At 40.0% G+C, this 59,090-nt stretch overlaps 1 protein-coding gene across 2 annotated transcripts; it reads right to left on the bottom strand.

The window, feature by feature from the left end:
- Window positions 1-27,105: 27,105 nt before the first annotated feature.
- LOC115786536 (C-terminal-binding protein 1) lies at window positions 27,106-58,618 on the bottom strand. 2 transcript variants are annotated; one of them, XM_030738724.1, is made up of 11 exons: window positions 58,562-58,618; window positions 40,731-40,885; window positions 37,770-37,914; window positions 36,232-36,335; window positions 35,744-35,846; window positions 35,116-35,240; window positions 34,021-34,110; window positions 33,365-33,495; window positions 31,988-32,115; window positions 31,500-31,614; window positions 27,106-29,863 (listed from the first exon to the last, which is right to left on the bottom strand). In XM_030738724.1, exons 1-11 carry the CDS (start codon window positions 58,566-58,568, stop codon window positions 29,668-29,670), a joined length of 1,299 nt encoding a protein of 432 aa, XP_030594584.1. In that variant the 5' UTR covers window positions 58,569-58,618; the 3' UTR covers window positions 27,106-29,667. The 2 variants fall into 2 exon arrangements, with proteins under 2 accessions (XP_030594584.1, XP_030594583.1); XM_030738723.1 differs by lacking the exon at window positions 58,562-58,618 and adding an exon at window positions 50,669-50,874.
- Between the last annotated feature and the right edge of the window lie 472 nt (window positions 58,619-59,090).

Here is a 59,090-nt window from a genome sequence, read left to right as displayed (position 1 = left end):
TAATGCACAGTGCCATGTTTGGTAAAAAAACAAACAGCATATATTAGGTTTTCACCAAGTACCTTCACATACTAACTGTCAAGCACAGTGATGGAGGGGTGAGAACTTGAGCTTGTTTTGCAGCCACAGGACCTGGGCACCTTGCAATCACTGAGTTAAATGTGAAGATGTCTGACCAGCAGCTGAAGCTTGGCCCATATTAGGTCATTCAGTAGGATACTGATCCCAGCGCAGCAGCAAATCTATAACAGAATGATTGAAAAAGAAAAGAATCATGGTGTTACAATGGCCCCATTAAAGTCCAGATGTCAACCTGATTGAAATGCTGTCATGGGACCTTAAGAGAGCTGTGCATATATGAATGCCTACAAACCTTAATTATTTGAAGCAAAACTGCAAAGAAGAGTGAGCCAAAATTCTTCCACAATAATTTGAAAGACTGATAAGTCACATAGAAAACAGTTTACTTCAAGTTATTGCTGCTAAAGGTGGTTCTGCAAGTCTTTGAATCATGGGATGTACTTATTTTTTCACAGGACTTTATGCAGTCCTGTGAAACTTTCTTTTTCATATGATTGTGCCTGGTTGGCCAGCCCATCCAGTGAAGAACACTGGAACAGCAGAGCATGTTTTTCCCTTCATGTAGTTTTTGATAAGCTTGTCATTTCTGACACAGTGTTGACACTGGTATTATTAAAACATGTCATTTAACATGTTTGTTCAAATTTGCTCTCTTTTTTCAAATCTGCCAGTTTGCCAGTTTTTGAATCCAGCAGTTTCAGTTTCAGCAATTTGTTTACTTTTGGATTACAAATTAATCCTTAGAGTTCTGACTGAAATTAAGCAATGACTTAATTATTAAGTCATAAGTAATTAATTATGAAACTGTCAGACACTGTACACATTATTCTTGGTTGGACAGAATAGCACATTGATTCCACTACAGTCACTACAGATTTGACAAATAGAGTGTGATTTTGCTTTGGGAATTTTCAACACAACACAGGGAAAGCTGGATAAAATATTTTTCTTTATCTTGCATGCCAAAAGTCAGATCATCCAGTACGCTATTCACCCCTGGCTGCACCCAATGGCCTGTCCATTGCCTCATATCAGGTTGTGAAACAGATTCAATCTTTTTATGTGACCAACCTTGACGGCTAAGAAGTATTATCCAAACTTGGTTTACAAGCTGGAATTGGTTTTGCTGCCAAGTAACATCACTGAACTTTCTAGCAGAAAGTAGCAAACAGGGCTGAACACATTGATTTCAGTGACTGGGTCAAGATGCTGAAGGCCCCCTGAGGCAAACCAGAAGACAACCCAATGGACCGGACAGCCTGTAAACAAAATAACAGAGATGTTATTGCTTGGTCAGTAGCCAGGGTTGCCGTAGTGGTAATGTGAGGTCATTGTTTAGTCTTCCTGGCTTCATTTAAGAAAGATTCATGGTCAGACGTGTACACATGGACACAAACAAATCCAGAGTTTTGTGTATTAGGACACAAACACACACAGAGATACATGCGGTGCTTCATATAAAAGCATGCAATAAATAAAACAAAAGCCAGTTGTTCAGTATAATTCAACCTGTTCCTTTTCGAGATGAAACCTTTCTTCACTGTATAACCATTTTCACACTGTTCTCTGTACAGGCCTCCATTCAGCATGTCCCTGGGGCCTTGTTAAAGTAATAATCATCATTGATTTCCAGGAATAATTTCTTCAGCTGTGTGGGAGCAATCTGTGCCCGTGCATTAATTTGCACATTACTGGGTAAATGTCTGTTTGTATGTATGTGTGTGTGTGTGTGTGTGTGCCTGTGCCTGTGCCTGTCTAATGGATGCTGCAGGTCAGCGCAGAAATCAGAGAGAGCAAGTTTGGTGGTGGTATTATATATCTATGCAGCACATGGCTTGCTGACATATGGCTGGAATACTATCAGTCCTAAATTCATTTACATGACAACACAAACATACAGCCAGAGCTACATTTCTGTCTGTCTGAAATTGCTATTTGGTTTAAACCATAGAGATCTTAATATTTGTTTCTTATAATATGATTCTAAGAGTTTAATCACATAAACCCTCTGACCTGCCTCAACTCTGTAATGAATCATTCATGAGTCCTACTGTTTGCCTCCACAGAAACAGAATATTATAACTGACTTTGTTGAATGTTTGTGCAATCAATCATCAGAACCCACCACAGCGAGACAAGCCAATATTAGATGTCGAGACCAAAGCGATTTATATCTGAGAATTATGGATGAACAGCTCTGTTTAGAGTATTAGGTGACGGCAGAGTATTAAAACACGACGGATATAAATTCACCACAAGGAAAACACAGCCGCTGAGCTTGCTGTTCTTGCTTCCTCTTACTCAATTTTGTGTCTTTTATGGCAATTTTCTGAGTAGTCGGCACCTGGATTGCATTGTCTAGGTTTTGTAGGAAGGCTTTTAAAAGCTTCACAAAGGAGATTTGCACAATGGTAATTTCAAATGGATGTGAGGGTTCATGTAGAGGAGAGAAGTGCTGTGGTTAGTGGCTCATGTCATTTACTTCTCCGCTGCAATAACTTTTGCTATATGCTATTTTTTGGCAAGTGTTTCTTTGCCTTCTTAGAGAGCTTGAATTGTGTGAGTAATTGTTGCTAATGGGGGGGGCGCTAAAAACCTAGAGAAATTTTATGTGGTTTTAGGACCATACAGTGTGTTTTTAAATTCTGCCTCCATGACCTGAGCACCAACTCCTGAAATTGTTGGTTAGCGGGCCCTCATTTCTTGAAGTTCAGTATCCCTCATCTCACATTCTTTGCCTTCTCTTTAACCACATCCACCTTTGGAATAGAGAGGGATCTTTTTGAAATGTTAAAAAAAAAAAAAAAAGCTGTAAAATTGGGTTAGGCCTACAAAAAAGGTCACAGTAATTTTTCTTGTGGGGCCATTCAGAAGTGAGCTCTCATTTGGTTTTTATGAGGCTTGGTCACAGGTTTAAAAACATCATTTACCATTACTCTGGGTACTTAAATCATATGTTTCGTAGTAAAGAAGGTTATTTACGTTATTTATCTATAAAATGCATCAAAATAGTAAAAGAACACAAGCCCAGGATAATTTAGTTATGTCCATAATTTATTGAAGATGCAAACCAACACAGTATTTTTTTTAAATCAATCAAGATATGATTGAAGTGCAGACTTTCTGCTTTAATTGAAGGAGTTTTACAAAGATTTTACAATAACTGTTTTCATACATAGTCCCCCATGTTCAGGGATTCAACATGAGTTAGGCAAACTAACATGATTTTAATTGCTCCCTTAAGGAATCAAGCAGTTGCTGCTTGTTTGTGGGTCTCCCTGCATTCAGGTTTGTATTTAATAGCTGAAAAGCATGCTGTCAGGCCGAGATTAGGTGGGTGACTTGACCATTGAAGAAAAATTCTGAACATTTCAGAATACATCCTGCTACTTCTGTCGGCAGGCACATAAACACTGGTGGCCCAGTTCCACTGGTAGCCATACACGACCATTCCACACCATTTGGCAGATAATGTGGCATGCTTGGGATCATGAGCTGTTTCTCTCCTTCTCCATACTTTTCTCTTCCTATCATTCTGGTACAACTTAATCTTGGTTTCATCTGTACAAAGATTTTTTCCAGAGCCGTGTTGAAGTCTAATCTGACCTTGTTGTCTTCTGTGCTCTTTCAGACCTTTTGGTATTGCTTAGCTGGCCAGTGCATTCATTGTTTTTAAGAATGTACCACATTATTCAAGCTTTTGCTATCTCTGTGATATTATTATATATTTTAGTTTTTCAGCATAATGATGGTCTCCTTCACCTGGATCAACATTTTTTTGGACCTCATATTGAGAGTTCCAATGGACAGCTACTAAATGCAAGTTCAACACCAGATCTTTTATATACTTAATTTGTCATGGAATAAGGTAGGGACATCTTGCCACGAAACTGTTTGTCAGTTTATTGCCCAATATTTTTGAGCCTCTATGGGGGACTATGTATAAAAAAGGCTATACTTCCCAAACAGTTATTGCAGTGCTTCTGTTAAAACCCTTGAAATAAAGCTGAAAGTCTGCAGTTTAGTTGTATCTTGATTATTTGATTTAAAATCCACTGTGGTGGTGTACAGAGGTAAAATTATAAAATTGTCATTGTCCAAGAACTTAGAAAAAGGCAAGAGTAATACGTCTGCTTCCCTTTTTGTCCTCCCATTCAAAATTAAGCAGGACGATATTGTCGTCATACCATCATACCCTCTCTTTCCATCCATCTGTGAGGTTTTACCTTTCCACTCCAAAACCACAAGGAGTAGAGCCATGAAATTGGCATGTGTGTTCTTTACTCTTTACTCTTTATATGTCTTTCTGTGTTCTTGATTTGCAACACAATATTCATATTCCTGGATGTTCAGTACCCTTTGTACACTTTGGCTGTATTTATCCAAAGTGGAGAGTAAACAGTGTGGAGGATTTCAGGCTGCTAATACTATGATAATATATCCTAATGATATTCAATTCAATTCAATTCAATTTTATTTATATAGTGCCAAATCACAATAAACAGTTGCCTCAAGGCGCTTTGTATTGTGGGTAAAGACCCTACAATAATACAGAGAAAACCCAGCAGTCAAAACGACCCCCTATGAGCAGCACTTGGTGACAGTGGGAAGGAAAAACTCCCTTTTAACAGGAAGAAATCTCCAGCAGAACCAGGCTCAGGGAGGGGCAGCCATCTGCCACGACCGGTTGGGCTGAGGGGAGAGAAAAGACATGCTGTGGAAGAGAGCCAGAGATTAATAACAATTAATGATTAAATGCAGAGTGGAGTATAAACAAAGTAAATAAGGTGAATGAAAAGAAACAGTGCATTATGGGAACCCCCCAGCAGCCTAGCCCTATAGCAGCAAAACTAATGGGTGGTTCAGGGTCATGTGATCCAGCCCTAACTATAAGCTTGATCAAAAATGAAAGTTTTAAGCCTAATCTTAAAAATAGAGAGGGTGTCTGTCTCCCGAATCCAAGCTGAGAGCTGGTTCCACAGAAGAGGCGCCTGAAAGCTGAAGGCTCTGCCTCCCATTCTACTCTTAAGTATCCTAGGAACCACAAGTAAGCCAGCAGTCTGAGAGCGAAGTGCTCTGTTGGGGTAGTATGGGACTATAAGGTCTTTGAGATAAGATGGGGCCTGATTATTCAAGACCTTGTATGTGAGGAGAAGGATTTTAAATTCTATTCTGGATTTAACAGGGAGCCAATGAAGAGAAGCTAATATGGGAGAAATCTGCTGTCACTTTCTAGTCCCCCTCAGTACTCTAGCTGCAGCATTTTGGATCAGCTGAAGGCTTTTCAGGGAGCTTTTAGGACAGCCTGATAATAATGAATTACAATAGTCCACCCTAGAAGTAATAAATGCATCAATTAGCTTTTCAGCATCACTCTGAGAAAGGATGTTTCTAATTTTAGAAATATTGCACAAATGCAAAAAATCAGTCCTACATATTTGTTTAATATGTGCATTGAAGGACATATCCTGGTCAAAAATGACTCTGCTGCCTCTTTATCATGCCTGATTGCCTTAGCCTAATCATACTGTGTGATTGACTATACCCGCTTGACCATTATTGACCATTATTGAAGTGGGGATTCCCCATATCTAGCAACTGACCCAGGTCACTGAACAGCTGGCGGTAGCTAGATAGTGAGAAACTGGAGAATCCCAAATTTCTAGGTAAAGAGCCAGTCTGTTTATAGTAACATCAGCTCTTTTTTTTAGTAGGTCACAGTTGATGTTTTTATATATTATTACTTTTTACTATGTTTTGTGCCCTGTTGCCGGACTTACAGTGCTGGCCACTTATGTTTTGAAAGAGGTAGTCTAATTTTTATTGCTGTACTGCAGTTTTATGTCTTCATATTCTTCTGTCTTTATTTATCTTTCTCTGACTATATTTCAATATTTTACCCCCCTGCTGTTTCTGTCTCTTTCCTCTTTTGCAGTGTCTCATTCTCTTTTGCCTCTTTCCCCCCCTCGCTGTCTCCTCTGACCCACTAAAGTAAGATCCCATCATGGTTTTCCCATCATGCTCTCCTCCCACCCTGTGGTGAGGCGGTGAACCCCAGCCGGAGGTATAAAGTACATGATTTACAGGGCCCCTTTGCAGCAAAAAAATGAAAAAAGAAAAAAAGACATGAAAAGAGAGATCAGTTTTCCAGCACAGTAGCCCTGTACTTCAGTGCAGGTTTCACTCTTCGAAGGTTTTTTTTATGTGGTGCTTCAGCCACAACACAGTGTGGTCCAATTTTGTCATCCTCCAAAAGTGCCAAAAAACATTTCCATAGGAGAAGGAAACAATGATAAAGCTGGATTTGGTTTTCTCCATATGGGTTTTGTTGACATGTCTGGATGGGGCGGCAGGGAAATCCAAATGAGGGAGGAAGTGGGAGCAATCGCTGTGCTATTGACACACTGTAATGCTGCGGTTTGGGATGTAAAGTCCCAGTTAAATGAAGTCTGGCCTTTTCATCTTGTGTAGCAAGGTTTTCATACTGTGTGAAGCTGAAACGTGCAGCCTTCTGCACATTGCAGAAGAGATGAGGTGAGAGGTGAATGACCTCATCTTTGAAATACAAATATGTTCTGGAGAGCTATCTGCAAGGAGACTGCTAATACGAATTGGCAGTAGAGCTGGGTTGTTTTTGCTCTGAAATGAGAAAATCAAAATAAAATGTGGGATTACTTCACTGCCAATGGAATTCTGTTTTGATCACATGATACTGGTGTTGCAGTCAACATTACTCAGAAGTAAATACTCAGTTTCTGGGACTCTGATACAGATGACTGAAAAACATTACACTTATTTTTTTAGAATCTTGGAAGCATATCTGCATGTTTTTCAGAAACAACCTGGTTCGTACTTCAGTAAAGTAACACTGCAGAGCTTTCCAACATGAGTACAATCTTCTGCTATTGATTAAGCTGCACATTATAGTCAGTTATGGATTTGAAGCCAATCACTGATTCGGTTAAGTAGTACAAAAACAAAAATCTAGCCTGGAAATTGAAGCATGAGGTTTGTGGCTAGAAAGTCACGAATTTACATCCTGTAAAGACTTACAAAAAAAAAATCAAGTTTCCAATCCCTAAGCAGCAAAGGCATTTTTGCCCCAGTTGGTCAGTTGGAGCAGGTCCAAGCTCAATAGCAGAGGATGGTCTACACTGGAAAGCTCACAGGTGTAAATCTGTAGAAGTAAAAAGCCTGATGTTGTCTCTCCTATGCTTCTATTGATCCTGGGATGAGAATCTTACCACTAAATGCAAAAAATTAGGTTCTAATATTTCACCACATGCCACAAAATCATAGCCTCACTTCATTGTGGCATTTACAGATGCTTAATATCATATTTACTTAACAGCCAAACCAAACACCTGTCTTGTGTGGGCAGCAGCTGCAGTTGGAGCTGGTAACCTCAACATAATGCTCCCTGCATTAGGCAACTCAAGTAAGATGAGAAATGGTTCATGTGGCTTTCTTCATAAATATCTTTTATTGCAACCACGATCTGAAATGTCATTTTAGTTTAAACCTGAAATGCTGCAGATGGCCGCTCCTGTATTCTTTTGGCAAACAACTCAGTTGCACTTTTCATCTATCCCTTCTCTAGAAGGAGCAGTACTTTGATAAAAAATATCAAATCGCAGTATTGGGGTAGTATTGGGGATGTGGGGGATTGATGGATTTGCTGTACTTTATTTCCTGCTAATAAAAAAAGTTATAGTTGAACATAGCTGGCTTGTAGCTGGCTAAAAATGCTGAAGCTGAAAAGCTGGCTGTCATTGCTACCTAAATGGATTCAGACGCAGGATACAACAGAAAGTTTAGTGAACTGTAATTTCAGTAGAGTAAGAGTCATAGCAGGGTATAGGTGGACTTGCAAGGTATGCAGGCAGACAGGTAAATAATCAAAACTCTTAGAAGACAAGTGTTTGCAGGTTCATGAGCAGACAGGAATGTATTCTAGACTCAGAGTGGTTAGTTAAGCAAGATGTTCTTGGGCAGAAAGGTTCACAGTCTCTGATCTGGCCACTCTGTGTCTTAAGAGCTGTTTCCTGAGAAAAAACACTTGGCCTCTATTGATAGTTTAGCCCTTCATAGCAACAGTATGAAAGACAGATGGCAGAAATTTTTTATATTTCATCGACTTGGGATACCAGTAAGGATTTAATTTCGGAAATGCGGTTGCTCTGATTGACAGGTGTGCTGACACGAAAAGCTGTAAGCAGATCAGTGCGTGCTAGGCCTCACCTCTGCTAATTCGAGTCACTGAACTGAATGATGTTTGTGGTGTTTTGCTATTTGGAGCATTTAAAATGGAATTACTGACATATAATGTGGTCTGCAGTGGAGTACAGACTGTCTAAGAAGTTTGTGCTTCAGTTTTTATTAAGTGAAATTCAAGCATATTAATTTGCATATATACGTTGGGGAATTAGGCAGGTTACCATGCTGCTACATAATCAAAAACACTGTGTTCTTTTCTCATCTCTCCTGTCTTGAAAAACAGCAACAGCCATTCCTCCTGAACAAAAACACTATGAAGCTGTGACAGGCTACGCCTATAAATTTCACTGCTGGATGCAAACCAGTATATCTGCGCTCCAGTGTCAAAACAAAACCCCAAAGACTCGTAAAGGTGTTTACATACAGAAACACAAGGAACAAAGCGATTGCAGGCCTAAGATGTGTTTTGAGAACTGAAAAGATACAATTAGACTAAAATTAAAAAAAAAAATCCTTCAAAATGAATGATTGATAAGATTAATTCAAAATGAATTCCCAAAATGGTAACAGAAAAGCAGGCACTTTGCAGATATCCTTCTCCCCAGCAACACTCTCCGGTTTGCCCTGACATTCCAAAGCCAGATGAGATATATAATCTCTACAGTGACTTTTGGATCTACCCCATGGTCTCCTGGGGTTGGGCATGCCCAGAAAACCACCAAAGGGAGGTGCCCTGAAGGCATCCTAACCAGATGTCTGAACCACCTCAACTGACTCTTGTCGACAAGAAGCAAAAGGGGCTCTACTGTGAGATCTGTCTGTATGTTCAAGCTCCCGTGATCTTGTTATGAGCTCAGACACCTTATGAAGGAAACTAATTTCAGCCACTTGTATTTGTGACCTTACTCTTTCAGTCATTACCCAGTTCTCATGACTAAAGGTGAAGGCTGGAACATAGATGGACTGATAAATTTATAGCTTTGGCTTTTGGTTCAGCTTTGTCTTCACCATGACACAAATCCCCTGGTCCATCTCACACTCTGCCTTCACATTACTTATGAATAAGATCCCAAGATATATAAGGGCAACCTCTCCCCCTACCCAGGGGACCTTTTAACTGGAACCATGGCCTCAGACTTAGGGTTGCTCACGCTCATCACAGCTGTTTCACAATCGGGAAATTACTCCAGTGTGTACGCACACACAAAACCACATCATCTGCGAAAAGCAGAGATGCTGTTCTGATGTTTACAAGATGGACAACCTCCTCACTCTGGCCATGCCTTGAGATTCTGTCCATCAGTATTATCAACAGTATGAGAGATGTGATTGGATCTCAGATTTTGAACTCATGAGTGTGCTATCTGGAAAGGTAATGGTTCAAGTTTACAAAATTCATCCTAGGTGAAACCATAAATGTGATTCATAGCAATCCATTGAAGACATTCACATCAAAAGCACAAATGTCAACATCATGGTGCCACTAAGAGTCAGTGGTCTGACAGAAATAAGAGTGTTGATGTTTATTTGCTGACAATAGCAAAACTGAACTAGTGGAATAAAATGTAGTTTAATAAATTTCAGTAAGTTTACTAAAAAGACAAGCAAAGAGGTTTACAGTTCAAACCAGAGTAAATGACTGCACAGTTCAGTAGGTAAAAAGAACAAGTTTCAAACCTGCCTTTTAAATAGTTTTAATACATATTCTAGGTCATAAATTCTGGTTATGTAATTGGGGGATTACAGTTGAAGCAAACCGATGGGACGGCTTTCTCTGAACATGATGTGGTAAAACCATCAGTCTTTGTATGGACTGTACACAGAGACCTTGGCTAGACTCTGTCTCTACATAATGATTAATTACTGGTTTGAGGATTGAGACTAATTATTTATGTACAGGCCTGACAAAGCAATGCAGTGCAGAGGTTTGCCTTATCAAGACAGAGAGTTTATTTAAATGCTTTCAATAACCTCTGAATTATGTCAGATGATTATACTGTGATTATTTCATGATTATTTGTTTGTTGTGATTATTTGTTTTGAATCTAATTAGCTATGGTTCTAAATTATTCTGAATTAACCATAAATGTTGGTGTGAGTAGGAATATTAGCCCTGTGAAAAACTGGCAAGGTGATCTGGATGCCCCCCACCTCTCTCCCAGCATCAAATGAGCCCAGTGCTTAATTGGATAAACTATTAAGCTGTTAATAGATGGACAGTCAAATTACAAAGCTGTTCACATATTTTGCGATTTGTGTTGACAGACAGTGTAAAAAAATGAAACAGTAAAGCAAATATGGCCTATTATGATAATGCTGATAAACCAAAGCCTTTTAAAGCTACAGACACCGAAAGGCCCACCCAAGATGCACCACCACAGTTTATTTTGAATTTATCATATAATGGAATCACTCTTAAAGGCTTTGCAGACTAATCTTTAAAATGTACATGTAAATTACCAACCACATTACAAATTACATTAGTGATGTGTAAATGTAAGCTTTGACTAGCTGTTAGAAAGAGCTCACTGTGCTGCAGGATACACACACACACAGAGTGATGGTGGATCACTCTATTTTTCCACTTGCCCTTTGCAGATGGATGTGGGCTTCTTATGCTGTCATGTTCTCATGTAACTGCATTGTAAAACCATCAGTGGTTACAGGTGAAAGCTTTTGCAGAACACCAGGAGGAAATGCAGAGGCTTGAAGTTTATCGTCCACATCAGTAATCAAACAGATTATTCAAAGAACCTTTTGATTAATGTATGCCTGAAGGAGTCACGGCTGTTATGTAATATCATTAACATAGTGACATAACAGACTAGATGTTTTTTACATCCACAGCAGGTATTAGATGAACTCCTACTCCTGTGCAGCATACACACACCTGCTTTGTGTTATTGCTTGGCTGTGGGCGTGCCTGATAGTGCCTGATATAAAACAAGATGATTACTCAATGCAATAATCAACTTCTCCATTTTGCTTTTGAACAACTTTACCAACAGCCACCTCGCTTTCTTATAGACTAAGCAGAAAGAAAATGGATGGATATTTTAATAATGCAGTTAGAATTTAAATGAATGAAAAGCAAGTACTGCATGAAAAAAAAACTCATTTCTGACCCTGTGAATGCATGCATTTACTGTATCAGTCTACAAAAGTCCAGTATCTTTTGTTTCTTTAGCCTTTAACCCCTATGGAGTATAGCCCATCAAGAAGAGATTTTCAAAGTCATCTGTCATGTACCTAAGATAAAAACAAAAAACTGTTGGATTACCAGCTTATTGTGATCAGGGTGCTTGCATGTCAGATTGCCACAATTCCACTGACAAGGTGCCGGTGCTCGTGCCAGTGCTGGTGCTGGTTCCAAGGAACCGGTGACCCGCTTAAAAACGGGCCTGTGTTTCCACTGTGCTTTGCAAGCTGATCTTTTACGTATGTGAATGTGGGCACTTCCTCGTCTGGAAATGGAAGCCGAAGGGCACAAACGTGGCAGAACACGCTCCCCTTTTGCAAACTTTATTTGTTGTGCTGCGTACATATCTTACGGTCCAAACAAAACTATTGCAACATCTGTGTGCGGCACAAGGTAAACACAGAAAGCGATTATGACCAAGACAACAAGTACGCACTTTGTGTCCTGTTATCTGTTATGAACTGATACAAAGCAGCAAGTTCAGCCTTAGGCCCCAACATAATTCACGGCCATGAAAATCACATCGCTTTTCTCGTGTAATACACACCTTGCAGTGAAATGGCGGTAGAAAACTTTATGTTGCCACGCCCTTCTGCTGCTAGGTTCCAGATCAGGTAGTTTGTGGTGCTGGAATGGAACCCATCTTTTGGCCGAGCACTGAGTGAGTTTGCAGTGGAAAAAGCGCTGAATGGTTTGAGCACTTGGCACCGGTACCGTGTCAGTGGAAAAGGGGCTTCAGTGAACCCTAGAGCTATGCCAGTTAGGGTCTTTCACTGGCTTTGACAAAAAGCAGGTGAAGTTCGCCCTTGAAATTGTAACTCAAAGTGAAAAACCAATAGGCTGTTAAAGTAGATTGGCATAACTAGCAGTTTCTTAACTTGTGTACTGTTAACCCTTTAACACCGGGCGACACTCGTTACCTGCTCTTACTTGCTGTGAACAGCTGGTCAACACGGAACGCATCACGGCTGAGACATCAGATCAAACGTACTTTGGCCTATTGGAAAAATTCAAATGTTTTCTGAAAGCTGAGAAATTGTACTTTGCATCCAACATAGGGTTATTATGGTAATTTTTGCCGGAAGTCTGCGAATGGCGGCACATTTGAAGTATGTTCTGTTAAATTAGAGTAACTATTAAAGTACCTGTTGGATTTGTTTATTTGTAATAATGTTTGTGTTTGTGTTCCCAAGTTTTAGATGAACTTAAAAATCACATTGGTGTATTTTGGCGAATGGATAGATAACAAAAAGCCAGAAGCACGCTGTGAGCATTGGTGTGTGATCTTTCACCACAAAATCTGATACTGGGGACACCCACAAAAACAGAGAAATAAGTCTCAGTAAGGTCTTCTGTTCTCTACTTTAACTTGTGATTGTTGGAACTTTGTTCACTGACAGAGAAGAAGAGAAATCTGTTGGACAGAAGTCTGTCCAGCTGTCAGGCTTTGATACAGATGAGTTACTAATAGTTGGGAAATGAAGAGACAGGAGAGGATATTAAATTATGACTGAAGTAAAAACAAACCTTGAATCCCAGAAGACATATCATCATGCAGAAAGTAATCTTAAAATCGTGTTTTTCTTTTAAGGAGGTGAAAATGTGTGAAATAATTTCACTGGTTACCAAAGCGGTTTCAAAGAAAAGTGATGACATTGTGAAATAGGGATAATATCATCTCAGGATTATTGTGCTAACATTACTTGAAAATTGCTTAAACAACCCAGCTTGCTCTAGCAAACTTCACTTCTCCCCTGACAGATTTTGCTTTAGTAGCTTTCTGCACAATAAGGTCTTACGCCTCAATACTGCACTGAAGGACTTGTTATAATAGATAGCTTTTGCAGCACAGGAGAACGAGGAAAGAAATTCTCATTTCATGATGAGGCCAGCTTATTATTATTTTTTTTTTTTGTAATGAAATGGTTTCTGCAGACATAAAGGTCATATCACTTCCTCAGCATGCTGGAGGATGATGTCAGCTTTAAAGTCAAGGTGAAAATGAAGCAAAAGCCAAATGTGAATATAGGATATTTCCACACAACCATAGTGTTGTATTACAGCATTTGGACAGTAATTCTTTGTTCTAAATCCCTTGGTGTTGGTTGAAACTTTGGCTAGTTCTTGCTGTAAATCAAAGCCTGATTGACAGACTGTAATGTTATTAAGTAAAGTCCAGTGCCTGCAAAACAGTGGGCATTGCTGACTTTTCTTGCAAACACCGTGACAGGACTGCAGTTATGAATATTGAACAGGATGAATAAAAATGCAAGAACACATTCAGAAACCTTTGGCGAAGTTGTGGTTTGATGTTAGACCAGATGTCTGCAGAAAGAAATGTAGACTTGCTGCTTTTATTATGCAAAGGGTGAATTGCTCTGCAGAAAAAGTACAGACCTACTGACTCACACTTGTGAAATCTCATAAAAATACAGACATTTCTTCATGGCATTAGTGAAGAACAGCACACAAGAGACTTTAATGCACACGACATACAAATGCACACAGCAAAAGTATCCTGATATACTAGAAGCTCTCACACACACTCACTCACCTTATTGGCTTTCAGTAAGTCAGCCAGGAGGATCATCTAGTGCTTCTGGTCTTCCTCTCTGCTCAGGGATTTACTGTCCCTCTCTGAGGAATCGTTAAGTAATGCTGCTTCACTGCCCAGAACTCCTGTGATACTCAATAAAACCTATCAGGAGCACCTGCTGTTTCCATGAATTGGGCTAACCAAAATGAACCTAGGTAAAACCTATGATCCCTCATTCACCCAATCACCTCATAAATTCCCTTTTGCCATGGTGGCTTTTGACAGGCAAGGGAGGATTTTGGTTCATACATGGATTATTGCAATTCAATATCACAGTCACCAAAACTACAGAGTGCAGTTCATAAAAAGGGATTTGTGTTGGTGACATTTCTCAAGACATTCAATAGGATGTTGTATGGAGTGCAAAGGGACAGGCATTAGAGACAATGGACCATACGTTCACTGTAATTTGACCCACCATTCATCATTATACCAGCAACAAAGTGTATATTAGGCCTATAGTCGAAGCAAAGATTGCATTTATACTGTCTGTGACTTCGTTTGTCAGTTTCTTAAGGAATTTTTTGCACACTGGTATCATCACATAAAAAGCTTTACGCTCTTAACTGTTTTACAGGATATTCAAATTTTTATAAGATTGATGCACCTTGATGGAACAAGAAAGTAGCAACTGCCCACTCAGTGGGAGTGGATAGCATGTGCATTAGCCTATCACGCTGTAAATTTGTGAAAAATAGATAATAAATATGGTTTATAAATGATCTTAAAACTGACATTCAGTTATTTCACTTTTTACTATCATTTTTGGAGTTCTGGTTCATCTCACTGTTATTACCAGTACCTGTCTACAGAGCTATATAGTCATATATAAACTGCTAGTTTATAGATATCACTAAAATTGACATGTAGAATCTCTTCAGATGACATCATCAGATCACAACTGTCACTCATTCATAGCCTTAGCTGTGCTTTGTATATGGTGCTAATTTTGGCAAATTTTATGCAAGACTGAGGAGACTGAAGATTAAAGTACATTAACAACAGTGTGCCTATACAGCATTAGTGTGCGTACTCATGAATAGACTGCCTGGCATGGTTTAGTGTTTCTGTTTTAGTTTGAAATATGTTTGTCATGTACATTGTCATCTACTTCAGGCAGTTCTACTTCCAGCCTTTGTTCGGTTTTCCCCAAATTCTCTGCAACAGTTGTTCACAATCAGCCCCCCCCCTCCTTTTTTCCTTTGCCAGATTGTATTGTTCTCATAGTCAAACATTCCAGCCTTATTCTCAGTTTCTTTCCCACTGTGTGTTCCTTATTTCTGCTTCTGTTTTTAGTTTTAATTCTGGATTTTGTTAGTTCCTTCATGTTTCTTGTTTTTTAATCTATAGCTCTGCTTGTGACCCGGTGTTATGTTTTCTGTAGTTTTCCCTTTGTTCACCAGTCAGACAACCTATGTATGACCCAAGCTTTATCCAAGGAGTAAAGATTTTTGATGATTCTGGACTTAAACTGTGCCTCATTTGTCTCGTGTTTGGGTCCTTCTCCTTTGCCTAATCTGTTTCTTGTTACATGTAATGGGTAATGATTTAAACTAATTTAGCTATGTTTAGGTCCAGATGGCTTCAGAAAGACCCCAAATGACTCAAATTTGCACAGATTTAAATCAGCTCTTTACTGAGTCATTCAGTAATGCACTGATCCTTTGTATTTCTGATATCAGGTATGCAATATGTGTACAATTGCAGCAGATTAACAGGAGAACTGTAAATTACAAAGACCCCAAAAATATACCAGATTGTGCTTGTGTGATCACAGCTCTGAGCATATGCTCCTCCAGTCTTGAGCTCCTCATCTTAAGTTCAGAACACCACTGAATGAGCTAACAGTCTCAATTGTAATGGGTACAACATTACCAAAGTCTGTTCTGACCTGTTGCTTCTGTGACCAAATTAGCATTTCCCAGATTTGTGCCAGAAAACCAGGAGCCTTGATTTGTGTTGTCATTAGTGGAAGAAAAAAATGGAGTAAAAAAAAAATCAAGTGAACTCATCTTATTGGTTTCTTCAGCAGTAAAGATTTTTGTTTTGTGAAATTTAAGATTTCTCAGTAGTTATCAAAATTTAAGCAAAATGTCTGAGCTATATGCACATGTATGTAACTGGAAATTTCCTTTCTCACATATCTGTCAAAAGTTACAGTGAAATAAGATGGTATGTTTTGTTTTCAAATGAGATTACTGTAATACCCTAATCTCTTTCTTCCTACCTCTGTCTCCTTATGACGTCTTGACAGAGTAAAAGTCACCACTTTGTTTTCATAGGTGTGAGCAGTTACTGAATAATATTCTGTGTTAATAGCCTTGCCAGAAGGTATCTCTCAGGTTTCTGTTGTAATGAAAAAATGATGACAGATGAGAGAAGTACTAACCAGAAGTCTGACAGCTGAGAGGGGTGATTGTGAGAAAGCCTGCACACCTATGTCTGTGTGGGCCATGCTGGGAGGTTAATGAAGACAGAAACTAACCACTTAAATTTAGGTATACAAGTAGTTACTGTGTACTTAGGTTCAACTTTGCTGTAGGGATGTAGTTTGAATCTGAAGAGAAATTAAAATAACTTGTTTATCTGTCCCCTGGAGTGCCTGTTATCTGTATAGTTGGAGGCATTTCAGACTACCTAATTATGAACAGATACCCTTGTAAAAGACAATTGTGCCCCTGCATCTGACTAAAACTGAGCTGTTTTTAATCTGACAAACAAATGCGAACACCTAGTTGGAGATGCTTAATGTCAGTGGTATGCTTTGAGTTTATGTTCATAAACTTTCACAAGCAGCTCCACATTAGTTAGTAGGGGTCTCTGTCTAACTCGGCCTATTTCAAAGCTGGAGTGAAATCCTGGCTGTCTTTGAATGTTACAATTGAATTATATTAAGTTTATTGCTCTACAAAAAAAGAAAATCCTCCATAAAACTAGGCCATCTTAGGATTCATCACTGATTGAAGAAATTAAGAACAACCCCAGGTTTCTTTTTAGCACTGTAGGTAGGTGGACAAAGAGTCAGAGCTCTGTTGAAGCGAGTATTCCTTTAACCTTACCTAGTAATGAGTTCTTGAATTTCTTCTCAAAATTTTAACCAGTAGAGAAAAAAAATATTCATGACCATCTCACAGATGTATCATTATTTATTCTACTTTCAGTACTACTGATATTTGTTCAGACTCTTTCTCTCGATTGATCTTTCTGAGTTAATTTCAATAATTATTACCTCCAAACCATTGTGTTTATTAGACCCCATTCCTATGAGACATCTCAAAGAACTCCTACCATTAATTAATGCTTACATCTTAAATTTAGACATTCTGTCTCTATTACTGGGCTACATACCACAGGCCTTTAAGCTGGCAGTAATAAAACTATTATTTAAAAAGCCATCACTTGGCCCAACTGTCTTAGCTAATTACAATCTCCAACCTTCCTTTTAGCTCAAAATTCTTGAAAGAGTAGTTGTAAAACAGCTAACTGATCGTATCCAGAGGAATGGTTTAGAATCGTTTCAGAATTCATCACAGTAAAGAAACAGCATTAGTGAAGGTTACAAATGATCTTACGGCCTCTGACAGTGGACTCATCACTGTGTATGTCCTACTAGACCTCAGTGCAGCATTTGATACTGTTGACCACAATGTTTTATTTCAGAGATTAGAGCATGCCATAGGCATTAAAGGTACTGCGCTGCAGTCTTTTGAATCATATCTATCTAAAAGACTCCTTAGTCACAGTTTAATTATGGAGTTCCGCAAGGTTCCATATCAGGACCAATTCTATTTACATTATACATGCTTCCCTTTGGCAGTATTATTGGAAGACATAGCACCGTGTGTATTTTGTCCTGTCAGTGTTAGGGCTCCCAATGTATTCCACTTGAAGTCCATCTACATTATATTGTAGATAGACTTCAAGCAGATACATTTTATGGCACTCAGACCCATGCCAACGATAGCAGACTGTAAAATGCCCTTAAGGACTGAGGCAGTTATGAAGGCAAAAGCAAGTGGCCGGTGAGTCTATGTGCAGTTGGTGCATCAACTTGCAGCTTCCCAGCACCTGTTATAACCCCCAAAAAGGAATAATCTAGTAAATACCAACAATGCAAGTGGAAATTATATTGATAATGCATTCCTCAACATGCCTAATTAAAGAACCTGGTTTAAAAGGTTTATGCATAATCTGTTAAATTATTGTTATGCTACCATTTTATGATATTAAACTTCTTCCTGGATCAACATTTGAAAAACAGGCTGTCATTAATTTATGAAGGAATGAAGCACTGTTACATGATTGGCAGTGCTTCAGTGGATTTGTTGCTCTTCGCTGACTGAAAGAAGAATAAGTAAGAGTCATGATTTGTTTAAACATGACTTTGGACACTCCTGCTAATGGTTAAATGTTTCTTGGAAATATCCTGCTTTTGGATTAACAGCATGATGTGGGTTTTTCCTTTGGAAAAATAACAGAAGGTCTGTAAAAAAAAAACACATTTTTTGTGGGTTAAGCAAATAGTGTCTCGTATGGTGCAACCAATTTATGAATGGAGAAGTGCTTCTTTGTCTTTCATTATGTTTTTGAGATATAACTGATCTTCTCAGTTTAAAGTGAGGCCACTCAAAATAGGCAGAATTTGGGTTGTCATGTTTAGAGAATGGAAAAGCTGGTCTTGAATGTCCCTTACATTAAGCCTACTTGGATTGTTTCCATTAACCCATTTACTTGGCTCGCAAACGTTTTGGATTGAATAGAAACTAGCACTAACTCAGCCAGCTAGCACATGTAGTTTGCCAAATACAGTGGTTCATCTGCCCCTACAAGTAGTCATCTTACATCACCAATTAGTTTTGGTGTCACACTTTCTAGTGTATTTGGAGTCTAATACTAAAATATGTACATAACAGAACAAATGTGTTAGTGTTTCAAGATAGTGTGTTTGTCTTTTGGGGAAAATTACCAGTAGTGAAACTAGTCAACAAACTTTGAAGCACATAGCAAAATGTGTTTTTCTCCATCTATATGTTTATATGGACCACATGGCAACTGTTAAGTGTCAGCTCCTCCCACCTCAGACACATGTGGGCAGAAAAAAAAAAAAAGGAACTTGGCTGTAGAAAGTGGGTCACCACCTTCACAGGTTTCTTTCACATTGAGAGAAAATGTGAAAACGTGACTGTACAATGATGTCAACTGGATCATTGAAAAAAAAGGCTTTATAGTTCTCCTGAAATATTGACTCAGAAAAGACTCTCTGGTGGAGCGGTATTTGTTAGTTAATCTCGGTCATCTCTGTGTTTTCTCTATTTGTCTCTAGAGCTGCCTTTCTCATAATCTTTGTCCTCTCATTTGAGTCCTGCGGTTTCCCCAGCACTGCATGTTCTATCCAACAGTCTGTTTATTTTTCATATTGTACAGGGTCTTCCAACATTGTATGGGTCTAACAAAATCCATTAGACCAGAGCTAACAATATAATCTATTTTAACAGACACATTTGAGGAACTGGAGCCATTCATTGTGCCTTGTTAAAACCTGAGATATTCAGCATGGCACTTAGAGGCAAAAAAGTAAAAATCAATCCCAGTGTGTTTGGTGTTAAGGACAGCGATCATTGTAATTTATAAAATTTATAAAATACTACAAATTGCAGACATATTGGAAGTCCATTTCTACTGGCCACCTACAAAACGATGACCTGCCAAAGCAGCCGATGGAGTTGGCTCTTTTCAGGCAGCAGTTAGCATTTACAAGCACGTGTCTGGTGTTTATTAACCACCAGACATTTTTCTTGGCAGGGTTGAAGGACCCTATGAAACACTGTGTACACCCAGTGGACACTGAAACCTCCCACTGAAACAAATGCTAATGGAAATCTTACACTTTGTGGGGAACTCATCTCAGCAGGACGCCTCACCTTCTCAGTGTTAGGGCTGCCACTGTATTCCACTGTATTTTTGCACATAATAATCCTCTGTCAGGCTTTGTTTGGACTGCGACCAGTCGATGGGAGAGGAGGGCTGAATAGAAAACAGAAGGGAGAATATTGTCAGGAGGAGAAACCATACAGAGGTGAGAGGAGATGTAAGAGGAAAGGTGAGAATAGCAGTGAGAGAGGAATAGGAGATCCAAAGAGGAAGTGTGAAAACCACCCCATTTATTCCTTTTCCATCATCAACCAATTCATCTGTTGAACCCTGGCACAATCTTTGTCACATTCACAGCTTCTTTCTGCAGTGAGTGTATAAATCTGACTCAACAAAGAATGAACATTTCATCAAGTAGTCAGACTGTGGAGTCTATAATCTGTGGAGTGACTGCAGCTGACAAAATGAATAGCAGCTGCATATAGTAGGCTGTGGATCCCCTAAAAAGATTCCTCCAAAGTAATTTTCCTTAATGCGTTGTAATTCTGGTCAGTTTTATTCATTGCACAAAACTGGAAAATATTATATAGTAGCAGAAACATTTTAAGGGAGATACATTCAAAGATTCCTGGATTGAAATCAAGGGAGAATCTTGTAACAGTGGATATGGTAGAAACATAACTTTCAGGGGAAAGAAGTATTTTTAAACATTCTTTATAAATAGTTTGAAATTAATTTCAGGTGGCTAACTCCAGGGCTGAAAAATGAAGTCAGTGCAGAAGTGCTTAAAAACTGCAGTTCCCACTTAAAGCAGGCTCGAAAACAGTCAGTCCCATAGATTCAACCATTGGAGTGCAAATGTTAGATAGAAAGCACTTAGCCGTAGAAAGAAGTGCTTGTATGAATGTGTGTGAATGGGTGAATGAGGCATGTTGTATAAAGCGCTTTGAGTGCTCAAAGTAGAGTAGAAAAGCATTATATAAGAACAGTCCATTTACCAGATTTCTATGTTAAAATTCTCAACTTTACAGCATTAAAAAGCTATTTTTACAGAAATAGCATACACAAATTGATTGGTGTGTGCTAGCCCTCACTTTTGCTAATCGGAGTGACTGATCTGCATCTCTATCATGTTTGTTTTGTTGGTGCCTTTAGGAGCTTTTTTATTGGGTTTATCTGACAAATAATATGTTCTGCTGTGTGGCACAGCCCATTGTAGAAGTCTGTGGTCCAGTTTTGGTCAGTGGAATTCTAGTATTTCATTAATCTGTATTATTAGACTGGTTAACATATTTGCCTAATATGCTAAACAGCCCCAATTTCAGACTAGGAGGCAACACAAATCCTCGTAGGGGTTGTGTCAGGAAAAGTACCTGGCTTTAAAAAATATTACAAATCAAATATGCAGATCCATCCACTGTGGCGACCCCTTGCAAATAAGGGAACAAAGCTTTATTAGTCAGCACTTTTAGCTGGTACGTGTCCATGTTTTGCTTAGAGACATCTTGCTAAAGCTTCAGTCACACAGGCCTAGAGAACGTGTCTGTCTCCCAAATCCAAACTGGGAGCTGGTTCCACAGAAGAGAGCCCTGAAAACTTAAGGTTCTGCCTCCGATTCTACTTATAAATACCCTAGGAGACTGCTGGCTTACTTGTGGTTCCTAGGATACTTAAGAGTAGAATGGGAGGTAGAGCCTTCAGCTTTCAGGCCCCTCTTCTGTGGAACCAGCTCCCACTCCGGATTCAGGAGACAGACACCCTCTCTATTTTTTAAGATTAGGCTTAAAACTTTCCTTTTTGGGCTGGATCAGGTGACCATGAACCATCCCTTAACTATGCTGCAATAGGCCTAGGCTGCTGGGGGGTTCCCATGATGCACTGAGTATTTCTTTTCATTCACCTCTTTTTATGCTGTTTATACCCCACTCTGCATTCCATCATTAGTTATCATTAGTCTCTCTCCCTCAGCCCCGACCAGTCACAACAGATGACTGCCCCTCCCTGAGCCTGGTTCTGTCGGAGGTTTCTTCCTGTTAAAAGGGAGTTTTTTTTTTCCCCACTGTCACCAAGTACTTGCTCAAGTGCTCATTGACTGTTGGGTTTTCTCTGTAATTATTGTATGTGCCTTGACACAACTGTTGTGATTTGGAGCTATATAAATAAAATTGAATTGAATTGAACCAGCCTGCAGTCTGAGAGCGAAGTGCTCTGTTGAGGTGATGTGGTGCTATGAGGTCTCTAAGATAAGATGGGGCCTGATTGTTCAAGACCTTGTAGGTGAGGAGAAGCATTTTAAATTCAGTTCTGGAAATTAACTGGGAACCAATGAAGAGAAGCCGGTGTGGGAGAAATACGCTCCCACTCATTGCTGAATATGCATGCCTACCTTAAATGCATAGGCATTGATTTTGTTCTTTAATTAAAATAAATTTAAATTGAGCTTTCCTTTTGAGAATTATGTTTCATATTTTTATTCCTGGCTCAGTGTACCCACAGGAGCTTGTTCAAAAGTTCATGCAGTAGCCTACGTTTTGTTGACATCCAGGCCTGTGTGACTGGTAATAGGTAATAAATTAGCACTCCAAGACCAGCACACTCTCTTGTGTAGGGTGGACTGAATGCACAAATCACATACACTAATAAGAAAATAAAGAATAAAAACTAAGAATTAAAAAAAAAAGGGATTAAAATGCAATAATTAACAAATAAAATCTTGATGGTAGATATTGAGGCACCTTTTTTGGACTTGACACATTAAAATGAAAACATAAAGGCATTACTAATGGGATTTCAAATTAGTTTTGGTTCTTGATATGTGATAACTGTTAGTACAGAAAATGAGCTTGTACAGCTGTTTGGTTTTGAGCTCTTAATGTTTTAATATGATGTGTACATAGTATTATAGCACACGAGTATCCCTCAGTGACTTTCATTTTGTCAAATTAGCTCTCTAAGGAAATTAATTTAGAAACCCTGCTTTACTCTAGATTGTTATTCTAGATAAATAAAACCCCTGAATGAAGGAAACAAGTGGAAGAAACCACAGGAAGAATAAGAGTGGAGGGTTCCCTCTTTAAGACAGACAGATGTGCATTAGAAGCTGCATTGAAATCCTTTTTTTCTACAGAGAAAGAAAAAATTCAAGTTACATCATTTTTTGTTATATATAGTATTTTGTAGTTTTTAAAGAGTTTTTTTTTTTTTAGGTTTTGTTCACTTTGTGTGTTAAAGCAAAATATTTAGTAAGGAAGAAACAGATTATAATGCTATAACAAGGATTCATTTAAGTGCCTCGCTCAAGAGCAGCTTTATTATATTTTAAAAAAGAGTGGTGAGTGTTAGTCATTCACCAATCATTTTCTAAACATTTTCATTTCTTGAAATCAGCCACCATCTCTTAAATCTACAAGCTTCACAGTGGAAGATGTGACTGCTTCAAGCTTACTGATAGCTTTATGCAATGCCTCCAGCTACTGAATTACAGTCTGGTGATGGTCTTGAGGTTTATGCACCCCATTTTTTTCCTGACTAAAAGTTCCTGCAGCCTTATGAAAACTCCTCTTCCCCTTTGCTTAGTGCCCTTTGGAGGTCCCCATGCTAGCTGAGTTAAACATGCCCTATGCTTTTCTTTCTTTCTTTTTTTTTTTTTTATTGCATCTGGTTCCCATCATGCTTCCTGAGGTTTAGATTAAACCATCTTCAGTTTCCAGCTGCTGAGGAGCCTGTTCCAGTGGTTGTAACCCTGAATGTATGAACCAGAGAAGTAGGAAGAAACAAAGAAGGAAAAAAAGAGAGCTTGATGGAGAGATTGAGGGTATGCTAGGGGCAAAAGAGGGAATGATGTGAACAAAAGCAAAGACTCACGTGTGTTTCTGCACAAAAGAACCCCTGTCTCGCTTGAAATTTGAACTTTAAACAGTTTTAATAGTTTATTTATTCATACTTTTATTCAAGCCTTAGAGACTTGGATGAATAGTAAGATAACTTGAATAGTAATTTCATCAGTAACCACTTCCTCAGGTACAGTTAGCTCCTGAGTAAATGTAGTTTTTGATTGTAGTGCACATTTTCAGCTTTAATTAAGGGATTTAACAAAATTTTTCCAGTTTCAGTTTCACGTCTTGAACTTAAATTTTTGTAACTACACTGGAGCTTTCAACGTGAAGTTCAAAGAGATGTAGATGCAAGTGAAAGAGTCCTTCATTAGGCTGAAAAACTGGCCAAATCAACTATCTGGTTCTGTCTGGGTCTTTCACCCAGAGTTTGTGTTTTTGGACTTTTAAGTTGTTGTTTTTTTTAATTAAATATCTTCTGTTTGATTCTTAGTTTTCTTATTGTTTAGATTTTCACCTTTGTGTTTTCCCTTAATGTTTTCAAAGCACACTGCAAAAGCTACCCAAGAGTTTCTGAAAGCAAAGAAACAGGATATGCTTCAAAAGCCAAAGCAGTCTCAACCATGGGTTCCATGAGTTCTAGACTTCAGACAGTCATTGACTGCAAAGGATTTTCAACCATGTATTAAAAACAATCCTTATATTTAAAATTATGTCCAATTAATTTTGAGCCTATGTATAAAAATGTCTGTAATGTCCGAACAGTTAATGCTAGGCTTCCATGACACCCCTTAATTTCAAGTTGAAAGTTTGCACTTCAATCACATATTGATTATTTGATTTGAACTCCACTGTGTGTGGTGTATAGAGGTAAGGCTGCTAAAGTTGTGCCATTCTCCAGAAACATATGGACCTAACTTTATGTCTATCTGTATTCTAATTGGTGGCTTTCTACTCTTTGTTGAATGGAAATCCAATTCATTATTCATGGAGGATTCCATGTTCCATATTTTCCCTCCACAGTTTCTACAAGATGAATCTGACCACATCCATTCCACTTCCTTAGTGCAAATATCCAAAAAGGTAGAATACATAAAGTTGCAAGAAAGTCTGTTTGTTGAGTTGTAAATCCAGTGACATGGATGGCATTTGATTCAATTTTAGAGCTTTAAGGGATTGTTTTGATGCCCTGCTCTTTTAGGCATAATTCTCTCTTAAACATTGTAAAATATATTTCACAAACAGTACTTTATTTGCACCCCGTTACCTAATATTCCACCCTAGGCTTTTTACTTGAGCAGCCAATAACTGTTGTGCTTGGCTGAGCAGTCCAGCAAGAAATATCGACACCCACACATATAATGTGACACAGGTGCGTGGTATAAGTCTGGAAGAAGACACGAAGATGAACATAAATTTGTTGCATGAATACATTTAACACATGGAGGTACCAGAGCAGATTCAGATGTTACATCTGGCTTGCATGTTTTTCCTGTTACAGTGTGACTGTTGCAGTTGTGCTGGTGACATCTAGTGGAATTAAGTAGGAAATATATTCAGGGTTGAATAACTTCAAACTAATTATATCAAAGTAAAAAGATCGAAGTGTGTTGTTCTTAATTATGAAAAGAGAAACTTGTTAAGAAAAAAAAGAAGCATATCCATAAAACTATCTGATGTGCCACCTTTGAGTACTGTAGTAAATGTGACACCAGTATTAAGTACTTGTCATGTTAAGCATAAGAGCGTAAAGAAAAACTTTTGGTTTTTTTTTCTGATATATTTCTATGTCATTCTTTGCTTTTCTAGAGAATCTTATGCCTTTATTTCTTGTAGGGTTGACTTCTGATTTGCAGTTCTCTTTTTATTGCCCCCCTCTATAAAGAGTACGTATGAGACAGTTACTTCAGAATGCTGCTGCTGCAATTTCAACAAAAATTAGGAAGAAAGTTCATGTCACTCTGATTCTCAGCTCCTTTCACTGCCGTCCAGTAAGATATAGAACTGAATTAAAAGTATTACTTATTTATTATAAGTATTAGAGCATTAGAGACCTCTAATGCTGCGTTCCATTTACCTCGGAAATCGGATGTCGGAGCTGGTAGTGACGTCATTCTCACGTTGAGCACTTTCCAGTATTAAAGTCGGAAAAGCAGGATTTGTTTTTCTTCTTAGCAAGGTACAGCAATTCACCACTGCAGCACGCTCATGGGTGGAGCCTGGTCAGGGCTATGTGTATAGTTTATTTAGTAAGTCAGGCATGTACAACAGTGGCAGTACAGATTATAAGTTTTACTAATGTTTACATGTACTACCACCATCTTGGATTGTTAAGTTGGTGTTTGTGGGACTGCACCGACTTTCTGAGTTCAAAATCTGACTCAATGGGGTGTTTCAGTTTAAATTTGTGACTGGAAACCATGCCAACTTCTGACTTCAACTGGAACGCACAGTAAAGTCTGCAAGAGCTGGTCACCTAGTGGTGCATAGATCTGAAACTAAACAGGGTGATGAGGCATTTAGTCACTGCCCACTGCTGGACCAAGTACCTAGGGAGGTCAGATCTCCAGCCTTAGGTGTTTTTTAAAAGACGCTAAAAGCAGCATTATTCTCTTATTATTATTTCCTTTTCTTGGTTTTAATATTAAAGCACCTTAAATGACTGTAGTGCTTGAAAGGTACCTTTAGTACAACAATGAGCAAATATGTTGATGAACACTGTGCAGTCCATAGAAGATGAGCTATTTACAAGGGCTGCTTTCATATTTACAGCTGTTTTCATAAGTGAAAGACCTAATGAGTATTTCTAGATCAATCAATTAATAATTTGGTCAATAAAACATCACAAAATTGTGAAAATGGACACCGCAGTCACAAGTCCAATGTGATGTCTTTATATGTTTTATCTCATCAACAGCCTGATACAATCCAGTTTATGTGATGAAGGACAAATTCAAGGTTGAAAACCGATTGTGTGGGAGTTTTGCTTGAACAAGAAAAAAATTATTATTAAATTGTCAAAACAGTGACTTATCATGTTATACTGACCACCAAATCCTTTGTTTGAAGGTGATTATTTAACTCGGCAACTTTAAATCAAACTGTGGTGTGTGTTCCAGAAACATTCAGTACTAAAGTTTCTTTTCTCTGTAAAATTTCAAAGGTCACAGATTCTGACTGCAAAAGTAGAATATGGTTTGTTATTCATGTGCACTTTAAACCAGAGGTTCTCTTATCCTCTTGTACATACCCATAACTTCTCTTTGAAAACAAATAAATCCACATTAAGGATGAATGAGACACAAACATTACCTTTCCACAGTTTATTTCTTTTAAAATAATTCATACAAATGCATACAGTCACAAACGTATCTTTGTCAGGTTGTCAGTTTTGACCAAAAATAATGATATTTACTGTAGAATATAGATTATGTATGTACTGTATATTGCTACGCCTACTACTTTACCATAAAGGGGACCAAGGTAGGCAACAGTGGACTGTGTGTTACTACCAGGGATGGAAATCGAAGCATCTCGACATTTTAATAGCTAATCTGATGCGGCACCCGTCATTTTAAAGGAGGAATACTTGCAGTTTGTTTCAGAAAGAACTAGCAAAGAGTTTCTCCTCCAGAAAATGGTTACATGATCTGTTAAGGAAAGTTTAAGATTCAAGTTCAAGCATTTCAGCGCGATGTCAAGGATTTCGGGGCTCTAGCCTGGCAGTACCATGTGTGCGAGACGCCCCTTTCAGATATCGCTGGTGAAATTTCCATCCCTGATTGCTACGCTTACTACCTAACCATGACGAAGACCAGGTAGGCAACAGTAAACTGTTTTTACTACTCAGCTGCTGGTAGGAGGGGATGAGAAAGCACCTTCACTCAGCAGGCCCAGTAACATCAACAACACAGCAGCTGGAATTGCTAATAAATATTCCAGAGAGAAAAAGAGTTCGGGAGATTTTTCCGCTCGCGTGACATTATCGGTTTCTCGTTTACATTGTGGGAATGTAATCAGTAAAAGCTTTAATTACTGAGAGATTGCTAGGCTAAGTCTGAAGTCAATTCCAAAGTGCTTTCAGTTTGTTTTAAGTATTTAGTTAATGGCAGCCTTTGTAATGATGCTTTGTGGAGAGCACAAGCCACCGCCCCTCCTCCCAGTGCTGCTTTTTTTAGACACAGATACAACCAACTCACATTGACACAGGCAGGCAGAACACCATATGTACACATAGACACAGAGGCCACAGAGGGTGGCTAAACGGTATACTCAGGAAGGACCCCCTCTTGAAAGGTTAAAGGGATAGTAGTCTGGAGAAATCTGTTTGTATTTACTTGCTTTCGAGAAATAGCGTGTATTTGTTCTCACAAGAAGGCCGTTTCTCTTTTTACAAACAAGGACAATCAAGCTGAGTTCACGCTGTATTTTAAAACAGCCTAAAAAAGAATGAAAATTTCATTTGATCCAAGTTCATGCACATGACTGTCAGCAAGCATTAACTTTACTTAACTAAATGTGGCATCTGTACAAGTGAGTTCAGAGCTTCAAATGGAAAGTAGAGTTTTTTGCAACCCTGCTGGCACATTGGACCAACCTATAGCTGCAAGGGCAACTTCAGTTATATACTGACTTTCAGCATGATGAACCATGGCTCAGTGATTGATCAAACTGTTCATGCTCCATGACTTGCACGGTTACTGTGCGTGATAGGGGGACTGTTGTGTCATTAGACAGGCTAAGATAAAATCCTTGTTTCTCAAAGTGTGGGCTGCTGCAAACTTTCAGTGTGCCATCTTGTCAATGTATAAATTAATAGAGACATGGAAAGAAGTTGTCCCAGTCTCAGCATACCATTTTGCCACCTCCCTGCAGCCTTTCCTCCTGCAACCCCCTCGATTTGGGTCAAGCGTTTACACGAGTCCCAAGAGCAAAATCACATGCCCCTTTAACATAACTAACAAAAGCAAACATTAGTTCAACTTTAGCTCTTGTTAAAGTTATTTTTCTAATGTAGCAGGACACCAAAAGGCAAGCAGGTAGAAAAACAAAAGCACTAAGTGGCATAAAAAAATAAAAAAAAACAAAACAAAACAAAAAAAAACTTAATATACCAACTGCGGAAACTTAATTTCCTGAGATGGTGTGCAAAAAGCTGCCTCTTTTGGGGGGGGCTTGCTAATTTGGGGACATAAAAAACAGATATTGTATTCTCCAACTGTTTTGGCTACATAGAGAGATCACCTTTGCTTTTGTTAAGACTGGAATACAAATATCAGTATCATCTTGTTGTAAGTCTAAAAACTGTACACAGACAGGTTACATTCATTGTATAACCTACTAACTTTGTTTGTACATCAAACTAAGGAAAGGACACAGTAAAGAGAGAAAGACATAAACCCCACCCCTCTAACTTTGGACACACTACAGTCTAAGACAGCGGAATTTGATTCTGTATTTTTTTTTTTCTTTCCAAATCAACAGATAGTTATTAGATTTTTTTTTTTTTTTTTTTTTACTTCTGGCAGGGAATCTGAAGATCATCCAGTGATCAGAAGACCAACTTCTGGGTGGGGCAGCGGACAGCTATCTTGCTCTTTAGTGAGGGCATCCAACAGCTATCCACTCCTTTTGCTCATCGCCACCTTCCTCATCTTCCTCTTTGGAGTGTGAAACGGCTGTTGGAAACCAGTTGCCAGAGAGCTCGTGTATTGATTGTAATTGGGACCTCAACCGGTCAATCTGACACCAAACCTGTCCGATAACAACTTGTCACTAGGGAACTTATCGCTATGACACCGGTTGCTGTGCCAACCACCACCAGTCACCAAACAACACGGGCAAGCGTGTGTTTTGTGTTTGTGGAGGGGCTACAGCTGGTCGTTTGGATGTTGCTCTCTGTCACCCTCTGGTGGCTTCACTGTGTTTTGTCCTGGAGACGGGGCGTGAGGAGGGTGCGTGACAGCAGGCGGGAGGGTGTGCGCGATCGGCACAGTGCTCGGCACGATGCCTTCGACAGGTGGAGGGAGACCGCCAGACGGCAAGTTCACCACTCCTGGGGGATACCTAGAAGTGACAGAGATGGAAAGAGATTAAAAACTGAGTAGAAAAAATGAACTGTCATCCAAATTGCAGTTAATCGAATATCATTAAAGTCACTATCTCATCTGAGTATCTGATCATGAAGATAGGTGTACTTTTATTTAACCAGGTTTTGAGTTCCTACCACCATTTAAAATAATTTTCATGTGTTCTATTTATTTTGTTTTTATTTAAAAACAGAACATCTGTCATTCTGTTTCCTGTTCCTTATGTTTGCACATTTGTTGGAGAAACTCAGAAGAATTTTCTCAAAATATAGCATCCCAGTGTACTTCAGACCCAGCAGCACAAAAACTAGCTCATCCCATGGACAAAGCACCCAGACACAAGCTAAACAACATACTGAATGGTGTGCAATGCAGTGAGGAGTGCTTAGACCTTTTGGAGAAAACAAACAACCACTTCACAGATGCATGGCACTGTGGACAAGGCTAACCTGTACATCTGGACCTAAAGAAGAAAAGACACTCTTTCAAAGATGCTGTTGTTCACAAAGAGGTGTAAAGGAGCCCACTGTGTATGACCATCACTAAGCAGAGGTGGTGGCCTACAGCACTAGCTATCAGCCACCTATAACACTGTATTGAGCTCCCTTCCCAGGCGGTTTAACCCCTGCTTCCACTTTGACCCATGTGACCTTAATAACCCACATGATGGCGGGGTGGGGCTGTGTCTCAGAAAGGATTCACACCTTGGCCCTGTGACGGTAATAGCCCACGTCTTGAGTCACATCTTGGCTCAATGACTCAGATGACTACAGGCTGGGTCAATGACTCTCAGGTCCACCCCCAAGGGGGCAACCCCACCTGGGACTTTCCATGTTCATTTCAAGCGCTCAAGAAAACCAAACACACTGAAAATCTAACAATGGATAAAAATCAGAAGTGCTTTAAATACAAAAAATTAGCCTTCATTTTTTTTTTTTTTGGTAGTTAGAAGAAATCTAATTTGAATATAAACTGCTAATCATAAATAAAAAATGTGTTTTTCATAGATCCAAACAGCGGTTTGTGTAATATGTGTGGTGCAGTGTTTGCATTGGTAGCTGTAAGCTGTGAACCTCTAAGCAGAACTGTGTTGCTATTTTGGGATATGATACACCCTGCAAGCACTTTTCAATACCCCAGCAGCCAGTGTGTTGTTGTGCTGACATTGCCTGGCTGAATTCCTCATTGCAGGCAGAGACACTGTCTACCCATCAGTATAATTATAGACTGGCGTGCCACCTCTCTTATCATGTGTAGTCAGAACTGTCATCACATCCGTGAGCTGGAAATCCAACAGGGCAGCAACACACTCCTTTATAGATCAAGTACATTTGAAAAACCAACACAAAGATCAACTGTAGATTGTAGCTCTTATACCCTGACAGTTTAAAGGTTAAGATTTCACTATAACTGGTAAATTTGTAGTAATTAAAAAAAAATATTGAAGATAATTAAAGATATTTATTTTATTCTGTGTGTCATTCAGGGAATCACATAATCTGTTGTGGTTAACTGAACTTTGAAGATTAAAATCAAATGTCATTAACTTTTGTTACATTTAAGTGGTAGCAGGAGCAGGTGAAAAGCCCCGTCAAATAATTGTAGGTTGTTACCTGTAAGCCCCGTTGAGTTCAGGGTGGACGGTCGCTGGGTCAACTCCTGCCCAGTGGTTGTTTTGGGTGAGGAACTCTTTATTGACACAGTTCTTCAGACTGTCTGGGATGCGACCTTAACAAAAGAAAGGCAACAAATCTATGTCTTTGTGAAAAGAAACACAAATAATGACATTTAGGGGAACTAGTAAGAGTTACTGAACTACATTTCAAAGCAGGTGGGGCTTGTTTCTCCACTACACTGACCCACTTTGTGCAGAGACTTAACGGGGCATTCATATATACAGAGTCCCTGATGAAACCACATGAAGCAGAAATACAGGAAGAATAAGAAACACAAAAATAGAATGGAAGGAAAGGAAAGACTCTGAAGGCCTTTATATTCCCTCTACAGGAAGAATGGAATACCTAAAAATACCACTTTTTGTCCATCAGAGGTCATGTTGTCAGCTAACGTTTGTGTTTCCGTGACTGTGTGTGTACACTACCTGTCACAGCCCTTCGGATCTCCCTGGCTGCTTCCTCTCGCATTTCCAGTGACGCCTGTTCACTGTACCAGGCAGCGTGCGGTGTGCAAATCAGATTGGGGGCATCTTTGAGTGGACCCTGACTGAAACTGAGAAATACACAAACAGTACAATCATTCTGAGCCACAGCAAAAGGAGTTTATTCAGCACTCAGCTACACTTTTAATTACTCAGAAACAATTAATCAGGTTCTTTAGTGACAGCTTTTAAATTCCTTCTGTGTAATCTATAGTCAAAAGATATTCTTTGAACCAGACTGAGATGATTTGAGCTTTGTGACATGTAGGCTGTGGTGTTTAAACAATGCTCAGTTGGTAGTAAGGGCCCCAAGTGTGCCAAGAAAATATCTCCCTTACCAATAGAAGGTAAGATGGATCCATGCCTTCAAATTCTGACCCTGCCATCTAAATATTGCAGCAGGAATTGAGACTCATGAGACCAGACAACATTTTTCCAATCTTCTGTAGCTGTAGTTCAGGAGGTAGAGCAGGTCACCTCCTGATTGGAAGGTCAGCGGTTTGATTCCGGGCTGCATGCCATAGTATCCTTGGCCAAGATACTGAACCCCAACTTGCTCTCCAATGCAAGCGTTGGAGTATGAATGTGTGTGAATGTTAGACAGTAAGCACTTAGCTTAGTTACTCATGGAAGTGCTTGTATGAATGGGTAAATGTAAACGTGTTGTATAAGCGCTTTGAGTACTCAGACAGAGTAGAAAAGCGCTATAAGAACTAGTCCATTTACCAATCTATTGTACAATTTTGGTGGTGAAATTGTAGCGTCGGTTTTGTGTTCTTAGCTGGCAAGAGTGGCACCGGTGTGGTCTTAGTACTGCTGTAGACCATCTGCTTCAAGGTTCAGTGTGCGTTCAAAGATACTCTTCTGCATACCTTGGGTGCACTGAGTAGTGGTTTGAGTTACTGTTACCTTCCTACCAGCTCAAAGCAGTCTGGCCAATCAACAGGGCATTTCCACCCAAAAAACTGCTGCTCACTGGCTATTTTCTCTTTTTTGGACTATTCTCCGTAAACCCTCCAGATGGTTGTGTGGGAAAATCCCAGCAGATCAGCATTTTATGAAATATTCAGACCAGCTCATTTGGCACCAGCAACCTTGCCACGTTCAAAGTCACTTAAGTCACCGTTTTTTTCCTCATTCTGGTGCTTGGTTTGAACTTTCAGCTGGTTGCCTTGACCATGTCTAAATTCAACATATGTGTACCTAATAAATTGACCAGCAAGTATTGGTATGTCTAATCAATTATTAAAGATAAATTAACACATGGCAAACAGTCAGTCCTTTAACAGCATTAATCTGTGTGTAAAAAAAGTGTGTTACCTGAAAGGCTCTGTCTCATGAACATCCAGGGCAGCTCCACGTATCCTCCCCTCCTTCAGGGCCTGAGCCAGAGCCTTCTCATCCACCAGACCCCCCCTTGCTGTGTTCACCAGAAACGCCCCCTGACGCATCTTTAATACACACACACACACACACACACACACACACACACACACACACACACACACACACACACACACACACACACACACACACACAGTCAGTGATATGTTCAGTTAAAGCTTTACACCACATTTACATTTTAAGACTTGGACATTAAGACTCTGTGACATTAAATATGAAACAAATCACGTTCAGTAAAGCTAATACAAAAAGATTTTATGGTAATATTTAATGGGTCTGCACTGAGTAGTTGTCTTTTTACTTTTCCTCCCCCACTCAAGCCAGAAGTGTTTAAGAGCTAAAATCCTTTAAGCTGGAGAAAAGCCAATATCTGATATTCCTTCAGACACAGTGCAGAGAGTACAGAACCTCATTAATCTGCAAAATAGTGGGCTTCCCTGGGTCTGTGCCTCTTTAATATTTATGGCTTTGGGATTCGGTAGTTGATGTGAGGATAAATAAATCATTTATGTGCCTGTGTACCTGCTCAGTTTTACGTGAGCTTGGTGATGACCACGTGTGCTCATCTTTACCTGTTTGATGGTGAAGTCGTTGATCAGGTGGTGGTTGTGTTCGTTGAGACTGCAGTGCAGAGACACACAGTCAGAGTGGAAGAGCAGATCCTGAGGAGGAGAGAAAGAGGAGCCATTAAATCCCAATCCTAACACTGAAATGTTGAACCCAGTCCAGAGAACGTGTATGTTTTCACAGTTAGTTACTGAGCACAAGGTGGCGGCCCTCCTTTTCCACACACAGTGGTCACAGCACCATTGCAATAAATACGTATTTGTCACGGTGGATTGTGGAGAAAGCATTTTTGTCAGCAAAGAGAAATGGAGACAAAGAATTTGTTTCCCAGTAAAAAAGAGGATTTAGACTGAATCCATTTAAATGCTGTGCTAGTGATGAGCTTTTATTGGCTAAATAGGCATTGAATGGAATTTGGAGCATACAGTCAAATATCATTGCTGGTGCTTTGCTGATATTTGTGTTAAGTGCAACGCAGTCAGCATTCACTTTTGATACAGGTGTATTTTGCTATGCTTTTCCTTATTTTCTGTCATGTGTATATTGTTACAATAGTGATAGATTAATACAGTAGTACAATAGCTTCACACTGCTCTCAATGCTTGCTTTCTACCAGTTTCTTGCACTCTGGGTTCTGTTTTTCAGATCTCCTGTTTATAAGGGGCAGCCAACCAGGAGAAAGTAAAGAAAAACAAGCTAAAACTGCTTATCTCATACAAAGGATCAATGACAAAGGGGATGCAACAAAGCCCAATATGAGATAAATATAGATTTTTGTGAGTCATGCAAATATGGAGCAGGAAATTAGCATAGTATGTCCCCTTTAAAATCCAAATCTCAGTTGTAAATCCATTTAAAATGAAATGAGCTATGGAAATTATTTGTCTTTCTCTTTTTATGGCCTCAGTGTTATATAGTGTACATTAGCAATGCCTGTAGAAGTCAAGGAAAAAGATGTACTTGCGGGACTTTTTGATGTAGAGGTATGGAAGGGTATGATGTAGAGTTTAAATAATGGCTTTTCTATCATTCACAAGAGCTCGACACAGACAAAGAGGATGATGTTTCATAAATAAAAGTTTTTTTTTTGTGTGTTTTACCTGTAGTGTGGTGACCCTTTGTAATCCCAGGGATCTTTCTACACCGTCAGCCAAATAAGGGTCATAGAAAATCACATTGAAGCCGAAGGCTTTGGCTCGAAGGGCTACAGCCTGGCCCACTCGACCTAGAAACACATGAATACCCACAGACATGGAGTCACACAAACATCAATACCCATTGAGGGGCACTAGAAAAACTGCAAACAAATATAAAACCATTTGAATATAATGTAAAAAAGGAAAAAAGCTACAGTAATATATATCCTTGTGCATCTAATATTCCTGTTTTTTGTCTTTTGACTAACAGAAATTACATGCTGTGATTCTCTAACTGCTACCCACATTTGCTCATTATTACTGGAAAAACCTTTTAGACGCTACGAGGAAGAGATTTGCTTCTGGTTAATCCGCTTATATTTTATTGGCAGTAACTCCTTGGGAAGCCAATTTAGCTGCGCTAAGAACAAAACTTCCCAAAATCAAACTAGGGAAAAAAAAAAGAACAAATTTAAAATGCAGTCTTCTGACCAGTTTTATAGATGCATGTTAGTATTATCACTGCATACTGACCTTAGTATACATTAAAAGGCGCTGCTGCACATACGCTCATGTTTGTGTTGTTACTCACCGAGCCCTATGAGTCCCAGGGTCTCGCCTCTGATCCTCGCCGCTCCCGATGCCACCTCACGGATCTGTTCCACGCTCTGAACCCGGGTCCCCTCCCGCAGAGCCTGGCGTGAATACCAATTAATTATTACATGCAAATGCAAGACAGAGCGCACAAACATTACAGTTTAACATGATTCAAGCTATATATATCATAATATCTGCACTTAATGACCAAAGTCTAAGTCGTTTGAAGTGATTATACAATAAGTCTAAATAATGATTTGAGGAACAAATCATTTTACTGTACCTTCTACATCTTACATCAACGTCTTTCAAATACAGCCACATTCTAAAGAAAATGAATGAACGTTTCAATTTTTCTGATTAGTAACTGTCGAAACTGAAATTGTGATAACCGAATGCACGCCTCTAACCAAGACATTTAAATTAAGTTGTTTAAATCCATTTAATTTCAGTCTCTTATATCAGCCACATGGAGCTACAAACCTGGTGCAGCCAGGTGGTACGTCGGTACAAGGTGAGGATGTGACACAGCGTGGAGTCCGCTGTTTCCTCCACGGAGGCAGCTGGCATATTACATACAGCTATGCCTGTTGGACCAGAAAGCAGATAAGGCTTGGTAATAGCTTTTTAAAACCGTTTTGGGAGAGAAATGAAGTTTGGTGAAAGCTATTTTCATGGGGAAGTACAGGCTGTAGGTGTCAGCAGTTTTTTTTTTTTTTTCTTCAAAACACAAAACTACTCAACACTTTGAGTGGAAGAAGATAAGGGAAGTTAGTAAAGTTCGGGCTGTTGCAGGAGGAAAATGAGTTTAAAAAAAGCTTTAATGAGTTCTCTCTTTTTTTGCAAATATTACTGATTCTTGCAAACATGTCAACAGAAACTGGTAGCTAGGAAGTTTAAAATTTGACTTCATGTTTAAGTAATATGTAGTTAAGCAGCTTTTGGTGCCTCTTTTTTTCATGTTCCATAAATTCAATTTTTTACACAAAGGGGCCCTGTTATTATAATTTACAATGCATCTTTACACATGGGCTCTACTGCAGTAGCTATGAATTAATATTTCTAAATAGACCTTATAGAATAGGGCAGAACTCTGTTGATCCCTTGTAGGAAATTGCTTTGTTACAGCAGCAGCAATTAACATTAATATCAGGACATGATATGAATACTATATACTATATAAATACTATAGGCTTTATACACAGTATAAATACTATTTAACTAAGAATATTATATACACAATATAAGTGCTATATAAACAACATAAATATAAATACTATATAGATACATACAGTACAAATAAATAAATATAAATACAAATATTGCAGCCACTCAGTTCATCCTCTGTCTGAAACAACCAGTTTTGGCTCCCTTCCCCCTCCCTTAAAGCAAATTTTCTTGTGATTGGCTGCTCCACACAAACAGAAGGTTTGAACAGCAGGTGGGTGTGGCTTCTGTGTTTATTGTCAGCTCCCATTGACATCATGTAGTGCCAAGAAACAAAGCGTTTCAAGCAGTCAGAAGCATAAGCAAGAATATGTATAGAATATAAAAAGTAAGGAAAAGTATAAATATTTGCAGCATAGCTGACTAACTCAGTAAAATGTGTGCTTAATTATGATAAATTAATTTAGATTAAGTGAACTAATGGAAAGGATCATTTTGACTACGTGAAGCTACTTTCCCTGCTTCCACAGGAAGGGCATCCCAAAGATTGGGTCAGTGTTTATTGAATAATAAATGCATACACCACTGCTCACCAAAAATGAAATACAACAAGAACCTGAATTAGATGTAAAACAGTGGTTTTGCAGCAACAAAGTCAAACCTGGTTCAGCTGTTCACCAAATTACATACTGTACATCTCTTTCCTGTTGGATTACTAACGGGAAATTTAAAATCTGTGCCAGTTCTGCTTGTGTCTTTCAGTCAGAGAGGGTAATTAGCACCAGTGAAATAGGTGGGAAACACAATTTTGTTATGACACAAATATGTGTACATGTATGTGTGCTTGTTCCTACCGAGTTCTCCGGCAGATTTAATATCGATGTTGTCATAACCGCTCCCGATACGGACGATGATACGCAGAGCTTTAAACTTCTCCAGGTCTTCTCTCATTAGAGTGATGGTGTGGTACATCAGTGCTCCTACAGCTTCATTTAGGACCTGGACACACACAACACATACCATTAAGTTAACTCATAGGGAGAATTTTTCTTTTTAAAAGATTTTTTTTGGGTCTTTTTGCCTTTTATTGGATAGTGCACAGTAAAGAGAGAAAAAAGTGGGGGCTGCCCACACCACAAGGATGTGGCGTACACGGTCCCCTGCTCATCCACTGAGCCACCCTGGCGCCCAAGAAATGCACTTTTTATGGCTTTACTACACTGTTGGTATTCAAACCCAGATATAGAACAGAAGCATGTGCATATTTGCAACATCTGAATATGTGCACCATATTTGCATGCATTTGTATTGTGGCCAGTTAAGGCTTGACAGAAAGTCTAAGCAGCTAGAGTTCATTCGGTTCACTGTTCCTCAGTATTATAGTAAGATTAGTTCTTCTGATGCTGCTCTCATACCCTATTTTTCCCTAAAAATTTTATTTCATTGAGCTTTTGCCTTTTTTAACAAAAGGATTTCAGAAAAGGTGTCTTCATGTAACTCAACTGTCTAAAATTCACACTGAATTCTGTGATTTTTAATCAGATCCATCCATCCATCCATCCATTTTCTTCCGCTTATCTGGAGCCAGGTCACAGGGGCAGCAGTTTAAGCAGAGAAGCCCAGACCTCCCTCTCCCCAGCCACCTCCTCCAAATCATCTGGGGGGACCCCAAGGTGTTCCCAGGCCAGCCGAGAGATATAATCTCTCCAGCATTTCCTGGGTCTGCCCCAGGGCCTCCTCTGGGTAGGACATTCCCAGAACACTTCACCTAAGAAGCACCCGGGAGGCATCCTAATCAGATACCCGAACCACCTCAACTGGCTCCTTTCGATGTGGAGGAGCAGAGTTCTAGCTTATTGTCTATAACAATAACAGTAATGGCTCAGAAGCAGATAATATAATTATCATATGGAATTGGAATATATTGCAAAGAGCCGTCAAGGACCCATCACCTTTTAATTGGTTCTCAAGTAATCGTGTAATCTTTTGTAATGTTGCCAGCCCCCTGCTTCTTGTATGTGAGAGGATGAAAATGACATGTGGTTCAATTATAGTAAAGAAGCCCTTTTAATTACACAATGAGGTGGCTGCTTATTAGAGAACCAGAGACAGAGAGCAAGAGAAAGATAGTGAGGGAGGGAGTGCCATCTGTTTCTCCCACACTGTGGCCTACTGAGCGTGCTCGCAGAGAGAGTGCGCCTGGCAGACACCCAGTACAAGACATAACCCTGCCAGACATACAAACCCATTTGCAATCCATAGTGGCTGTGACAGGATCTGACCCACATTTAAGTTTGTACTCTTAATTTCATACGTCTTTTTGTTTTAACATAATCTCTGGGGTTTTTTGGGGTTTTTTTTTGGGGGGGGGGGGGGGGGGGGGTAAAGTAAACCCGTGCCATCAGAGATGAAACAAAATCAGTTGATGGAAAAAAACATGCTCATTCAGTTGGTCAGTATATTCAGGTAGTCAGCTGACCTAATTTTCTAGACACATAACATTTCTGAATCAAGACCTGACCAACTAAAGCACCCCAGAGCCTATCACTGCTCCCACAGGCTTGTACGGTAGGCACTAGGCATGACGGATGAGTCACTTCATCTGCATCTCTTCTTACCCATCACTCTGGAACAGAGTAAATCTGGACTCATCAGACCACATGACCTTTTTCCATTGCTTCAGAGTCCAATCTAAGAAGTCTTTTTCTGATTATCCTCACTAATAGGTGGTTTTCTTAAGACTACACAGCTGTTTAGTCCTAATCCCTCCAGTTCTTTTCACATTGTGTGTGTGTGGAGATGCTTTTACTTTCTCTAATTTTGCATTTCTTCCTCAAAGATGATGGTTAATAGTGTTTAATAATGTGCTGGACAGTTCTTACCCCAGTTTCAGTAGTTTTAATTTCTCCTTATTTGTTTTCTTTGCTTGATGCAGGCCAATATTTTGACCTTTCTAGAACAGTGTAAGATCTTTTCCAGATGTCATCCAACTAGAGTCCAATTGATAGCGAGGTTTCTCACATGACGCCATGCGAACATTGCTCGAGATTTGTCCGCCTTATTGAAAGGGGTACAACCACTGGCTGCTAGGGAAATGTGTGCTGGCTCTCACTAGAGGAAATCAGTTGGGAAAAGGTTGCTATACCAGAAGATGCCTGGAGAGTAGCTGGGCAGTGTTTGTAGACAAGTCTAAACTACAACCACAGCAATATGCTAGCGACTGCCATCAACCTCCAGCAACCTCTGCTTAGTCCCATTCCTTTACTTCTTAGTTTCTCATATATATATATTTTTTTTCCTCAGTATTTTAGGCCTTTATTAGATGGGGCAGTGTTGCTTAGACAGGAAAGCAGGGAGAGAGAGAGAGAGAGAGAGAGAGAGGGAATGACTTGCAGGAAATGGTCTTCCAAACCCTTTTTTTAGTCTCTCCAGTCAGTCCTATTTAAAGCACAGAACTGTCATTCTTGATCACTCAGTCTGTAAATTAATAGACTTTAACTTTAATAATTGGTTAAATGTTTCAGACATTATAAAGTAAAAAAACATTTAATCATTTCAGCTTCTCTAATTTGAAGATTTAATGCTTTTTTTGGGTCACTTCTGATGGTAAATGAAGCCTCTTTGGGTTTTGGACTCTGGGTTAGACAAAACAGGGAAGCTGATGCTGCCTTAGGCTGTGCCACTTTGTGTCTCTGGAAATTCGTGATGTGAATTTTAATCCACTTGGTTACTGTTTAGCTGAGAGCTAAAATTTCCAAGTCAAGATATAATACAATTATGTCATTTGTGTGTATGTGTTACATTAAGCATGTTACCTTCTCGTGGATCTCCTGTGTGGACTGAGCGTCACAGAAGGCCACGGTTGCTACATCTTTTAAAATGGGCATCTCCACGGTGCAGTCTCGCCCGTCCAGCAGCGCCACCAGGGGGCGTGGATGCATGGGCCCATTCATAATGGGGGGCCTGATGCCTAAAAACACAAGATGTGAGGGACAAAGAGTCAGATGGGCAGAACAAAAGTGGGGAAAAGAGGACAGTGGAGCATGGGTGGAAAATGGGCTGTGGTGCAGAAACACCTACACAAGTGCAAATCTCCTCAAAAGAAATTAGGACAGTTGCGCTGTACTTCATCTCAACTTTCAGCTGTCACTTTTGTGGGTGGGAAATCTAAAAATGAACATAAGGATTAGCTCCCCGGCACACATGAGGCCGCTGCTGTATCTGCATCCCATAATGTTTCTGCTCTGGGGTGATGGTTGCCACGCCAACTATGACAATAGGCGTGGAGGAAAAAAAAAACAGAGTTTCTCGGAGCAGCTGTCTGCCTGTTGCAGAGCTAATTCCTCTTGTGTGAGGTCATGTTTCACAGCTGTTTTTCTCCTCATAACTTTGAAATATTTCACTGTTTTGGTTTAATTACTGCTGACTTTCTGATTAAATTTGCTGACTTTATGAAACAGGTGGTAATTTTGAAGATGGATGAGATGGGTCTTGGATATTCTAGTAGAAAATAGCGTTGAAAAGGAGAAACTTTAATAACAAGGAAAATACAGTCAGTGATAATAAAGAATAGCCTTTTGCTTTCCAGCCTGTTCACTGAACATAAATGCTCATCCCCATGGACTCAGTGAATCTTGGGAGCTGCTTACTTGGAAAAAATAAGGCAGTGTTGACAAGAAACTAACTAAGCATGCAGTTTGAAGCTCTAGATTATGTCTCTGTTCGTTATTGTGTAGCATATATTGGATGAATCCAAGTGTTTTTTCACAAATGTGCAAGAAAAATGCAAATAAAAACATCGAAACGTCACTGAAAGTGCTAAATGTGCAGGTGGGTAAGGAGGTGCAGCAGATCATGGGGGATAGAGATGTTTGCCATGCGAGACAGCTAGTCTCTGAAATGTGAGCGCCTCCTGCACCCCTGCCACAGGGTGTTTTATTAAATCATATCTAAAGATTAAACCATTACACTGAGAATGCTGCTGGGCTGTACAGGAGGAAAAGCGGCATTTAACAAGGAAGATATGCCAAATGACCCCACTAGTGGGCCTTTGTTTAAGTTATAACAAGAAGAGGGGTCCATGGGGGTCAGATTTATTAGTTTTCCTTGAATAATCACTACTGCTGCATTTTCCTGCATCTCTCAGTTTCCCTCTCTCTCCACATAACTGATTGAATAATCATTCCAGATGACTGGAGGCCTTACAGACTGAGGCAGAAGACATCTGAGGGACATACAGATGCAGTTTGTGAGGAAAGTCTAGGCAGTGTGCGTGTATGTAATTGGCATTCTTTGACATGTAAAGTTTTGACAGCCCTCTGAAACACTGCAGATGAAATAAGTGCAGAGTTATGCCCGTTTTTGCTGATGCTGACAAACCCATCATTCATCGCTGACTTTTTCCCCATCTGAGATGTGCAGTCTGACATCTTGAATAAGCAGCCTTCTCTGTCAGTTCACTCAAAATATTCCTCCCAAAACTCAAAGGATACGCAATTTACCCCCACCCCAGTTTTAGCCTGTTTTCCACTTGCATTGCCTAACGTCGTGAGGAAGAAGCCAAATCATTAAACCAGTCATCTAAAATATAAGAAATCAGCATGCTAGAGTCTACACAATACTTTGAATGCCAAGACTCCCTGAGAAGCATACTTGTGGACAGAAGTTTGGCAGCTCCAAACTTACAAATTAGTTTGAAAAATCTGAAAACAATAACACTCTTTCCTCAGCAGCTACAGCTTCAATGAGAGGCCCATGAGTAAAATAAGGGCATCTTACCAGTTAAAACTCATCTTAATTGTGGATTTTTGCTGCTTTCCGCTGCTGTTTTTGCACACATCACAGTTTATCAGTTTTCTTGTAATTAAACTTGGCTTAATTGGCTGTATTTTTCCACTTCAGATGGTGAGTTCATGCTTTGCGTGATGCTTTATTATTGAAGAAAGAAATATGGAAAAAAAAAAACAAGCCCCACGAGTGTAACTTTCAAAATGACTGAAATGTAAAGGGATTTTCCAGTTTATTAAACTTTTTCACAAGTGCAACATGTTTTTTTGCGGTTGCATCCTGTTGTTGGAGAAGTTGGTGTCCCAGCCTTTCCTGTAGTGGACTGATTTCTTCCGGTGTGACTGTTTAATATCACTGCAAAGCTGTTTGCGGAGTCACCGCTCTTTATTTGAAGTGACATCTGAGCCTCACATTTAGCACTGATGTTTTGATTATTTGATCTTTCTTGGCTTTTCTTTCAATGTAGGAAATTTATTTACAAAAAACATTAACTACATTTGGTCAGGAACTGATCGCCGCTTTGATCGCCGCTTTCTTTTTTTCCTTTTTTAATCTGCTTCACTAGGAGATGAGGACTGTTCTGTATTTGCGGCAACCAGGAGTAAATATGTGTACCTGTATAATTAAGAAAAAAAGGGGCACACTGGGAACAAACAAACCCATCCAATTAACTTCCACATACAAAAGTAGATGGATGATGATTATTTTTTCTCATGTGACAGGCCTGTTGTGGAACTAAATAGGTTTTTAAGCCTGAAACTGGGGTGGGTTTTTTTTTTGCCCACAGATTCTCATCAGTTTTCTCCAGTGTGCATGCATGAGGAAGTAATGTATGCAGCGATTACGTTACACTTCAGGTTCAACGTATCATTAGGGTGCAGCATTTAGATTTCTGCTGTGGCAGAAAATAAGCTTTCAGAGTCTGTATTTAGAAAACAGAAGGAAGGGGTCTTTAAACTAGTGTGCTATAAGCACATGACAAGATGCATACAGAGCCATTTGACTCTCACCAAAGAATTAGAATCAGGAGTTTAACATCAACAGTTCAACAGGTGTGTTCAAACATATTTCAGTTTTGTTTCATGTGGTTTAAGGTTGCAGTGCAGCCACAACAGAAACTCACAGTTGAATAAATTTGGAACCACTTTTTTTTTTTTTTTTTTTACTATTGTGTTACAGAGTCAGGTATGTGACCTAAAACCTGGTTTCTGCTTCAGTTTTGCCCACAGCATGTTGTGCTGATTTAATATGGGCCTTTCCTTCACGCTCTCACTGGTAAAACAGAAGTGAGTGCACTCAGATGCTGCACTGAGACAAAGATAGCTCACAACGTAGTACAGTCCATCACTCAACTTCTGCATTGTCTCTTAAATCTGCATTGTCAGATTACAGCGTGAAACTTGATCTGATGAAGCAGTCCTGCAGCGTGCTAAGACCAGTGAGGTGAAACTCAAATCCTGCACACAGTGCCTTATGTGGCCTGGTAAAACATTAGCTATCACTAATAGGATTTGCCTGGAGGCCATTGCACTTACACATCAATATAAAATCTATGGTGCATAGCTTAGAAAATGGAATTCAGCAGCAGCAGAAAGAAATACGGCACTGTGCTGCTCAGTTTTTGGCACTGACACAGAAAAAATGGTAATTGAACAGACAGGATTTTACCCCACTTTTTTTTTTTATTATTATTATTTTGCAGCACAGTGGTGTTTTTTCTGGGTTTTTTTTCAGGGGGGAGATTCCAGACATTTCTCCAGCTCGCACTTGGTCAGACTGAGGGAGGAAATAGCTCTCATTCCAGCACCACGAATGACCTTGGGAGGACTAGCACTTCTGACTGCTGAGTAGTACTATGTGATAAAAACACTGCTTTATTCACTCCCTCCATCTCTTCCCCCACACTCACAAACCACAGCAGTAACCTGTAAATATTAATCCTCAAACTCAAATGGTCATTATTTCTTGGTCTTTTTTTTATTACATGTATTTTCTCGCTTCCCCATCACTTTAAACACTCATTAAATCCTTCATTATATTAAATAATTTGCCAGACTTTCCTCTCGCTCTGCTCAGTTCCCTAACTGTAAACCCTTATTCATCTTTTTTTCCCTCTCTCATTATATTAAATACTCCAGTAATCTCTCTCTCTCTCTCTCTTTCTCTCTCTCTCCCCCCCTGTCTTCCCCCCCCCCCCCCCCCCCCCCCCCCCCCCCATAGCCCCAGGGTTTGGTGACTGCTGGGAGCTTTCACAATGGAAACAGGCCTCTTGACAGCCAACAGGGCCAGAGCTTCAGCTCTGCTCGTGCTTTTCCACCCAGCCTTTCTGAACAACTACACTTTAATTCAGATTCACAACCATGAACAGTGGACATTTTGAGTAAATGCAGCAAAGCAGTGGTAGTGATCTGCAACTTAGGAAAAATGAAAACAAAGAAAGTTTTGTTCATTGTTCACTATAATACAATAACCATCTGTACAGTAATAGTTGAGCTTGGGGTTAAATTGCATCATAGATATGAAAATAGGCCCCATCCCGAAATGTTCTAAGTAACAAATTGATGTTAATGCCATTTGATTGACATTTAAAAATGGAAAAAGCATCTGCCAATGACTGCTGGGACTTCAGCATGAGAGCCAGTGGGAAAGCCCTGCAGCCTGCCTGTATCCAGCTGTCATTGACCGGCTCGCAGGAACAGCTGGATTTTTGTCCCCGAGGAGGGAGACAGTGTTTTCAGACTGCCAATCAACAAAGACAATTAAAAGGATCAGCTAATTTCATGCGTTTTAAATGTGCGGGTCAGCGGGAAGTCTGCCGGCCTTGATCCAGACCGATCTGCCAAAACAAGCTGCAGAGGCCCTGATTTTTCCCACAACAGCACGCACTCTTATAACAAGGGTTAACAGTTCTAGAGCATCTATGAGCCCACTTCTGTATTCAGCTGTTAGTTAGTTGTCACTTGGTATTGTTTATTTATTAAGCTATAATGTCAAGCATTTGATATTTCCAAATCTTCTTAATCTTAATAAGACAAATCTTTTCAGTCCTTTTCCATTTGACTACAGTGAACCCCAGCAGATTGAGTGTTTTTATTTTTCACTGTGCACGCGAGAAAAAGGAAGAGAAGAATAGCAGGTTGTCGGCACCTGTGATCACTGTCGTCTGCAACTGTAGAAACCAGCCATCGAGCCACAACATGGCTGATTTATAATGTTACCGGCTCTTGTGGCGTGCAGCAACCGCAAGAGCCCCTGTATCCTCCTTCTCACCCCTTCAGTGTTCATCTCACCATCTCTTCATCTATTGTTGCCTCATTTTCAGATCTCCATCTTTCATTTCAGTCTCACTTCCTCAGGCTTTCTTCATCTCCCTGGCCATTTCTTTTTTTTTTCTCTCGCTCTGCAATACCTAAAGACGTGCTTTGTATCCTAGTTGCATTTGCATTTCTTAAAAGCACCTAAATATCCTGATACAAAGTGTTCAGGAGGCCTGATGTTTCTTTCTTTCTTCCTTCTCTCCCTACCCACATGTCAGTTCCCAGGAAGGCAAAGAAGAATATCCGTCACCACCGGCTCACACACATAAACAGTAAAACAGGTATAACATGCTCGCCTCATCAGTCAATTCTTTTTGACACGACGAAATCTCCGGTGATGTATGATACATGTGCTCTCAAATAGAAATGATCACTATGCAGGGTTCTCATTTACAGGTACGGTGTCAGCAAGGCAGTTCAGGTTTGTCAACTCTTTGTTCCCATAACAAAAGACACCAGCAGCAAAACAGACAAGGACATACAACAACATTTGGCAGCAACTTGGTTATGGCAACCAGTTTAGTTCAGAGGCAGGTTTTCGTTCCAGTGGTGCTATGAATTCAGGAAAAGTGGGCAAACGGCAGAGAGGTTAAGATTTCAAAGCACAATTTTAACCTTATAATTTAAATACTGCATAGTGTAGCTCAATAGATCAATAAAGCTATATTGTGGGTCCATATAGATAATAATTCAATATCCTAGACTGGGTTTGCAGCATTTCTGTGTGATAGGAAAACACCTCATTTCGGCTAGAAAATATTTATTTTACAGCTGTGAAGTAAATAATTTTCAACCTGTAGCTAAAAATCATCCTTCAATTTCCAGAATCTCACAAATGTCATAACACACATAACACACTGCTGGTTTGCAGGAATTCATAAATAGTTTATAAGTAGTGGCTTAAACAATATTTGCACTACAGGAAAAAATAAGGCTGTAACTGGATTATTGTGTGGCTACAGAAAAAAACATCACAATCACTTTGAAGTTTCAGTTGGATTGGGGTCACTTTGGATACCCCCCCCCCCCCCCCCCCCCCCCCGTAATGGAATATTAAGGCTGTAAAGCATTTACTGCATTTAGATTACGGTTTTCCCAGCTGCAGTGCAGGGACCCACCGGGGAGGGCCTTTGAGTGGTTTCAAGGGTATTCCCAGCCAAAAAAAAAAAGGGGTGGGGTGGGGGGGTTAGTTTCACACATTGTGCCATTTATTTGAGTTGAGCCAAAATGACTGATCAAAGGGCTGGTTGGTATTTTTTTAAAAAGTTGCTTTTTGATTTCTGCCATTTTGCAGGTATCATCTTAAAAGTTATTTAATCTGCAGGTTTTACCCCAAATAGGCTCACTTGACAATGTTGACATTTAAATTAATAACAAGTATGCATGGACTCAAAGTAATGCAAAGCACTAATTACCTATCATAGCTGAATTACAGCCTACCTGCTAACTGTTGTTTTGGGAGAGTAAATTGTAGACTTGTTGGTTTTTGTTTTGTTTTTTTCTCTACTGCTGTTTTCATTTTGCCATTTGTCTAGACTGCTGTGTCTCAGTCACATTTCCCCTTTTGAACAACGCTTCTCAATAAAAAATAAAGTTGGCGGACGCAGCTAGCAAGTATTATATAAGGCATAAGATCTTTTAGTACTGGCTGGCAGATCTTTTACTATTGCTTCCCTTTTTAGTTCAGTCATTTTTCTATAAGCCTTAGACATAATAGACCAAGCTTCTTAATGGCTCTTAGTGCCACCATCTCTTTGCTGAGCACTTCATAGACTTCTAAGTGCGGTAAATTACACCTGACTAGATTCCTGTCTTTTTTATGGCAAATGCGCAGTATAAAAATTCAGTATTTGTTTTTATAAGTGTGTGGAATGGTACTGCAGCCCCTATTTAACATTTCAACAAGGATGTGTTGTAACTTGTAATCTAATACACTATGTTGCCAAAAGTTTGTCTGCCTTCACACGCATGTGAACTTGAGTGACATCCCATTCTTAATCCATAGGATTTAATATGATGTCGGCCCACCCTTAGCAGCTATTACAGCTTCAGCTCTTTTAGGAAGTCTTTCCACAAGGTTTAGGAATGTGTTTTGGGGAATTTTTGATCTTTCTACAAGAACTGCATTAGTGAGGTCAGACACTGATGTTGGATGAGAAGACCTGGCTCACAGTCTCCACTCTAATTCATTCTAAAGGTCTTCTGTTGGTTGAGGTGCAGGTCAATCAAGTTCTTCCACACCAGACTCCCTCATCCATGTCTTTATGGACTTGCTTTGCACACTGGTGCGCAGTCATGTTGGAACAGGAAGGGGCCATCCTCAAACTGTTCCCACAAAGTTCGGAGCATGAAATTGTCCAAAATATCTTGGTATGCTGAAGCATTAAGAGTTCCTTTCAGTGGAACTAAGGGGCCGAGCCCAACTCCTGCAAATCAACCCCACACTGTAATCCCCCCTTCGCCAAACTTTACACTTGGCACAGTGCAGTCAGACATGTACCATTCTCCTGACAACCACCATACCCAGAATCGTCCATTGGGTTGCCAGACCGAGAAGCATAATTCATCAGTCCAGAGGACACATCTCCACTGCTCTAGAGTCCAGTGCCAGCGTGCTTTACACCACTGCATGAAATGCAGCATTGCACTCGGTGATGTAAGATTTAGAGGCAGCTGCTCAGCCATGGAAACCCATTCCATGAAGTTCTCTACTCACTGTTCTCGAGCTAATATGAAGGCCACATGAAGTTTGGAGGTCTGTAGTTGGTGACTTCTCTGTACTATGCCCCTCAGCATCCGCTCAGCCCACGCTGTGATTTTACATGGCCTACTACTTCGTGGCAGAGTTGCTGTCATCACTTCCACTTTGTTATAATACCACTAGCAGTTGACTGTGGACTATTTAGTAGTGAAGAAATTTCATGACTGGACTTGTTGCACAGGTGGCATCCTATCACGGTACCACGCTGGAATTCACTGAGCTACTGAGAGCGACCCATTCTTTGTGTTTCTAGAAGCAGTCTGCATGCCTAGGTGCTCGGTTTTATACACCCGTGGTCATGAAAGTAACTGGAACACCTGAACTCAATGATTTGGATGGATGAGTGAATACTTTTGGCAATATAGTGTAAAAGTTTCAGATTACTCTGGATTTCTCTAAATTAACATGCCACCACACGAGTGGTTTTCCTTGTTTTTGTCCTTTGACAAAAACTGTCTGTCGGTGGGAAAGTGCCTGCAACTGTAAGTCATGTTTACTTTGTAACTGCCTCATAGGATGCATTTATCAAAATTAGATTTTTTTGTGTTTTACCAGCAGATCTGGTTTAACAGGATTTTAGAGGTGTGACTGACATGTGCAAGGTGTCACAGATCTAGACCTTTATAATCAGATCGGGCATGACACAACACAGAGATCAGAGGCCCCCTGCCTTCAGAAAGATGAATCAGTACATGCATCAGTCAGCCAAAACTGCAAGCTGATTTTACAGCAGCTCTTACAGCTTCAATGATCATTACCGTGCGCTGAAACAAACCCGATGACCCAGTCAGCGTCACAATTATTGACTGGTAGAGATTTGTGCATGAGCATCTTAAAAAAGGACAAAGCTTCCCGAGCTATAATTCACAGTCGTTAGTCCTGTGACCTTGGATTCTCGAGCTGCTGGCATGAATTTGGAGAAGATCTCTCCCAAAGCAAGGGGCAAAAGAATAAAATTTTTAAAAAATGAGGGGTGGAGGTTAGAAAGCTAAGAGCTGCAACTTTAATCTTTGATGTCATCAAGAGATAGAGCCCGCAGCCTCTTGATGACATCACATAATGTCTGGTTTCTTTGCAGGAGAAATGGCTTCACAAATGCAGATTTAGGTGATATACTAACTCAGCTACACAGTGAATGATCGTTTATCCTCACACCCTCGTCCTCCTGCGCGACACCCGACCCCCCCCCCCCCCCCCCCCCCCCCCCTCCTCCTACCCTCCCTCCCACCCACCCCTTTCTTATTCCTAGCCCTACCTTGATCCCATTTTCTAGAACAGTCTTTTGCAGCCCCTATCATAAGGTGCATCTATTCTCTGTGAATCCGGCTGGGTGCATGCGTGTTTATACTTGAATGTGTGTGTGTGGCACTTTAGTTCCCCTTTATGTGTGTGTAAGTGTGCGGGCACCTAAATTGTGCACGTGCGCATGGTTCGGCGAAGGCAACCACTCTCCATAAAAGAAGCACAATGAAAGGGAAATATGTGTCATGTCCTTGCGAGCCCTCGAAGGAGAGGAAGATCTATTTCTGTCGCCACAAATAGAGGTGTTCAAGCAGCTTTCAATAGCAGAGATTTGCCTCTTCATGCACACACACACACACACTTACAGACACACACACACAGAGGTTTAGAGAAAAGACTAACCATTCTTGTGTGATGAGAGAGGCTGAGCAATAAAAAAAGATAATAGTATGAGTGAATTAAGAAGAAGAAGGAGGAGGAGGAGACGAAAAAAGGGAGAGGAAGAGAGAGAAGGGGGAGGGGAGAAGGAAGCAGAATAATCTACACTGAGTTCACAAATATTGGCACACACACAAATACAGACACACACACACACACACACAGAGATATGCAGTTCCCACATAAAAGCAGAGTGCTGGTTGTTTACCTAGAGGCATGCCTTTGTTGAGGAGATGTGAGCTTCCCATGGTATGTTCCCCAGCCGGCCAGCACACAACAGAAACCTACAGTCTTCACACAGCAGACATGAACAGGAATCCAGTCAGCATATGGCGGCTGTGGCCAGCTACCTCGCTTCCCTTAGTCCTTCTCCCAGCCCCTTAGTGACAAGCATACACATGTGCTCCCCCTCTTTTCTCTCTCTCTCTCTCTCCCCTCCCTTCCGTCCCCTTTGCTCGCCTGCTCTCTCTATCTCTTACCCCTCCCTCCCTGCCTGCTGTCTTTAGGTACCTCCCTCCCCTTCCTTTCTCACTTTCTAATACACAAAATCTCTCTGTCTTTCCAGCTCCCTGTCACCAAAAAAGAAGAAGCACACACAGATTGCAAGAGCTGCTGCATTTATGAGAGCGGGAGAGTGCAAAAGAGATGGCGGAGGTGGGGGGGGGGGAGGGGGGGGGGGGGGTACAGAGCATAGAGTGTGTGTGTGAGAGAGAGCAGGAATGGGGAGGAGCTAACGGCGGACAAAATTCATCTTTTGTTTCCTGAAAGACGACAGGGAGGAGAAAAGAAGAAAGAGAAGAGAAAAAAAAAAGTTGTGCAATTACAAGGCTGTAGTAAGAGAGGAAAAACTAGTTCTTTGTGATGGAAGGAAAACTCTTACAAAACTCAGGAAACTTAATTACAGCAATGAGGGAACAAGTTGTAACACTGCAGTCAATTTGTGTCTTCAGTAAGCAATAACAAACACCAATTTAATCACTGTCTTTACTTTATAAGTTTACTCTTGTATTATCAGCCGTGTTGTTGTTTGTGGGCATTCAAACTTTTTATTTAGAGAGCTCTTAGTAATATTATTGACTTAACCCACTTCCATAAGTAAGCCACAGTTTCTACATGGGTAAATACACTGTAGTTACACTCCTGTGCTGATGTCATGCATGAACACGGGTTTACCTTTTTATATTTTAAGGAAATTCTATTCCACCTCTTAAGTAAGAGTGTGACATGTGCTGATTGTGCTTTAGTTCCTTGTTATATAACTTTAGCTTGTTGCACTTGGCTAAATCGTTTGCTGCAGTAAAACAGATGAACATTAAAATGAATAATTAAAAGTTGTCATTAAATTTATTATTACCTATTTAAACATCAAATATTTAATTTTTGTGATGTATTGATAGTCTTATGATTACAAATCTTCACACAAGGTGAGATGAAATAACACTGTGGTTCTTTTTATTTATCTTGTTTATCTCTCATGCTCTGCAGACTCTACTTTATAACATATACTCACTGGCCACTTTATTAGGTATACCTTGCTACTTCCAGGTTGGACTGCTTTAATTCTCAGTGACATCAATTCAACAAGGTGCTGAAAACTTTCCTCAGAGATTTTGTTTATTATTGACATGATAGCATCACGCAGGTGCTGCAGATTTGTTGGCTGACCACATTGCAAAGGAGCTCTACTGAATTGAAATCTGGTGACAGTGGAGGCCGTCTGTCAGTGTGTGGTGTTGTGCTGCTGTAGCCCATCTGCTTCACGGTGTGGCATGTTGTGCATTCAGAGATGCTCTTCTGCATATCTTGGTTATAACCGGTGATTATTTGAATTCCTGTTGCCTTCCCATCAGCTCAAAGCAGTCTTGACGTTCTGCTCTGACCTCTGGCATAAACAAGGCATTTTCGGCGCTGCCGCTCACTGGATATTTTTTCCTCTTCTGGGCCATTTACTCGAGATGGTTGTGTGGGAAAATCCCAGTAGATCAGCAGTTTCTGAAATATTCAGCCTACCAACAACCGTGCTGTGCTTAAAGTCACTTAAATAACCTTTCCTCCTCATTCTGAGACTTAAGCAGGTCTGCATGCCTAAATGTATTGTATTGCATGTGAAATATTTGCATTAATGAGCAGCTGAACAGGTGTTCCTAACAAAGCAGCCGGTGAGTGTATATCTCCTTCTCATTTTGATCTGAGAGCTCGTGTTATTTTTTTCCTGATTCATTTTTCCCTATAAAAACTTAACATTAAAAGTAGAGCACTGCAGTACAAGCATTATCAAAAGGGAAAATCTTATCAGTGATGTGATATGGGTGTTGTCTCCTTCATGCTGTATTGTTACATAATTGTACTTCATAGGTGTGTCCAAATATGCAAGCAGCAAAAACTGTTTTTTAAGCAGATAATACGTCATCACATTAGTCTCCCAACTTTCCATCTGGGTGCTTTGGTCTGGTTAGCCCTTACAGTATATACCTGCCCAGGCTCGCGATCCCTGCAGTGGTGGTGTTTGAGCGTCTGTCATCTACACATGGCCACTTGATAACCATTGTGATATAAGCAGCCTCAGACGCCCCTCTAACTGCCAGGGCCTAACCTAGTTTAACAGCAGTGACGGTTACATCACACGCTCACTATTGGTAAATGTCACAGATAGCCAGTGGGCGAGTTGTTCAAATCCAAAAGAGGCAGAGGGTTAGGGAAACTGTTGTTTTCAGCACCGACTTTTCCTCCCATCATTCCTTTCATGCACTGTTGTTTTTTTTGTTTTGTTTTTTTATAAATAAAATAAAAATGAGCAGAAAGCTCCTCCTTTCCCCTTTTTGCTTTATTTACACAGTGAAGTGGACCATACATATGAATTGTAGCTTTGGGCTACTGCTTCTTCTTTAAAAAACAACCCAACTGGCCCTGATTCAAAGAGCCATGATGGGAATTACGTGTGCTCAAAAGTTTCCAAGGGTAAACATAGTAAAAGGATAAAAACAAAATTTAATTTGGCACGCTTTGTGACTGATGCCTCACTGTGGAACAAGACACTCATTCAGTTGTCAAATACAAAACTAAGTCAAAATGAACAAGCTCCAGATGGCTGCATATTTGCAAATGAGAATTAGAGTAGTTTATGTGACTAACCTTGACATACTGAAGATTATAACCTGTCAAATTTATGTACGAGAACATGTTATTTTTGGCTGCTTTGAGCTGTCTCCTGTTTTTTTTTTTTCCATGACACTAGATGCACACATTCATGCTCATTTTACACTGAACAATTTGTGTCTGAGCAACAGTGGAGTGGGAAAGTGGTAAAACTCTCGAATATTTCTCATGTAAAGCTTGACTTCAAATAACCTTTTGTATCACGGCAGCCACCGGGAACAGACCTGAGCCTCTCCCCGGCTTTCTGAGTTGAAAAACAAGGTTTTCCACCTCTGCACCACAAACATGTCTAACTGAATTTGTTTCGAATCAAATTTGAGACCAGAAAAAGCCCACGCGCTGAAGTATAAATTAGGTGCAAATTACAGCAGCTGCTTTAAAAATTTGCTGTGTCATTTAGGAGATTTGTGAGGATATAATGGACTGAATTTTGCTCCACGTTGCAGAATGTATCAGCCACTTGCTGTTTCAAGAAGAAACTGTCTAATATCTTAATATAATAACCGTGATATATTGAACTCAACAAACTGTGCCAGTTCAGCAGCTAAACTGATTACATTTTTAATTGACAAATGTCTCTCTGACACATCACACATACACATTGCACAATGCCGGTTGCATGTAGCCTATTACAAGGAATGTGTTAGGTGTTTGGGGTCTCAGACCAAATTCAAACTGACAACCCGGTGTCGACTAGAGAAGCAACAGACATGTTCATCTTGTTTTGGAGGCCGATGGCGACTTCAGCTAACATACAAGAGACAAATATTCCCCAGGAGATGGAAGAAATATGAAGCATATTTGGTGCTTCTAAATAAGGACAGAGGAAGAAGATACTGCAGGGATATGTGAACTGTTCAAGCTCCACAGGGAGCGAGGAAAAGAGGGGGGAGATAGAGAGATATAGGGGAGAAAAGAACAAATGCTCTTTAGATTAAAGGAGGGTGAATATTCAATGATTGTCATGAGAAAAAAAGGTGAAATATGAAAGGGAAAGGATTGACAGATGAAAGACAACAGACTGGGGATAGACTTCATTTTCTTTTATCAGTTCTTCTCCAGTATCCCCTCCACCTTTATCTTCTCTCTCCAGCTAACTTCACCTTCCCTCCTCATCTGACTGTCTCATTTTCAGTCTTCTTTCTCTCCCAGTTTCTATCTTGATCTTATTCACACTCCATCACCCCCCACCCCCACCCCATTCCTCATTCCCGCATCTCTTTTTTTTTTTTTCCTCACTCTCAGGCGTTCTCACCATACATCTCCACCCTCCCACTCCGTCTTTTCTCTCTATAGTCACTGCAGCGTGTCTAATGGTTCAGCTCCTTCTCAGCAGATCCACCACACAGAGGCCAGGCGAGCAGCCGCCCCGACTGACGCCTCCCAACCACTGGCCTTATCAAGACTGACAGCCAACTCGACCCAGAGCTATCGCTAACACACACGCATGCTCACTCACATAAACAGTTGCAAAGATACACGCCTGCACAGCCACAAAGATACAAGCATAATAAATTCACTCTCATCCAAGACAAATATAATGACATTCACAGGCAGCTACACCAAAATAACGTTTCTGCAGGAAACACAAACTCAGTGGACTCACTCACACAACTAAACATAATGTAGCTACAAACGCGGACCCATCACAGTGAAGCAAACATGCAGACACATACAAACACACGCATGGGCAGCAAATTGGATTTATGGATACTGACAGTGAGCTGCAGAACAATGTGGATGCCACTACAGAAGAGAGAGTAGATACTGCAGAAACAGTCTAATCTACTGTAGGCGGAAATGGGTACCGCAGGCATGAAGAATCCAGCAAACATGTGGAAGACAGAGGGGAGGGGGGAGATGAGTGAAAGGAGGTAGAAAAGGGCCCAACCTGAGAGATGAAGGGAGGATCAGATTGCTAGAAAGGAAAAGGAAGGGGAGAAAGGAAGGTGAGGAGTACAAGGATAAGGGATGGGGACAGTAAGAAAAGAGAAAAGAATAAAAGAAGTAGTCATTCATGTTGCTGTTTGATTCCAGCCTGCAGCCTGTGCTATGTTCTCTTTCTTCCTGTTTCCTTTCTGCCTCTTCATGGAGTGAAGAATAAAGAGGGAAAAAAACTCATTTCAAACCTCAATAACAATATAGCTATGTGAGGTCTGAGGACTCGAGAACAGGCTAAAAATGAGAAATGTAGCACCATCTGGTCAACATGAGAAAATCATAACGAAGAGAGAAGGGAGCCATCTGCCTTAAGAAAAATGTATATTCAGTCCACCTGCATGCTTTAGGTTTGCAGCTTTCTTACTGGTTAAGCTGCTTTGTTTACTGGCCTTTAGTTGTTAAGCTGAGCAGCAGAACCAGACTTGAAGATTAAAGCATCAAGTTTAAAACAAGGTTGCGCCTGGCCTTTTTTTCTTGATAAATAGCAAATAATGAACTCAGTGCCAGAGTGGTTACAAACTGGATACTCCAGTGCTTTAGGGCTGGGACAATAGTGAAGTTGGCCGTCATGCCCTGATTATACGCAGATAGCTGGAGATTTGACAGCTGAGTAGTCATTCCTGTTATACTTTGAACTCTTGTGGTTTGCCACCTGGGGCACATGTGCAGTTGGTGGATTACTATGCAAATTCTCTGCGAACATCCGCAAAGACGCTTATGCATACTGTTTACCCTTTCTGACCCAAGTGGATTCAAATGTACTCTATGGACTTGCAGATGCAGAAAGGATAATCAAGGCTTCAGTCTTCCTCCCTTCTCTCACCTGTTAAGACATAAAAACCTCCCGTGACCAGACAAAAAAAATAACAAATCTAGATGGATAGCTAGAATACTGAACAAGTATGGCTTTTTTGGAATTGGTGAAAACAGAATATGATTGTCAAGCACAATGATGGAGGGTTGATGATTCATTGGCTTGCTTTGCAGCCATAGGGCCTTGGCACCTTGCAGTCAGTGAGTCGACGATGAGTTCCTCTGTATATATTTGACTGTATTCCACAGCTGTCCGACAGCTAAAGCTTGTCCCAAGCTCAGTCATGCAAAGCTACAACAGAATAGCTGAAAAAGGTTTTGCAATGGCCCAGTCAAAGTTTAGACCCAAACCTGACTGAAATGCTGTGGCGGGACCTTAAGAGAGTTGTTCATAAGCAAATGCCTGCAAACATCAATGAGCTGAAGCAATGCTGTGAAGAAGAGTGGGCCAGAATTCCTCTACAGTGACTTGACTCATTGCTGCTAAAGGTGGGTCTACAAGCCTTTGAGTCAAGGAGGGTACTTAGTTACTCACGCGACTGCACAGAGACCTCAGAGTCCTGTGAAAACTTTCTTTTTCACATGATTATATGCTTAGAGGTAAAAAAAAAAAAAAAAAAAGTTTACATGTGAAGCACCTTGTAATATTTTACATGGTGTTCTGTTGAGTTTTATTTTCCATCCATCCTCTTCTGGGTCACGGGAACCTATCCCAGCTGTCATAGGGCAAGATACAAGGTACACCCTGTACAGGTCACAGGGTGTAACTGCATGTCTTTGGGAGGAAACCCACAGGGAGAACATGTAAACTCCACACAGAAAGGCCCGAGCCAAGGTGGATTTGAACCCAGACCTTCCAGCTGTTCTTCTAGCTGTGAGGCAGCAGTGCTAACCACCGTGCTGCCAGTTTTATTTTGATTTTTAGTTAATAGGCTCCTTCCTTGGGTTAGGTCAATTAGTGATTCTAAATTGTCCATAGATGTGAATGTGAGTGTGAATGGTTGTCTGTCTGTGTGTCTGTGCGTGTGTGTGTGTGTGTTACAAAATAAGCACAAAGAAAATTTCAGTCCAATATCTAAGTTTTTGAGATATCAAATATCAGAGTACCCCGTGCCCGCACCTTGGCAAAATTATTAAAAATGATGGCACTCTGTCACCATTGATTCAACATTATCAATACGAAAACTTCTAAAAAGCCTGTGTTTTGCGTTCATTATTTTGACAACAAAAATCTGCCATAACTTTGACTGAATTTGTGATTCTTCCTAAAATTTCACTCTGTGCAAACGGGGTATGTATCGAGAGGTCAAGGGCCACAGAGCGCAGTGGGATTGTCAGCGCATCCTGTGGCCTGAAAGTGAGTGAATGCTTATTTTTTAAGTTTTTATTTGAAAATCAAAGAATAAACCAACTAAATTATTTCAATACAACTGGAAAGAGAGTTGAACAATCTTTTAATTCATTTTAAAAATGTATGTAGGACTTCTTTTGATAACGCCAGCTGAAGTTTGCCTTTTCACTGCATGGCCATTTTTTTTCCAGCTGCATTAATCTGGACTTGCTGGTACCTAGTCTTACGTTATTAATAGTAATTTTTTGGTTTGTATATATATATATATATTTTTTTTTTTTTTAAATAAAATCACATCAGTTTTGGCTCTTAATGCCTCACATTCCTAACTGATCATATGTGGTGAGGGAGTGTACAACCTCTCTGAAAACTGCCCTTTGAAACATGCTCTCTCATCATCTCCCCAGTTGGGGTTTAAAAGGCTGTTTTAGATGTATAGTTTTCATAAAATCCTTATTTACGATGAGAAATGATGCTCAGACTTTTTTTTTTATATACCCAGCAGCAACATGTAAAAACCCTTCTGGGCAGAATTCATCTTCATCGAAGCAGTAATCCCCACGTCTCTGGAAATATCTTTATAAATAAACAACCACCCTTTCACAGGAAAATAAACAAATTTGTACATTCACACACGGCCAAGTCTTCATACTGTAAATACACAGAGAGAGGGGGGAGTTGTTTCACCCTTATTTAGCTTGGCACAGAGTTATCTTTTCAGACCTTAAACACACTACAGAGCAGCCGCTGCTATCACACAGACGCACACACTTACATAGACACACATGCAAAATTACACACAGGAAGTCCTTACTATGGGGCCAAAAATACATCACAAACCTTGCATCACCTTCCTCCCTGTGTGTCCACTCTTCCACTGTGTCCCAAAGCTGGGTGGAGGTGTGGAGGTGTGGCATGCAGCAGATAATGGGCCAATTGTAAGTGATTGGAGTTGATGCCAGCCAATCAGCACAGCCTGGTACTGGATTGTGGCCAATGGCAAAATGTTTGCTGCAGCTGGGGGGAGGGCACTCTCTCTCTCACATACACACACACACACACACACAAACACACACAGGAAAGGAAATGTGGCCAAGACATGGAGCGGGTGTACTGTTTGTACAATACCTCATACAACTCCATGCATGCATGCAAATATAAAAGATTTTTTTATTTTGTTTACTCTTATATTCAAATTAATTAGATGGGTTTTTAATTTTCAGATGCTGCCCTTAAATCAAACACCAGGTTGGTTTCAAAATGGAGAAAATTGACTAAAATTAATGATTGACTGCTTGTTCTGTTAATGTTGTATTTTTATTCACACTATGCCACAAACAAGCCTCCATCTTTGCTCATTCATTTCTGT

Source organism: Archocentrus centrarchus, chromosome 10, assembly GCF_007364275.1.
Source record: "Archocentrus centrarchus isolate MPI-CPG fArcCen1 chromosome 10, fArcCen1, whole genome shotgun sequence".
In the NCBI taxonomy this organism is placed as follows: Eukaryota; Metazoa; Chordata; class Actinopteri; order Cichliformes; family Cichlidae; genus Archocentrus; species Archocentrus centrarchus.
This window is presented reverse-complemented; position numbering and strand designations above follow the sequence as displayed.

What these genes read in the sequence shown, in the direction of transcription:
- LOC115786536 (XM_030738723.1), bottom strand. Translation starts at nt 50,708, where the DNA reads ATGGGAAGCTCACATCTCCTCAACAAAGGCATGCCTCTAG. An exon ending in GTACCACCTGGCTGCACCAG is followed by an intron (nt 35,847 to 36,231) that starts GTTTGTAGCTCC and finishes TATTCACGCCAG; the next exon opens with GCTCTGCGGGAGGGGACCCG. An exon ending in CCTGGGACTCATAGGGCTCG is followed by an intron (nt 35,241 to 35,743) that starts GTGAGTAACAAC and finishes ATGTGTTTCTAG; the next exon opens with GTCGAGTGGGCCAGGCTGTA.